Genomic DNA, 72,089 nt, shown 5'->3' with positions numbered 1-72,089 from the left:
TTAACTCCATCCTTTCTGAAAAATACTGTCCTTCTTGGAGGTTAAGACAATGTAGAAAAAAGTATAATAATAGCGGTACTGGAACTTGGATTAAGAAATTGACAGTACAGGTGACACTGACTGTAGCTGTCTGAACTATGAATGACTCTGCCAAAGGCAAGACCTGACTATTCTGGAACAGTCTTAAAGGGGTACTCCGGTGCTCAGCATTTGGAACAAACTGTTCTGAATGCTGGAGCCTGCGCCGCGAGCTTGTGAGGTCATAGCTGTCATGCCCCCTCAAATAGACTTGCAATGAGGGGGCTGGGCTATGATATCATTAGCTCCCGGCGCCTGCTCCAGCGATCGGAACAGTTTGTTCCAAACACTGAGCAGTGGAGTACCCCTTTAAGTTCACCTCTTTTCCCAGGAGAGGAGTGTTGGACTTGTTGGCTAAATGACAACAAGGTACTGAATCATTATTCAGCTGTACAATGAAATGTAAGGCATGTGAGCAAGATTAACCCTCTGCACACGGGTTACCTCAGTGTATGCGTAAATTGAAAGAGAAATACAAAAAAATACATTTGCATTGCAGATAATGATGATTTTATTCAACATACTAAAGAGCATTTGATTTAAACCTTGTGCACCTCCAGCAAACTATTATTTACTCAGCCTCCCGACAATTCTTATAGGTAGCAGCTGGAACTGCTGAGCTGGGACACCACATTGTTACCCAATCCTCATCATATTGTTGTGTGTTTCCTAGCACACCGATTACAGGTTTAGGCTTGGATTGTGTCCTAGATGAACATCTAAGCAGGAGCTCCTTGCCCCGGGCTGTACACTCCGCTAACGTCCTCTCACAAGGAGAAGCTGCACCAAACTCTTCTCATAAGAGAGGCTACACTCCATCCTAACTCTCTCCTACTCTCAGTAGAGAGGCTGGAATAAAGTAGACTTTCCTTCCCTTCTGGAAGGTTCCTAGCTGTGTGACTGTGGTGCATGTTATTTGTTGCACGTCACAGTTTCAGTGCTATACCAGTATAAGACATTATGAAAACTATGTATATTACAAAAGTCAGGTATGACACATGGCATGTAACATACAACTCCCAACCCTAAGCCCCACAGGGATCCCACTGGCCCCCTGCATATGTTTGATCTGCTGTTTTGAAGCAGAGTCTGTAACTGACCTTTTCCACCTTAATCATGAAAGTAATATTATAAAACATTGAACTATTTCATAATGTGTCATATATGACAGAAGTACAACAAAGGTCATACGTTTCCATCCACCTAAGCCTAAAAGTCAAAAAAATTATTTTTCATAATTTCTGACATGTACAGATGTATCCAGCACCAACTTCATAGTTTATATATCTTTCCCAGAACGTGTTACAATATTAGCATAATGTGCATTGCAAGGAGCTGGGACATCCATTGAGTAATCTCTATGGTGCACTAAGCTACAAACATATGAAGCCAAGGAAAGTAGTACAGGGTTAGTAATGCTTTATGTATCCCTAGTTTACTGCTCATATCTCTGTGCTGGTTGCACTGTATCTGACCCAGGAAATCTATGTCTCTGGACACACAGCTGGTCGGCGGCATCATACCCCAATGTAGTTGGTTAGATCATTCAGCTGGGAGCAATGAACACCAACCGCACTGATATGTGAGCTGTGGTCACTGCTGATAGAGCATTGGCCTCCAGTACACCCATGATCGTTTTCTATCTGGCCCTTGGCTGTGATAGTGCCTCCTCCCAGTCCGGTGGTGTTATATATGACAGAGCGCTGGAAGGAAATGACCATGATATTCTATCGCTTCCCCCTAGTGCTCAGCAACATGTTACAGCCGCACAGGAGGGACTGAAAGTCGGAGAGAGAAAAGCTTAAAAGACACAGACCGCTGAGGCTTTGAGCCCACGTGAGAGCTGAAATGGCACGAGGAGTAAAGAAATTGCCCCCAAGAGGGTGATGAAATGGGACGGGGGGGGGGGGGGGTGAAAGGGCACAAGGCAGGGGGGGGAGAAATGGCACAAAGGGGGGGAGAAATGGCACAAGGGGGTGACGAAATGGGACAAGGGGGGATAAAATGGGAGAAGGAGGGTGGTGACGTGACATAGGAGGTAATAAATGTCACAAGAAGAAATGCTGAAAAGGGCATATTTGACATGTGTGTGGTGCTCTACTTTATCTTGACATGAACAGGTTTATATTATAGTCTGTTTCATGGAATCCATGTTTTTAATGTTATTTTGAATGTTTGCCATAACCCTTACATTTTCGTAAATTCTTTGCTATCTTTAAATGCTGTGTTAGAATGTTTACGTAAGTGGGCAGCAATGGACAGACAAATTTCGGGAGCGGTGAGGGTTGAAAATTTAATGGAAGCGGGTTTAATATAACAGTACCATGCAGGACTCTAGCACATAGTACACGTCTGGTATGTGGATTCTTATTTGATTTAGATGCACTAATACAAGTGTGACTCTGCTATGAACATAGGGATTATTGGCTGCTCCTCACTGATGAGGTTATTCCTCAGGTCCAGAGAACAAGAGGGAAAACAGATAATCCACAAAAGGGAAACAGACCAGATGTTGTTGGCGCTGCCAGACATAAATCCACAAGGTTCTTAAATAACATTACCCAAAGGTCTGATCTTTATTCTATGTGTGCATGACCTATATAGAATATTGTAGATGATTTACCAGACAACCCACTTATGAATTGTTTCCTGTACGGCTTTTTCAATGTCTTTATTCCTCAGGCTGTATATAATGGGATTGACCAAAGGAGTAAACACAGTATATAAAAGGGAGAGCATCTTACTCATGGTCAGTGTTTGGCCTTTCATTGGGACAATATAAACACCGAACAACGTCCCATAGAATATGGAGACCACAATGAGGTGGGAGCTACAGGTGGAGAAGGCTTTCTGTCTACCAGTATTGGTTGGGATCCTTAGGATTGTTAGAGCAATATAAGTATAAGATAATACAATGATGGTGGTTGGGATGAGGATATCAGGAATACTTAATACATAAATCTCCAAAAGGACTATAATGGGATCAGAGCAGAAACGTTCTAGTAGGGGAACAAAGTCACAGAATAAATGGTCAATGACATTGGGACCACAGAAGTTTAGCTTTGCTGTTGTAATGACGCCAATCAAAGAACCAGAAAATTCAACGAACCAACAGATGACGGTCAGTATAACACAATGTCCACTTGTCATGATAGAGGAGTAACGGAGAGGATTACAGATGGCCACATATCTGTCATAAGACATCACAGCGAGGAGAAGACATTCAAATCCTTCTGAAGTGCTGAAGAAATAAAACTGAGTCATACAACCAATAAAAGTCATGGTCCCCCCATTATTCAGTAGGATGTGGAGCATGTTGGGGACAATATCTGTGGATAACAAGATGTCACTGATGGACAGATGTGATATGAAGAAGTACATTGGGGTGTGGAGGTTCTTGCTGGTGGACACCAGGGTGATGATCAGGAGATTCCCACATATTGTCAGACAATAAAGCACAAGGAACAGACAGAACAGGAAAAGTCTTAAACCTCGACTGACCTGAAATCCTAAGAGAAGGAACTCTGTGATCTCCGTCCTGTTGTTCTCCTGTATGTAGATCTAGGCAGTAGGTATAATGTGTGTTATAAATCCAAAAGAAATGACTCTTATCATAAGACACAAGACTTATAGTGACCTCAATATATGACCCATGGAGAAATGTTATAACATATATTGTCTACTATACTGTAACTTTATCTTACAGTGAAATTACTGCCCATACAGTGTAGTGGAAAACATTGGTACCATATAAGTAATGGGAGATTCTGTAAATAAAGATGAGAGAATTTCCCAAAATGTGTTGTGGGTCCAAATTGTTAGAATCCACTGTTGAATTTATACTGGATTCACTTAGCAGAGACTCCTATAATTGTCTGGAGTCCCTGTTCCTTTAGGTACTTTTGTACAGTACATTACATTGATTTTATAGCCTTTAAAGCAAGAATGAGAAATTAACCTTAACCAAATCACCAAAAAATTGGATTATTAGAAATCTGAATTTTTTGGGGAAATTTAGATTAGATTTGATAAGTTTACAATTAGTTCATTCATCTCTTTAAATAGATTTTAGGTATAAATTGCTCAACTAAAAAATGTAATCTCCAAAACAAAAAATAGAATATATGCTAAATACACTGTGGGGCACACCGAGCAGGTCAGGGGGCCAGGGACCTCATGATCGAGTTTCACCTAACGCCTCACAAAGTCTAGAGCCGCCTCTGTTCTTGTTTTCAGTGATAAAGTATGGAGTAAACATGAAGCCGCCCTATAATACACATGATAGAAATCTATCTACATTGTCACCAGTGATTATTGTAATAAGGAGCCGGATGACAAGGTGGTATCTTTAAATAACAAATAATGAATAAAAATGGTTAAATAACTTTAGAATGTTACATCAACCAAACCTGCCAGAGGAGAAAGAAATGTGCATCAATTTTCAGTGGTTATTATCTTCTGGAAAACAATCTCTTATTTCTTCTATACTGTAGAGCAATATACCATAGCACTAAGCACTGAGAATGGGAAGGGTAGTGATGAGCAGCAGGGGCCCTATTCAAATTTCAAATTTGCAATATTTTGCGAATATATTAATGATTATTTGTCCTATGTTCGCGAAATTCGCATATTCGCTATGTTCATTCACTTTTTTTCGCATGGGAAAATTTGCAATAAAATCCGCATGTGAAAAAAAAACAAAAGAAAAAAACCCTGAATATTCGTCATTATGAATATATAGCACTATATTCTAAATATTCGCAAAATCGCAAAGTACCCATATTTGCAATAAAAATTTGCATTACAAATATTCGTGCTCATCACTAGTGAAGGGGTAAACAAGGATTACCTGGTGACAATGGCGCCCCTTAGGGGTCGAATACATTAGGAACAGGTGACGAGTCCGTTTTTAAAGCTGATGTTGGTAGCAGAAAAAATGGGCAAATGGAAGGATCTGAGCGACTGTAACAAGGTGAAAATTGTGATGGTTAGACAACTGGGTCAGAACATTGAAAAATTGTCTGGTCTTGTGTAGTCTACTGACTAGAACAAAGAGAACCAAACCTATGAAACTCTAGTTCAGTCAGAACTTTAGTCAAATTTTGGTTTGACTTGAACTTGAACTTCGGGTAGTTCGGTTCAGCAGAACCTGCTAAAATAACATAATCCGCATGGCAGAAAGGAAAAGGAGGAAGGATCGCATTGTTAAGGATGCGTTAATGCATGGCCTTAATCTGTGAGTGACTACCGCTATACTAATTTCCGAGCGTCGACGTAAGAAAATTCACACCAGGCCAGGTTGGTATGAGTTCCCTCCTCGGTATCCCAAGGAATTCTGCTTTATTACAGGAAGTAAATTTGGTTTTTACAAACTGACAAAAAGGGGAGGGTGAAAGATAAAACTATGCATCGTTCTATATGCTGATTGGTCATTTGAGAGTGGCAAAGCATAAGTCATTTATGTTGCAAGTCTTCTAGCTTGAGATTGCTCCATCTTTCCACAAAGCCCAACGTTTAGACGTCTTGTATTCATAGTCTCCATCTCAAAATTCTAATCTTAGATACAGGTAAAGAGCAAGCTGAAATGTTTTGAATTAAGGAAAGCAAAGTTCTTCTGCGATATTTAGCAATAGCATTCTGATGTATATGGGTCAAAGGGTAGGGGAGCAGATATATTTTTCCAGCAGCAATGGCATTTTACTATTAGTATATTGATCAGTCATTAGAAACATAAGGGTCATCCCTATCAGCATCACCTTGAGGAATCCCATAATGCCTTTTCTACAGTTCTCCCAGCCAATCAGGAGGCAGTTTAGGGGTGATGTCAGAGCCACTATAAAAGCCTATGCACATCAATTCAGCAGCCCATATAGAGATTGCAGGTATTGGGTGAAGACCTCTGTGAGGGAGAGTGAGCAGTGACAAGACAGATCAGAGTAGGAGCCACATATACAGTGTATAATCATTGTTGTAAAGCAGCAGATAAAGTTCTGCATCTTTTCTGTTACCACCAGGCATCATCTGTTTACCCATAGCCATATATAGAACCGAAAAGGAAAATAAACCACTTAAAGACGGACCATTTGTAAAACTGAATACATTTTATTTATGGAAAGTTCCAATGATACATAAAACAAACACAGCATGGACAAACATAAGTGGGAACCAGGGAGCAGGGGGAGACCATAAATAAAGAAATAGTCCGGGTGCACTAGCCTATGGCATATAAAGACAGGTAAGTCACAAGGTAAGTATATAAGTATGTAAACATGAGATATGTACAAGGGCAAAAGGCGCCTCAATCAAAGGTAAACGTTTAGACAGGTCTCATATAAAGAGTACCAACATGTACAAAATGGACTATAATGCCGTAAAAAGTTATTAACATGCTAACCGGACTAAAGAAAAAGGAACCACATGCAATGATGGCACACAACAGTAAGCTCCCCCCGCTCCCCAGCTACCCACCAGACCTCCGACGCGTTTCACCCAACGGGGCTTTGTCCAGGAGTCCCGTTGGGTGAAACGCGTCGGAGGTCTGGTGGGTAGCTGGGGAGTGGGGGGAGCTTACTGTTGTGTGCCATCATTGCATGTGGTTCCTTTTTCTTTAGTCCGGTTAGCATGTTAATAACTTCCTACGGCATTATAGTCCATTTTGTACATGTTGGTACTCTTTATATGAGACCTGTATAAACGTTTACCCTTTTATTGAGGCGCCTTTTGCCCTTGTACATATCTCATGTTTACATGCTTATATACTTACCTTGTGAGTTACCTGTCTTTATATGCCATAGGCTAGTGCACCCGGACTATTTCTTTATTTATGGTCTCCCCCTGCTCCCTGGTTCCCACTTATGTTTGTCCACGCTGTGTTTGTTTTATGTATCATTGGAACTTTCCATAAATAAAATGTATTCAGTTTTACAAATGGTCCGTCTTTAAGTGGGTTATTTTCCTTTTCGGTTCTATAGTTAGTGTGTATACCACAGGACCTTCATTACCTAGCATAGGTATTTGAGCACATCCATTTCTTTTGTGTGGATCCAAAGCCATATATGTTGCTGTAACTTAAACTTAACTTAACATATTTTATTAACTTAACTTTGCTTTAAAAACAGCTCAAACATCAATAAATATCTTCCTAGGTGACCTAACAGTGTCATACAGGGCTTTTAGGGCTCTTAGACAATGTTATACACATGTTCTTGGGCTATTAGTTAAGTACATGCTTCCTTAGAATCAGAACTTTTTGCAAACCGTTTGGCAAAATCAAACTTTTGAAATGTTGATTTATCTTTTCTGCTGACATCTTGGTGCAGATACCACAGGGCACCTTTAGTAGTCTTGTTGAGTTTGATCCCTTAAAGAGGTACTTCAGTGGAAAACAAATGTTTTCAAATCAACTGGTGCCAGAAAGTTAAGTAGGTTTGTAAATGACTTCTGTTAAAAAATCTTAATCCTTCCAGTACTTGTCAGCTGCTGTATACAACAGAGGAAGCTGTATAGTTCCTTACAGTCTGACCACAGTGCTCTCTGCTGACACCTCTATCCATGTCAGGAACTGTCCAGAGTAAAAGCAAATCCCCATAGCAAATCTCTCCTGCTCTGGACAGTTCCTGACATGGACAGTGGTGTCAGCAGAGAGCACTGTGGTCAGACTGGAAAGAATTATGCAACTTCCTCAGGAGCATACAGCAGCTGATAACTACTAGAAGGATAAAGATTTTTATATAGTAAGTAATTTACATATCTGTATAACTTTTTTGCACCAGTTCATCTGAAAACATTTCTTTACCACCAGAGTACCCCTTTAATGGGTCAGAGCTGGGTCAGTGGTGTGAGGGGCTACACAATGTGTGGAAGGCAATTTTGTAGTTATGTCTGATCTGTGTAGAATGATTAATATTTTAGACATTTCAGTCATCTATAAAAAGTCTTTGTTATGTATCACACATCTGCCATATTTTTTATTTGGAAAACTGTCACATCAGTTTTTGATCAAAAGCCAGAAGTGTATTCTAAAGCAATATAAAGAAGGACTTATACTTCTCCTTCCTCATGGATCCACTTCGGACTTTGGCTCAAAAACTGCCAAGTGGAAACCCAACCTAACAGTGTTTTGTTGATCCGGCATCTGTAGGAAGCATCAAGTCAGTACTTTTCTATTCCAAGTTCCACAATAAAAGCATAGAGAAGTTGGTCCAGCGCCAAACCACCCACAAGTACATTATCCTTTCCTTCTCTACTACCCCCCCAAACAACACAACATTTATCCTCTGTGTTACACAGATCTCTTGCATATATTTAAGATCAATAAACAGTGATATAAATCCTAGTGAGGGGAAGGTAAGAAAGAACAAACAAAAACAAAACAACTATATTGTTTAACTCATTCCCGATATGTTACTGATCCGTCACGCAGTAAAATGAGCAGAGATCACAGAGGGATCCCACCTCTACTGCCGAGTGTGAGATTACGCCGGTCTCGGCAGTGTTAACGCCACAGATGCTATTGCCAGTTCTCACCATGGCATCTATACGATTGATAGGGGGAAGGAGCTTCCCCTGTCCCCCATCGGCAAACCTGTGATGAGATCACAGGGTCCTGATGGTTGTCATGGCAGCAGGACAGCCTCCTGTCTGCCGAGTATGGAAGCCTGTGAGGTCCAACCATAGGTGGGATCTCACAAGCGATATGTCAGTTTAATACTGACAGTTATACTATGTACTGCAGTATAGTATAACAAGTAAAAGGAATAAAAATAAAATAGTTTTCAATAAATAAATAAAGTGTAAATTTTTTTTATAAAATAAAAGGAATACCCTTTTCCCAATAGAAAAAATATATAAAAAGAAATTAAAAAAAAAGATAAATATTACCACATGTGTAACAACTTGTACTATAAAATTATAATATTAATTATCCCACATGGCGAACTTACAAAACATTAACAAAAAAAAGTATGGCAATCGTTAATTTTGGTCCATAAAGTTTTAATAAAAATGATCAAAAGCTACAGCTGAGGTCAGTCGAATAAAAAAAAGGTATGGCTGTCAGAACATGGCAACACATAAAAAGGAAAGATAAAAGGATTGTGGTGTGAGAAGGAAATAAGAACATAAATAGCGATATAATTTGGATATCGCCATAACCCACAGAATGAAGATAACATTATTTTTACTGCACAGTGCATGCCATAAAAAAATGTTTAAAAAAATGCTGTGTCACAAAAAAAAATTTAAATATAAAATTTGTGTGAGTACATTACATGAGAAAGAAGAAAATGACAACTAAACCAAAATAGCACAAAAAAGATGTAAAAACAGCCTCTGTCCGGAATGACAAAATATGCTCTAAAAGTCCAGTCCTGGAGAGATTAAAGATTATCTGTCTTTTCCTTCCCTTCCCTCTTCTATATCACATTTTTTCAATATTTTCTCTATTTTCAGTTATACTTGACAATAAAAGATTTGATCCCAGGAGGACAATGGTGACACACATAAAAAAAACTAAATGAAGCAAAAAAAATTTAACTGGAGATTTCACTTCTTTATTTCCTTCTACCTGACTTCCTAAGGTAAATTAACCTTTTAGGTTCCATCACTTGTCCCCTAGATTCTATTAGAAAGATATTGTGTCTCCTGCATTACTCTTTGCACGGATCCGTTCAGGACAAGCTCCCTCTTATATAAGGCCACCACTCCCAATCATCGCACCCCACCACCCATTTATCATAAATAACATTGTGTGATCCTTTCTCAGGTCAGTGTCCATATCATCCCAGATTCTTCAATGTCCTTCTCCTTTAATCATTCTAACATTCATCTAAAAAGAAAAGGGCAGAAGATAATATAATGTTATATAAATGTCACTTACATCAGATATTTCTTTATTCTTCATGTTCAGATGAATATCTCTTCTTGTTGCTCTGAGTTCTCTTGGGGGGGGATGGAGGAAAATGTTACACAGGAGCAGCGTCAGCTTCTATGACCCCCAGACCCCCGAATGTGAAGCATTACCTGCCGATATTTATCTACAAGATGAAGACAAGGGACCAGTTAGAAGAACCCCCTGGAGATATCTCTGCTATCGTCTGATGAGTCTACAGGGTTCTGGTCCATAGAGAAATATAGAAATAAATCTGTAATTCATTACCAAATCCTGAGAATACAACACATTAGAGTATACATGGATCCTTATAGAGATGAAACAGTTTCTTTTTTCTGCATTACTGAGGAGTAGAGTCGAGCAAACTTTTAAAAAGTTCAACTTGTCGGTTTCACCGAACTTTTTCAAAAATGTTGGTTCGATTCGGCTCAGTTCAACCCAACCCTGCGATGAAATAAGCTTTTAAACATGTGCATAAAACTGCCTAACAGCTCTAAAGCCCGTATAACACTGCTAGGAATGTATTCAAGTAGTTTTAAAGTGTAAAAACACTTTAGACTCAGTTATGGCAACATGTGGTAACCCATGGTAAATAATAGCTTCTTCAATGCGCTGACAAATTTTTGAGGCTTGTTCATACACACAAAAAAAGCGACATTAAATAACCTTGATTGTTGGCAGATTCATGCTAGTGTTAAAATGCACACAGAGGTATCAGAAGCCACAGTGGCATGCCAAAAATGATCCCTTTTTGGGAGTTGCAACAGGATTGCTGCATAAAAATAGTGAAGAAGAAATAGTCATATAGTCCCTCTTTTGGAGGATCATGGGTTGTGTATGTGTTGGCGTGACTGGTAGTAGCATCAGCAAGGGTGATAGCGTCCTGGTAGAATTTGAAGTAGCCAGTGTACAGCAGGAGGTGGAGGTCTGCTAGTATCCAGCACATAGCATGAGACGACTTGTGGAAGGTGTAGTAGCAAGCCTACAGCTGGAGATGACGGACTGGTGGGAGTTTTAGTAGCCAGCATACAGTGCTGTCTAATCTGTGGCATCTGGCACGTGAAATTTAAAATCCTCACTGATCTATGCCTGATTCATTGTAACAACAAGAGTTTTCCCAAGTTGCTGGCAAACAATCTTGTTCGCTTAGGGGTGATGACACTGCCTGCTGCACTGAACACTTTCTCTGATGTTATACTGGAGGGTACACACAATATCCCTGGTGGGAGGCAGATGCCTGTCATAGTTAAAATGCACACAAAGGTATCAGAAGGTGCAATATTTTTTTTTCAAATTGTTCCAAAAATTATCCCTTTTTGTGAGTTGCAACATGATTGGTGACTGTGTCTCAAAATAGTGAAGAACCTGATGAAAGTGAAAAGATCACTTTTGTGAAGTAAGAACATTTAAAAAAATTATACAAAATTCTCCTTTTTGGGAGTGGCAACAGGACATTGAAGATTAAGTACCTGTTTTTTTTTTATTTTTATTTTTTCAAATAGAAGTTTTCTTTGTTACATTTTTAATTTGTGAAAAAAATATAAAAAATGCTCCCTTAATGAAAGTTTCAATAGCACCATGACGTAATTGTTAAAAAGACATTTAAGAAGTCACTTTTTTACATTTTGAAAATTTGAAATAAATAAATAAAATCCTCCTTTTTTTGGGAGTTGCTATTTTCTTAAGCCTCCATATGCACCAGTGTCACCATCACCTGCTCTTGAGCTGATCAGACCAACAGGCCTGCTGACATCCTCATCATCAAACTCCTCTTCATCATCCCCACCACTCCTCTCAGTATGAACTACTGATGTGTGATCATGGCCTCCTTGTTCCCTCTTAGTACATCCACTATGATATCTTACAGTATCCCCAACACGTCTACCAGTGCTATCCTTGGCCACTGCTTCTATCTTGACCACCTCAACTACATATTCCAAAGGCTGACTGTGACACAACTGCTCCTTGTGGCTAGAGCTATTCTTCTGCTTAGCACTAGAGGAGGGAAAACCAAGACAGAAATCATGGAACAAAGCATCTAGGATGGACATTTTTACAGTGTCATGTAACTGTAGATGATGTAACTGGCTCACCATCATCACCATCATACTGTATCTTTAGACTCTTCAATCTCCTCCTAAGAAGACCTTGAACCAGTCAACCGGTCCACAAGGTTGTACTATCCTCTTAAACCATACAACTCCTGACAAGACAGTGAGAACTTTTGCTTGTTGATGTGGCTGCTGCTACTACCACCAGGCACATGGCTTCTGCTGCTACCTGTATTGGTGCTGGTTCGGCTATATCTATCGTGATGGGACCAACTTGAAGCATGGGCAGAGCTTAGTGATGTAACCATTGATGCTTCTCTGTTGGGGCATGGGTGGAGCTTATTGACGTTTTTGCAAGCAGCGAGACCCAAGTTGGCCCCGGAACAGAAGATACAGCGGAAGATTGAGGGAGAACCAGAGCATGGAACAGTACCAGATAAATTTTGTTGTCATCAGTGTCACCTGCACTACCTGTCTGTTCCAACAGGTTAGTGTAGGTGACACTGATGGCAGATTTCCTTTAAATGTCATCTTACACCCAGGTAGGAATACTGTGTGTGCAATTGAACCCAGAAAATACATGTACATCAGCTTTAGATGGCTATGCTGCGTTATTGGCGCTTTTAATACATATTGCTAAAATACAGGACAGCCAACAGCTTTGCTCAGTATTATAAATATTTGTATGGGATACTTATTATGGGCTGGAACACTGCTGACTGGGATTTGTAGTGAACGAACAGACTTCTGCAGGTAGAGACAGGACAAGAGGTCCCCGAGATGGGCCCACAGATTAATGCTGTACTCAGCTTGCTCTTGAATGGTATTTATAAGAGTTTGTGCTCAGCTTGTTTTGGAATTGTGAAATTGTATAGGTTAGAATATGAGAAGGCTTTCTGGCTTCTGTAGTGCTTGTTATCTCTCTCAGCTAGGACGCGAATGCGTGCTCCCTCGCGTCCGATCGGCGCTTGATTGCTCCAAGCCTGAGCCACAGGCTTGAGCAATCAACCCCCTATTTCGCTGATCCATGCAAAACTATGGCTTTGCAGGGATCAGGATAAAAGATCCGTGTGTGCAGTGTTATAGGCCCTTTGGGAGCTATAACACTGCAAAAAAAAGGGGGAAAAAAATTAATAAAGGTCATTTAATCCCTTCCCTAATAAAAGTTTGAATCACCCCCCCTTTTACTATAAAAAAACACAGTGTAAATAAAAAGAAAAATAAACATATGTGGTATCGTCGCGTGCATAAATGTCCGAACTATAAAAATATATCGTTAATTAATGTTATACGAGCAAAAAAATTCCAAAGTCCAAAATAGCGTATTTTTGGTCACTTTTTATATAATAAAAAGATGAATAAAAGCGATCAAAAAGTCCGATCAATGCATATATGGTACCGATAAAAACTTCAGAGCACAGCGCAAAAGAATGTGCCCTCATACCGGCCCGTACGCGGAAAAATAAAAAAGTTATATGGGTCAGAAGATGACAATTTTAAACGTATACATTTTCCTGCATTAGGTTATGATTTTTTCCCGAAGTACGACAAAATCAAGCCTATGTATGTAGGGTATAATTTTAACCGCATGGACCTACCTATTTTTACCGAAAAATGTACTGCGTAGAAACCGAAGCTCCCAAAAGTTACAAAATGACATTTTTTTCTTCAATTTTTTTTACATTTCGCCTTGGATTTTTTGGTAAATGGTCACTGCAAAGTAGAATTGGTGGCTCAAAGAATAAGCCATCATATGGAATCTTTATGTAAAATTGAAAGCATTATGATTTTTAGAAGGTGATGAGGAAAAAACTGAAAATGCAAAAATGGAAAAACGCTGAGTCCTTAAGGGGTTAAAGAATTTATTTGCAAATTAATCTCATCTCAATACTTTGTTATACACCCTTTGTTGGCAATGACAGAGGTCAAACATTTTCTTTAAGTCTTCACAAAGTTTTCAAACGCTGTTGCTGGTATTTTGGCCCATTTCCTCCTGGCAGATTTCCTCTAGAGCAGTGATGTATTGGAGCTGCCGTTGGACAACACGGACTTTCAACTCCCTCCAAAGGTTTTCTATGAGGTTGAGATCTGGAGACTGGCTAGGCCACTCCAGAATCTTGCAATACTTTTTATGAAGCCACTTCTTTGTTGCCCGGGCGGTGTGTTTGGGATCATTGTCATGCTGAAAGACCGAGCCACGTTTCATCTTCAATGTCCTTGCTGATGGAAGGAGGTTTTCACTCAAAATCTCACAATACATGGCCCCATTCATTCTTTCCTTCACAGTGATCATTCGTCTTGGTCCCTTAGCAGAAAAACAGCCCCAAAGCCCGATGTTTCAACCCCCATGCTTCACAGTAGGCATGGTATTCTTTGGATGCAACTCGGCATTCTTTTTCCTCCAACGAGTTGAGTTTTTACCAAAAAGTTCTACTTTGGTTTCATCTGACCATATGACATTCTTCCTGTTACAACTAGTGCTCTGGCCAGACACGCTGGCCGCGAGTGCTCTCCTGCCCTGTCCTCCTCTGCCGGAAGTGCCGCAGTTCGCATCGCTGGACGTGAGAGCATGCAAACACCGGGCTGTTACTCACCTCCTGCTTCCTCCGCCGTCCCAGGTCACCGGTGTGTGTGTACCTGCCCTATAGGGCGGTTGCGTGTGCTGGCTCTCTGCGATTTAAAGGGCCAGTACGCCCTTAATTGGTTGCTGCTACTTGTTGGTTGTGTGACTCAGTTTTATTTCTTAAGCACTTCAGAATCATGTGAATGTCTTCTCCAAGCTGTGATGTCTTATGACAGGTATGACTTCTGTGGTCCCGTTGAACTTTCCTGTTCTGATCCCATCAATGTTCACTTGGAGCTTGATGTAATAAGTATTCCAAATCTCCTCATTCCAACCATCATAACTGTATTGTTTTATACTTATATTAATATATGAGCAAATTTTTTGAAAACTTCGATTCGGTTGATTTGCTGAATCATCCCAAAAAATGTATTTCAGTCTGAAATTATTTGCGGTGAATCACTATTAAAAACAGTTATTTCTGTCCTACAGAGAGCCTCAATAGGAGAGTAGAACACTTTGTCTTGCTGTAACACTCATTGGGTTCAATTTAACATGCAGATCAGAGGCGTCGCTATTAGAATCACTGTCACAGAGTGGCACAATGACAGAGCCTGGAGGTTGCATCAGTATGAGGAGACCATATAGTGGCTGAATGACACAGCGTGGATGTGGCGGCAGCATGAGGACACCATATAGTGCCTGAATAACACAGCGTGGAGGTGGCGGCAGCTTTAGGAGAACATATAGTTCTTAAATGACACAGCCAGGGGGTGGCGAAAGCATGAGGAGACAATATAGTGGCTGAATGACACAGCGTGGAGGTGGCGGCAGCATGAAGAGAACATATTGTGGCTGAATGACACAGCGTTAAGGTGGCGGAAGTATGAGGAGACCATATAGTGGCTGAATGACACATCCGGGAGGTGGCGGAAGCATGAGGAGACCATATGGTGGCTGAAGGACACAGCCTGGAGTTGGCGGCAACATGAGGAGAATATAAAGTGGCTGAATGACACAGCAGGAAGGTGGCGGAAGCATGAGGAGACCATATAGTGGCTGAATGACACAGCGTGGAGGTGTTGGCAGCATTAGGACACCATATAGTGCCTGAATGACACAGCGTGGAGGTGGCGGAAGCATGAAGAGACCATATAGTGGCTGTATTACACAGCGTGGAGGTGGTGGCAGCATGAAGAGAATATATAGTGACTGAATGACACAGCCTGGAGTTTGCAGCAGAATGAGGAGAACATGTATTGGCTGAATGAAACAGCCTGGAGGTAGCAGAAGCATGAGGAGAACATATGGTGGCAGAATGAGACAGGATGGAGGTGGCAGCATCAGCATCTGGAGTTCTGAAAGTGACCAGGTGACAGAGTGGTGCTGTGGGTGGCAATACCAGTACCTGGTGACAAATGTGGGTGAAAAAAAGGGAACTTGGCCTCAGATGTGTGGCAACAGGCGAATGGCAGGATCAGAATAGTAGCTGAGGAAGTATTAATGTGTTGCAAAGACCTCTAAAAAGGTGGAAGAAAACAACGTATGGTTTGTTGTAACTGGTAGGGGTAAAAACATCTCCTGTTAGGCCCTACTCACACATTATTAATTCCCTTCTTGGCAAGTGTTACTTGCCCTAAAAAGAGCAGCCCCACACAGGAAACTCTCTCTATTTCCTCCTAAAAACCCTGGGAAATGGCAGAGTTTGTAGGGGGAAATAGGGAGAGATTTCTGTGTGGGTCTGCAATTATTTAGGGCGAGTAACACTTGCCAAGAAGGGAATTAATAATGCGAGAGTAGGGCCTTCCAGGGGAAGTTTTTACCCCCACTGGTTACAATGTTGTACCCTTCCACCTTTTAGAGGTTTTTGCATTACATCAATACTTGGTGGTGTAAGTGGCACATGGTGTTTTTTGCACACATTTCCTTGTGTTTGATTAAACATTTTTTATTGGGTATATATATTTTATCCTAAGAAAAGTTACGTTTTAGCTAATGCACATTCTCAGTAATGACCTGTCATCTGTTGCCGAGGAATGTCTGTAACTTGGGAGTAGCACCTTAAACATGTTTGGCAATATCCATAATTGTGAAGTGTTGGTGTGGCACCGTGGTCAAACTACTCTGATGCATCAGGCATTGGTGGGTGGAAATCCTGGCTGATCCATGTCCTGACTCATCTTAACAAAGGTCAGTCTTTCCACATTTTTCGTGGATAGATGAGTTCTCCTTGGGGTTACCATGGCCCCCGCTGGACTAAACATCCGCTCTGATGGCACACTACTGGCCGGGCAGGACAGCTTTTCCAGGGCAAACTCTGCTAGTTGCGGCCACAAATCAAGTTTGGCTGCCCAGAAGTCCAGCGGATCTTCAAGGTGTGATGGCATGGTCATGTCAAGGTATGCCACCACCTGCTGGTTCAGGTCCTGCTCCAGGTGTAACTGCTGATGATGAGTTGCTTCACTATGCGAGTGAAGAAAGCCACTCATCAGCGACTGTAGACTCAGGCTGCTGCTGATGGAGCTTGTACTTCTCCTGCCACCCCACCCCTCCCCTCCCCAGCAGACATGGCAGTGGAAGGTGAGCGCAGAGGCCCCCCGAGTCAGACCTGCGAGTGGATGGATGATGGCGCCGATGCTGCTCAAGGAGGGTGTGCTTTGCCTCTTTATGGTGACACTGAATATGTTGACGCAGGGCCGTGGTGCCAACATTGGGACCCTGGCCATGCTTAATCTTCTGCCAACACATCATTCATGTGGCCATGTTAACCTCCTCCAGATGCTTGATGAAAAACTGCCACAACGCCAAGTAGCTGATTTTCCCACCAAAAGTCCTCACTGATTGACTGCTACTGCCGCCGACTCCAGGAACCCCTGTTTCACTACCTCCCGGGAAGGTAGGCTGCCACAAAGCAGGTGGTCTACCCCGGGCACATTTGGCTCCAGACTTTCCACTTCTGCCACCATGCTGACTCAGCTGCTGCCTCATGGGCAACCTGCAACCCTCTTCTCCTAAAAATGATGAAGCCCCTTCTGCACCCGGCTCCCATGTGTGATCTGCTTCATCATCATTGAGTTGTGTCTGCATGTCACTGATGTCCTCCTCAGGTTCCTCAACAGTGCTGCTTCAGAAGCCTGAACTACTTGCCCGCCTAGCGGAGATAGTGGTGGATGTCTCCTTCACTTCTTGGCTGGGCAGTAGCTGCCGACTGTCCTCTAGCTTGTCCTCACTAAATAGTGGAGCTGAACCCACTGCATAAGTTACTTCTGAGGGGGAGGGAATAGCACAGGACAGAGGCAATGGGAGGACATTGACTGCTCTTGGGCTATGCCAACTGAGGGTTGTGTCTGAGGAACCCACAGACTGTTGACTGGGGTGTCAGATGTAATTTGTGATGAAGTGGATGACCGAGTTCACCAATCAATGACTGCAGATGGGTTTCTGGTCAAAGCACAACCACTAGCTGATACCGGTAGCTCAGGCCACTCGCCCCTAGGTTTCTGCGACCTCTGCCTGTGCCTAATGAATTTAGGCCTCTTCCACTCCTCTGTGCACATCCTGGCCCTTCTCTGCCTGACATACTTATACACCAGCTGAGTGCATATATGTTACACTTATGAGAAGAGGACAATACAGTCCACTACACTTAAAACTGTATTAGGCTTCAAAAACAAGAGAGTGTAGCTATGGCTGGCCTTTCAGAGAAATTAGGCCCTTTTGACTTTAACAGGAACAAAATCGTACACCACGTAGGTGTAAGTACAGTTTACACTTATGAGAGGAGGACAATACGCTCCACTACACTTAAAACTGTATTTGGCTAGAAAAGCAGGTGTGTAGTTTTGGCTGGCCTTTCAGAGAAACTGGGCCCTAATGACTTTAACAGGAACAAAATCATACACCACGTAGGTGTACGTTCAGTTTACACGTATGAGAAGAGGACAATACGCTCCACTACGCTTAAAGCTGTATTATACTACAAAAACAAGTGTGTAGCTTTTGCTGGCCTTTCAGAGCAACTAGGCCCTTATGACTTTATCAGGAACATAATTTTACACCACATATGTGTACGTACAGTTTACACTTATGAGAGGAGATTAATACGCTCCACTACGCTTAAAACTGTATTAGGCTACAAAAATGGCTTTTAGGGCTCACCCTAACTGTCCCCTATTAGCTTTAGAGTTGTAAAACACACCCTAACTGGCCCCTGTTATACCCCTGTGCAGCAGTACAGAGTCGCTGTGTAGTACACCCAAAAGTCTTTCTCTCTCTATTTCTCATCAGTGCTTTTCTGAAGTGATATGGGCTTGTGGTGAATAGCTGCTGTAAAGCTGTTTTTCTGTGCAACACACACACTGTTCTCTCTATCTGCAATAAAACGCTCTCTCTGCAATGAAATGGCTAGCTGCAGCGATGGCTACCGATTATATAGGGCTGGGACATCACAGGGCTGGCTGGCTGCTGATAGGCTGCAGGCTGCATATGATTCATGTTGATCCTGCCTTTCCAGAGTTCCTTGCCCCATGTCCTCACACGTGGATCCACCATTTTAGACATCCTGGAGCCTGGACCGCACTAAATGGAGTTTAATGAAGCAATTTGTTTTATCGCTGCGATATTCGGATAGAATTTTTCAGGAAATTCGTAAGTAATTTGCATTAGTCAGATTTGATTTGCTCATCTCTAGTTGTAATTTACATACTTGGTCCACACTCAGGGTGGCAGGCTTTCATTGGCCTAAAGATCACCATGCAAATCACAGGGCATTTTGTCACTTGGTGACCTGGATCGATCTGCCTATCAGGAGGTGACAGCACTGTGCAAATCAGCTACAGCCCCAGCACTTACACATACTTAAGCTGGAAACTAGAGATGAGCGAATCGAAGTTGACGAACCCGAATTCGTTACAAATTTCATGAAAAAATCGATTTGCAACGAATACGAATATCGCCGCGATTCTATCGCGAGAATCGCTTCCTTAAACTCCATTTTAAAGCGTTCCAGGCTATTGGAAACCTAAGATGGCGGATCCACATGTGATTACATGGGGCAGAGGATTATGGGAGGGCGGGAAACAGTGGCGGGAATGAAGGTAGGCGGGCTGACCCAGAACCACATGTGAGATGCAGCCTATCAGTGATCATTGACCCCTGTGATGTAACAGCCCTATATAATCGGCGGCCATCTTCCCTCTGGTCATTTCTCCTATGCAAGAGATAGGGAAAGGAAGTGACTGCACGTCTGTGTGCTGATCGCATACAACGGCGTTATACAGCATATATGCAGCGGTGACATCAACATTAGGGAAAGACACAGGGCAGAGGGCACAGTGTTGCTGCAGTTCTGACCGAGAACGATTCTAGCAAAACCTCGTATTCTCCTTACTCCATCATAGAGGTGCTGCATAGCAGTCACCTGCGTCATAGATCTCACAGCTGATTTACCTGTATGGAGCATCTAATCTCCTCTTTTTTCAGCCCAATTGAGTTTTTTCTGTATGATATAATTGTGAGAAATATGATTCTCACAATTGTGTGACAGAGTGCAATTAAGGTTTAATCCCTGTAAAAAAAAAAAAAAAATCTGTGGTGCTGCCCAGTTGGGTCCTGCTGCTGTTCAGAAATAAGTCATATTAGTGTGGACTTTAGTGCCATTTTACCATTTTTCACCTGTTACTCTGTCTCTGAGCTAAATTCAGTGTTATACCACACGTTATATACCTGCCGGTGTATGAAAGAAACAAAAAGTTTTTCCTGCATACAAATACGCTTTTTCAGTGGCCTTATCATTGCAAAGGGCCTAAATACAAGCAAATAGCGTACCATATACCACCTTTTTTTCTGTCTCTGTGCTAAATTAAGTGTTATACCACACGTTATACACCTGCCGGTGTATTAAAGAAAAAAAAGTTTTTCCTGCGTACAAATACGCTTAACAGTGGCCTTATCATTGCAAAGGGCATACATACAACCAAGTAGTGTACTATTTACTACCTGTTATTCTGTCTCTGTGCTAAATTCAGTGCTATTCCACACATTAGTATACACATGCTGGTGTATTTAAAAAAATAAAAGTGTTTTTTCTGCGTAGAAATATGCATACCAGTGCGCTCATAGTTACATAGTTAGTATGGTTGAAAAAAGACATACGTCCATCAAGTCCAACCAGGGGATTGAAGGGAAGGATGTAAGGGGATAAGGGAAAGGGATGTAGTTTTATAATTCTGCATAAGCTTTAATGTTATTTTGTTCCAGGAATGTATCTAACCCTGTTTTAAAGCTGTTAATTGTTCCTGCTGTGACCAGTTCCTGAGGTAGACCGTTCCATAAATTCACAGTCCTCACGGTAAAGAAGGCGTGCCGCCCCTTTAGACTAAACCTTTTCTTCTCCAGACGGAGGGAGTGCCCCCTCGTCCTTTGGGGGGGTTTAACCTGGAACAGTTTTTCTCCATATTTTTTGTATGGGCCATTAATATACTTATATACGTTTATCATATCCCCCCTTAAACGTCTCTTCTCAAGACTAAACAATTGTAACTCCTTTAATCGCTCCTCATAGCTAAGATGTTCCATGCCCCATATTAGTTTAGTCGCGCGTCTCTGCACTCTTTCCAACTCTGCAGTGTCCCTTTTATGAACAGGCGACCAAAACTGAACAGCATATTCCAGGTGAGGCCGTACCAATGCTTTATAAAGGGGGAGTATTATGTCCCTGTCCCTTGAGTCCATGCCTCTTTTTATACATGACAATATCCTGCCGGCTTTGGAAGCAGCAGCCTGACATTGCATGCTATTCTGTAGTCTGTGATCTACAAGTACACCCAGATCCTTCTCTACCAGTGACTCTGCCAGTTTAATCCCCCCTAAGACATACGACGCATGCAGGTTATTAGTACCCAGATGCATAACTTTACATTTATCCACATTGAACCTCATTTGCCAAGTGGATGCCCAGACACTTAGTCATCTTGTAACTTATGCACATCCTCTATAGACTGTACCGTGCTACAAAGCTTGGTGTCATCTGCAAAGATAGAAACAGAGCTGTTAATACCATCCTCTATATCATTGATAAATAAATTAAACAGCAGCGGGCCCAGTACTGAACCTTGGGGTACACCACTAATAACCGGGGACCAATCAGAGTACGAATCATTTACCACCACTCTCTGGGTACGATCCATGAGCCAGTGTTCAATCCAGTTACAAACTAAAGTTTCCAAGCCCAAGGACCTTAACTTACCTGTCAGACGTCTGTGAGGGACAGTATCAAACGCTTTGGCAAAATCCAGAAACACTATATCCACAGCCATTCCTCTGTCAAGGCTTCTACTCACCTCTTCATAAAAGCAAATTAGATTGGTTTGACAACTTCTATCCTTAGTAAACCCATGCTGGCTATCACTTATAATACTATTATCCCCTATGTATTCCTGTATGTAATCCCTTATAAGTCCTTCAAACAATTTACCCACAATGCACGTTAGACTTACCGGTCTATAATTGCCTGGCGAAGACCTAGAGCCCTTCTTGAAGATTGGTACCACATTAGCCTTGCGCCAGTCCCTTGGCACAATACCAGACACCAGAGAATCTCTAAATATCATGAACAAGGGTACAGATATTACTGAACTTACCTCTCTAAGAACTCTTGGGTGTAGTCCATCCGGCCCTGGAGATTTGCTTACATTTACTTTACTTAACTTACCTTGTACCATCTCTACATTAAGCCAGTTCAGTACATTATATGATGTGTTACCAGCACTGACCTGGCCAATGTCAGCTCCTTCTTCCATAGTATATACAGAACTAAAGAACCCATTCAGTAGCTCCGCCTTCTCTTGATCGCCCGTGACAACCTCCCTGTCACGATGCCGGCTGGCAGGAGGTGGATCCTCTGTGCCAGAGAGGGATTGGCGTGGACCGTGCTAGTGGACCGGTTCTAAGTCACTACTGGTTTTCACCAGAGCCCGCCGCAAAGCGGGATGGTCTTGCTGCGGCGGTAGTGACCAGGTAGTATCCACTAGCAACGGCTCAACCTCTCTGACTGCTGAAGATAGGCGCGGTACAAGGGAGTAGACAGAAGCAAGGTCGGACGTAGCAGAAGGTCGGGGCAGGCAGCAAGGATCGTAGTCAGGGGCAACGGCAGGAGGTCTGGAACACAGGCTAGGAACACACAAGGAAACGCTTTCACTGGCACAATGGCAACAAGATCCGGCGAGGGAGTGCAGGGGAAGTGAGGTATAAATAGGGAGTGCACAGGTGAACACACTAATTAGAACCACTGCGCCAATCAGCGGCGCAGTGGCCCTTTAAATCGCAGAGACCCGGCGCGCGCGCCCTAGGGAGCGGGGCCGCGCGCGCCGGGACAGGACCGACGGAGAGCGAGTCAGGTACGGGAGCCGGGGTGCGCATCGCGAGCGGGCGCCACCCGCATCGCGAATCGCATCACGGCTGGAGGCGGTATCGCAGCGCACCGGGTCAGTGGATCTGACCGGAGCGCTGCAGTAGCGAGAGTGTAGCGAGCGCTCCGGGGAGGAGCGGGGACCCGGAGCGCTCGGCGTAACAGTACCCCCCCCTTGGGTCTCCCCCTCTTCTTAGAGCCTGAGAACCTGAGGAGCAGACTTTTGTCTAGGATATTGTCCTCAGGTTCCCAGGATCTCTCTTCAGGACCACAACCCTCCCAATCGACTAAAAAAAAAGTTTTCCCTCTGACCTTCTTGGAGGCCAGTATCTCCTTTACGGAGAAGATGTCCGAGGAGCCGGAAACAGGAGTGGGAGAAACAAGTTTGGGAGAGAAACGGTTGATGATGAGTGGTTTAAGAAGAGAAACGTGAAAGGCATTAGGAATACGAAGAGAAGGAGGAAGAAGAAGTTTGTAAGAGACAGGATTAATCTGGCACAAAATTTTGAAAGGACCAAGATAGCGTGGTCCCAATTTGTAGCTAGGGACACGAAAGCGGACATATTTAGCGGAGAGCCATACCTTGTCTCCAGGAGAAAAAATGGGGGGAGCTCTTCTTTTCTTATCAGCAAACTTCTTCATGCGTGATGAAGCCTGTAAGAGAGAATTTTGGGTCTCTTTCCATATGGTGGAAAGATCACGAGATATTTCATCCACAGCGGGCAAACCAGAGGGCAAGGGAGTAGGGAGGGGGGGGAAGAGGGTGACGGCCGTACACCACGAAAAATGGGGATTTGGAGGAAGATTCAGAGACTCTGAAGTTATACGAGAATTCGGCCCATGGTAGAAGATCTGCCCAGTCATCCTGGCGGGAGGAAACAAAATGCCGTAAATAATCACCCAGGACCTGGTTAATTCTTTCTACTTGCCCATTGGATTGAGGATGATATGCAGAAGAAAAGTTTAATTTAATCTTGAGTTGTTTACAGAGAGCCCTCCAGAATTTTGACACGAATTGGACGCCTCTATCCGAGACGATCTGCGTGGGCAACCCGTGAAGACGAAAAATGTGTACAAAAAATTGTTTTGCCAACTGAGGCGCTGAAGGAAGACCAGGAAGAGGGATGAAATGTGCCATCTTGGAGAATCGATCAACGACCACCCAAACAACAGTGTTGCCACGGGATGGGGGTAAGTCTGTAATAAAGTCCATACCAATCAGAGACCAAGGCTGTTCGGGGACAGGCAGAGGATGAAGAAGACCAGCGGGCTTCTGGCGAGGAGTCTTATCCCGGGCACAGACAGTGCAGGCTCGCACAAAATCCACAACATCCGTCTCCAGGGTCGGCCACCAATAGAAACGAGAGATGAGTTGCACGGATTTCTTGATGCCCGCATGACCTGCGAGATGGGAGGAGTGACCCCATTTGAGGATTCCGAGGCATTGGCGTGGAGAGACGAAGGTCTTCCCTGGAGGAGTTTGCCTGATGGAGGCTGGAGAAGTGGAGATCAGGCAGTCAGGAGGAATAATGTGTTGCGGAGAGAGCTCTACTTCCGAGGCATCCGAGGAACGAGAGAGAACATCGGCCCTAATGTTCTTATCGGCAGGCCGAAAGTGAATTTCAAAATTAAATCGGGCAAAGAACAGAGACCACCTGGCCTGGCGAGGATTCAGCCGTTGGGCAGACTGGAGATAGGAGAGGTTCTTGTGATCGGTGTAAATAATAACTGGAAATCTTGATCCCTCCAGCAGATGCCTCCATTCCTCAAGTGCTAATTTAATGGCTAGAAGCTCTCGATCCCCGATGGAGTAGTTCCTCTCCGCCGGAGAGAAGGTCCTAGAAAAAAACCCACAAGTAACAGCATGCCCGGAAATTTTTTTTTGTAGAAGGACCGCTCCAGCTCCTACTGAGGAGGCATCAACCTCCAATAGGAAGGGTTTAGATGGGTCAGGTCTGGAGAGCACGGGAGCCGAAGAAAAGGCAGACTTGAGCTGTTTAAAGGCGTCTTCCGCTTGAGGAGGCCATGACTTAGGATTGGCATTCTTTTTGGTTAAAGCCACGATAGGAGCCACAATGGTGGAAAAATGTGGAATAAATTGTCTGTAATAATTGGCGAACCCCAAAAAACGTTGGATAGCACGGAGTCCGGAGGGGCGTGGCCAATCTAAGACGGCAGAGAGTTTGTCTGGATCCATTTGTAGTCCCTGGCCAGAGACCAAGTATCCTAGGAAAGGAAGAGATTGACATTCAAACAGACATTTCTCCATTTTGGCATAAAGTTGATTGTCACGAAGTCTCTGAAGAACCATGCGGACATGCTGGCGGTGTTCTTCTAGATTGGCAGAAAAAATCAGGATATCGTCCAGATATACAACAACACAGGAATATAAGAGATCACGAAAAATTTCATTAACAAAGTCTTGGAAGACGGCAGGGGCGTTGCACAGGCCAAAGGGCATGACCAGATACTCAAAGTGTCCATCTCTAGTGTTAAATGCCGTTTTCCATTCATCCCCCTCTCTGATGCGGATGAGATTATAAGCACCTCTTAAGTCCAGTTTGGTAAAGATGTGGGCACCTTGGAGGCGATCAAAGAGTTCAGAGATGAGAGGTAGGGGGTAGCGGTTCTTTACCGTGATTTTATTAAGACCGCGGTAGTCAATGCAAGGACGTAGGGAGCCATCTTTTTTGGACACAAAGAAAAATCCGGCTCCGGCAGGAGAGGAGGATTTGCGGATAAAGCCCTTTTTTAAATTTTCCTGGATGTACTCAGACATAGCAAGAGTCTCTGGGGCAGAGAGAGGATAAATTCTGCCCCGGGGTGGAGTAGTGCCCGGGAGGAGGTCAATAGGACAGTCATAAGGCCTGTGAGGAGGTAGAGTCTCAGCTTGTTTTTTGCAAAAAACATCCGCAAAGTCCATATAGGGCTTAGGGAGACCGGTTACAGGGGGAACCACAGAGTCACGGCAAGGAGTACTGGGAACCGGTTTAAGGCAGTCCTTGAAACAAGAGGGGCCCCAACTCTTGATCTCCCCAGTGGACCAATCCAGGGTTGGGGAATGGTGTTGAAGCCAGGGTAGTCCAAGGAGAATTTCGGAAGTGCAATTGGGGAGGACCAAAAACTAAATTTTCTCGTGATGAGGTCCGATGCACATTAGGAGGGGCTCCGTGCGGAAACGTATGGTACAGTCCAATCTTTCATTGTTAACACAATTGATGTAGAGGGGTCTGGCGAGACTGGTCACTGGGATGTTGAACCTGTTGACGAGAGAGGCCAAAATAAAATTTCCTGCAGATCCAGAATCCAAGAAGGCCATAGTAGAGAAGGAGAAGGTAGAGGCAGATATCCGCACAGGCACAGTAAGACGTGGAGAAGCAGAGTTGACATCAAGGACTGTCTCACCTTTGTGCGGAGTCAGCGTACGTCTTTCCAGGCGGGGAGGACGGATAGGACAATCCTTCAGGAAGTGTTCGGTACCGGCACAGTACAGGCAGAGATTCTCCATGCGGCGTCGTGTCCTCTCTTGAGGTGTCAGGCGAGACCGGTCAACCTGCATAGCCTCCACGGCGGGAGGCACAGGAACGGATTGCAGGGGACCAGAGGAGAGAGGAGCCGGGGAGAAAAAACGCCTCGTGCGAACAAAGTCCATATCCTGGCGGAGCTCCTGACGCCTTTCGGAAAAACGCATGTCAATGCGAGTGGCTAGATGAATTTCATGTAGGTTCATGTAGGTTAGCAGGGATTTCTCGTGCGGCCAGAACATCTTTAATGTTGCTGGATAGGCCTTTTTTAAAGGTCGCGCAGAGGGCCTCATTATTCCAGGATAGTTCTGAAGCAAGAGTACGGAATTGTACGGCGTACTCGCCAACGGAAGAATTACCCTGGACCAGGTTCAACAGGGCAGTCTCAGCAGAAGAGGCTCGGGCAGGTTCCTCAAAGACACTTCGAATTTCCGAGAAGAAGGAGTGTACAGAGGCAGTGACGGGGTCATTGCGGTCCCAGAGCGGTGTGGCCCATGACAGAGCTTTTCCAGACAGAAGGCTGACTACGAAAGCCACCTTAGACCTTTCAGTAGGAAACTGGTCCGACATCATCTCCAAGTGCAGGGAACATTGAGAAAGAAAGCCACGGCAAAATTTAGAGTCCCCATCAAATTTATCCGGCAAGAATAGTCGTAGGCCTGAAGCGGCCACTCGCTGCGGAGGAGGTGCAGGAGCTGGCGGAGGAGATGATTGCTGAAGCTGTGGTAGTAGCTGCTGTAGCATCACGGTCAGTTGAGACAGCTGGTGGCCTTGTTGCGCTATCTGTTGTGACTGCTGGGCGACCACCGTGGTGAGGTCGGCGACAACTGGCAGAGGAACTTCAGCGGGATCCATGGCCGGATCTACTGTCACGATGCCGGCTGGCAGGAGGTGGATCCTCTGTGCCAGAGAGGGATTGGCGTGGACCGTGCTAGTGGACCGGTTCTAAGTCACTACTGGTTTTCACCAGAGCCCGCCGCAAAGCGGGATGGTCTTGCTGCGGCGGTAGTGACCAGGTCGTATCCACTAGCAACGGCTCAACCTCTCTGACTGCTGAAGATAGGCGCGGTACAAGGGAGTAGACAGAAGCAAGCTCGGACGTAGAAGAAGGTCGGGGCAGGCAGCAAGGATCGTAGTCAGGGGCAACGGCAGGAGGTCTGGAACACAGGCTAGGAACACACAAGGAAACGCTTTCACTGGCACAATGGCAACAAGATCCGGCGAGGGAGTGCAGGGGAAGTGAGGTATAAATAGGGAGTGCACAGGTGAACACACTAATTAGAACCACTGCGCCAATCAGCGGCGCAGTGGCCCTTTAAATCGCAGAGACCCGGCGCGCGCGCGCCCTAGGGAGCGGGGCCGCGCGCGCCGGGACAGGACCGACGGAGAGCGAGTCAGGTACGGGAGCCGGGGTGCGCATCGCGAGCGGGCGCCACCCGCATCGCGAATCGCATCCCGGCTGGAGGCGGTATCGCAGCGCACCGGGTCAGTGGATCTGACCGGAGCACTGCAGTAGCGAGAGTGTAGCGAGCGCTCCGGGGAGGAGCGGGGACCCGGAGCGCTCGGCGTAACACTCCCCATTATCATTATTAAGGGGTCCTACATGCTCTGTCCTTGGTTTTTTTGTATTTATATATCTAAAAAAATATTTAGGATTAGTTTTGCTTTCTTCGGCCACCTGTCTCTCATTTTGAATTTTTGCTGTTTTTATTACATTTTTACAGATTTTATTAAGCTCCTTGTACTGTTTAAATGTTATAGCTGACCCATCAGATTTGTATTTTTTGAAGGCTATTTTTTTGTTGTTTATTGCTCTTTTAACCTCATTTGTCAGCCATGTAGGATTTAGTTTTAATCGTTTATATTTGTTCCCCTTTGGTATATATTTAGCTGTATAGTTATTTAGAGTTGATTTAAAGATGTCCCATTTACCTTCATCATTGCAATATACTTTGAAAGGACAGCCGTAAGTAATCGCCTGCTGCTGTTCTATACCCTCATCAACGCACTAAGTATGTCAGGCAGGAAAGTGCCAGGACGTGCACAGAGAAGGGGCAGAGGCCTACATACGTCAGGCAGAGTTGGCAGCAGATTTGGGGCGAGTGGCAGCAGGAGTCGCAGCAATAGGCCTGAGCTCCCGTTAACACCCAGCGGTCGTGTCGTCGACCCATCTCTCCTCGTCAATTGGTTTGCACATTCATCCCCATCATCACAAGCGACATCTGACAAGCCCAGTCAAGAGTCAGTGGGTTCCTCAGACACAACCCTCAGTTGGCATGGCCCGGGAGCAGTCCCCGTAATCACATTAACTTTGACCTATGCTGTTCCCTCTCCCAAAAAAGTATCTCATGCTTTGGGTTCAGCTCCACTATTTAGTGAGGACGATGTAATAGAGGACAGTCAGCAGCTAATGGGCAGCCAAGAATGTGAGGAGACATGCGTCCCTTGCTCCGCAAGGCGGCCAAGTAGTGATGAGGAGAGTGATGTGGGAGGCGGTGTTTCAATTGTTCAGGGTCCTGAGGCAGACACTGTTGTGGAACACGAGGAGGACATCAGTGACGTGCACACATCTTTTGATGATGATGAAGCCGATCGCAATTGGGAGCCGGGTGCAGAAGTCGGGGCTTCATCATTATCAGGAGAAGAGATTTGGTCTTTGTCTATGAGGCAGCAAGGCGGTAGCACGGTTGGCAATCAGCGTGGTGGTGGCAGTAATGGAAATTAAGGAGCCAAACGTGCCAGGGGGAGACCACCTGCTTCGCTGCAAGCTACCATTCAGGGAGGTAGTGGAACAGGGGTTCCTGGGGACGGCGCCAATAGCAGTGAAATAGTGCGGACTGCGGGTGGGAAAATCAGCTAATCTGCGGTGTAGTTGTTCTTCATAAAGAATCCGGAGGACCTTAGCGTAGTCACATGCAAAATCTGTCGGCAGAAAGTGAAGCGTGGCCAGGGTCCCAATCTCGGCACCACGGCCCTGCGTCAACTCATGATTCGCCACCATAAAGCGGCCTGGGATAACCGTGGCTCCGATGTAGTGGTCCAGCCTGCCGCATCACCCAGTGGCCATCCGCTCCCTCCGTCATCCAGCCAAGGCTCCACCACCTCAGCCGAAGGGAGCATTGTGTCAAACCCTCCTTCTTGCGCTCCTGCTTCTCCTGCTTTTAGTCAGCCATTCCGCCAACAATCCATCGGCAAAGCCATGTCCAAGAGACAACAGTATTCGCCCACTCATCCAACGGCGCAGAAGTTGAATGTGCTCCTGTCCAAGTTGCTGGTGTTGCAGTCCCTCCCTTTCCAACTGGTGGACTCTGCAGCTTTCAGGGAATTGATGGCTTGTGCCAAGCCGAGGTGGAGAGTCCCAAGCCGTCATTTCTTTGCGAAGAAGGCAGTACCAGCCCTGCATAAATTTGTACAAGAGAAGGTGGGCCTAATCTGGGGTACAAGTATGCTCCTAATCTGGGGGACATCTATGCTGCCTAATCTGGGTGACATCTATGCTGCCTAATCTGGGGGACAACGATGCTCCTAATCTGGGGGACATCTATGCTGCCTAATCTGGGGGACAACTATGCTCCTAATCTGGGGTACATCTATGCTGCCTAATCTGGGTGACAATTATGCTCCTAATCTAGGGGACATCTATGCTGCCTACTCTGTGGGACAAGTATACTCCTAATCTGGGGGACATCTATGCTGCCTAATCTGGGTGACATCTATGCTGCCTAATCTGAGGGACAACTATTCTCCTAATCTGGGTGACAACTAAGCTCCCAATCTGGTGGACATGAATGCTGCCTAATCTGGGTGACATCTATGCTGCCTACTCTGGGGGACAAGTATGCTCCTAATCTGGGGGACATCTATGCTGCCTAATCTGGGGGGCATCTATGATGCCTAATCTGGGTGACATCTATGCTGCCTAATCTGGGGGACATCTATGTTGCCTAGTCCGGGGGACTAGTATGCTCCTAATCTAGGGGACATCTATGCTGCCTACTCTGGGGGACAAGTATGCTCCTTATCTGGGGGACATCTATGCTGCCTAATCTGGGTGACATCTATGCTGCCTAATCTGGGTGACATCTATGCTGCCTAATCTGGGTGACATCTATGATGCCTAATCTGGGGGACATCTATGCTGCCTAATCTGGGGGACTTCTATGCTACCTTATCTGGGGGACAACTATGCTCCTAATCTGGGGGACAACTATGCTCCTAATCAGGGGGACATGTATGCTGCCTAATCAGGGTGACATCTATGCTGCCTAATCTGGGGGACACCTATGCTCCTAATCTGGGGGACACCTATGCTGCCTAATCTGGGGGACATCTATGCTGCCTAATCTGGGGGACATCTATACTGCCTAATCTGGGGGACATTTATGCTGCCTAATCTGGGAAACATCTATGCTGCCTAATCTGGGGGACAACTAAGCTCCTAATCTGGGGGACATCTATGCTGCCTACTCTGGGGGACAAGTATGCTCCTAATCTGGGGGACATCTATGCTGCCTAATCTTAGGGACATCTATGCTGCCTAATCTGGGGGACAACTATGCTCCTAATCAGGGGAACATGTATGCTGCCTAATCAGGGTGACATCTATGCTGCCTAATCAGGGGGACAACTATGCTCCTAATCTGGGGGACATCTATGCTGCCTAATCTGGGTGACATCTATGCTGCCTAATCTGGGTGACATCTATGCTGCCTAATCTGGGTGACATCTATGATGCCTAATCTGGGGGACATCTATGATGCCTAATCTGGGGGACATCTATGCTGCCTACTCTGGGGGACAAGTATGCTCCTAATCTGGGGTACACCTATGCTGCCTAATCTGGGGGACATCTATGCTGCCTAATCTGGGTGACATCTATGCTGCCTAATCTGGGTGACATCTTTGCTGCCTAATCTGGGTGACATCTATGATGCCTAATCTGGGGGACATCTATGCTGCCTACTCTGGGGGACAAGTATGCTCCTAATCTGGGGTACATCTATGCTGCCTAATCTGGGGGACATCTATGCTGCCTAATCTGGGGGACAACTATGCTCCTAATCTGGGGGACAACTATGCTCCTAATCAGGGGGACATGTATGCTGCCTAATCAGGGTGACATCTATGCTGCCTAATCTGGGGGACACCTATGCTGCCTAATCTGGGGGACATCTATGCTGCCTAATCTGGGGGACAACTATGCTCCTAATCTGGGGGACATCTATGCTGCCTACTCTGGGGGACAAGTATGCTCCTAATCTGGGGGACATCTATGCTGCCTAATCTGGGGGATATCTATGCTGCCTAATCTGGGGGACAACTATGCTCCTAATCAGGGGAACATGTATGCTGCCTAATCAGGGTGACATCTATGCTGCCTAATCAGGGGGACAAATATGCTCCTAATCTGGGGGACATCTATGCTGCCTTATCTGGGGGACATCTATGCTGCCTAATCTGGGGGACATCTATGCTGCCTAATCTGGGGGACATCTATGCTGCCTAATCTGGGGGACATCTATGCTGCCTAATCTGGGGGACAACTATGCTCCTAATCTGGGGGACATCTATGATGCCTACTCTGGGGATAAGTATGCTCCTAATCTGGGGGACATCTATGCTGCCTAATCTGGGTGACATCTATGCTGCCTAATCTGGGGGACATCTATGCTGCCTAATCTGGGGGACATCTATGCTGCCTAATCTGGGGGACATCTATGCTGCCTAATCTTGGGGACAAGTATGCTCCTAATCCAGGGGACATCTATGCTGCTTACTCTGGGGGACAAGCATGCTGTCTAATCTGGGGGACATCTATGCTGCCTAATCTGGGGGACATCTATGCTGCCTAATCTGGGGGACATCTATGCTGCCTAATCTGGGGGACATCTATGCTGCCTAATCTGGGGGACATCTATGCTGCCTAATCTGGGGGACATCTATGCTGCCTAATCTGGGGGACATCTATGCTGCCTAATCTGGGGGACATCTATGCTGCCTAATCTGGGGGACAAGTATGCTCCTCATCCGGGGGACATCTATGCTGCCTACTCTGGGGGACTAGTATGCTCCTAATCTGGGGGACATCTATGCTGCCTAATCTGGGGGACAATTATGCTCCTTATCTGGGGGACAACTATGCTCCTAATCAGGGGGACATGTATGCTGCCTAATCTGGGTTACATCTATGCTGCCTAATCTGGGGGACAACTATGCTCTTTTTAAACAACAACAATAAACGTGGTCTCAAATGGCTGGAGGTGCTCAACCCCAAATGCAGTTGTGCATATATACTGGGGGAGCAGATCCTGCCCTTGTAGTCCGTTGCTAGGGGCGATCCCCAGCATAAAAATGCATACAATGGAGGATGCCTGCAGCGGACTACAAGTGCCACAATAGAATCCTACACCAGATAAACGGTGTGGATGTGTAACAATTAGAATAATACAATACAGGAATATGGGTGCACTACTGTGGTAGATGTATACAATGACATTGGCTAATCCCTCAACACTGATGTTAAAATTGAGACATTCGCCAATGTATCCTTAAATAAAGGACACACCAGAGCCCGCACACCAACGCCAAGGTTTCTCAGATGGCACGGGACCTAACGCTAACCTACCTGTGCGTAATAAGCAAAAACCAGGGGCCAGTGGGCAATTACAGCAGCACTAGGTCGACATGCAGCCTACTCCCAGTTCCCTCCAGCGTGACTGGGCACACATACAATGGGAGGAGGGAGACAGGCTACAAGCCCCACCCAAGTTGGCTGATATAGGTGCATGGCCTCACAGGTGCAACCCTAATGCTGCCTGGAAAATGTTCAAGGCGCATTAAATATGGAGTTTACACACCTCCAAGTATAAATTTTTAAACAACAACAAAAAACGTGGTCTCAAATGGCTGGAGGTGCTCAACCCCAAATGCAGTTGTGTATTTATACTGGGGGAGCAGATCCTGCCCTTGTAGTCCGTTGCTAGGGGGGATCCCCAGCATAAAAATGCATACAATGGAGGATGCCTGCAGTGGACTACAAGTGCCATAATAGAATCCTACACCAGATAAACGGTGTGTCCTTTATATAAGGATACACTGGCGAATGTCTCAATTTTAACATCAGTGTTGAGGGATAGCCAATGTCATTGTATACATCTACCATAGTAGTGACCTAAATTTCTGTATTGTATTATTCTAATTGTTACACATCCACACCGTTTATCTGGTGTAGGATTCTATTGTGGCACTTGTAGTCTGCTGCAGGCATCCTCCATTGTATTCATTTTTATGCTGGGGATTGCCCCTAGCAACCGACTACACGGGCAGGATCTGCTCCCCCAGTATAAATGCACAACCGCATTTGGGGTTGAGCACCTCCAGCCATTTGAGACCACGTTTTTTGTTGTTGTTTAAAAATTTATACTTGGAGGTGTGTAAACTCCATATTTAAAGCGCCTTGAACATTTTCCAGGCAGCATTAGGGTTGCACCTGTGAGGCCATGCACCTATATCAGCCAACTTGGGTGGGGCTTGTAGCCTGTCTCCCTCCTCCCATTGTATGTGTGCCCAGTCACGCTGGAGGGAACTGGGAGTAGGCTGCATGTCGACCTAGTGCTGCTGTAATTGCCCACTGGCCCCTGGTTTTTGCTTATTACGCACAGGTGGGCTAGCGTTAGGTCCTGTGCCATCTGAGAAACCTTGGCGTTGGTGTGCGGGCTCTGGTGTGTCCTTTATATAAGGATACACTGGCGAATGTCTCAATTTTAACATCAGTGTTGAGGGATTAGCCAATGTCATTGTATACATCTACCACAGTAGTGCACCTAAATTTCTGTATTGGACAACTATGCTCCTAATCTGGGGGACATCTATGCTGCCTAATCTGGGGGACATCTATGCTGCCTAATCTGGGTGACATCTATGCTGCCTAATCTGGGGGACAAGTATGCTCCTAATCCGGGGGACATCTATGCTGCCTACTCTGGGGGACAAGTATGCTCCTAATCTGGGGGACATCTATGATGCCTAATCTGGGGGACATCTATGCTGCCTAATCTGGGGGACATCTATGCTGCCTAATCTGGGGGACATCTATGCTGCCTAATCTGGGGGACAACTATGCTCCTAATCTTGGGGACATCTATGCTGCCTAATCTGGGGGACATCTATGCTGCCTAATCTGGGGGACATCTATGCTGCCTAATCTGGGGGACATCTATGCTGCCTAATTTGGGGGACATCTATGCTGCCTAATCTGGGGGACATCTATGCTGCCTAATCTGGGGGACAAGTATGCTCCTCATCCGGGGGACATCTATGCTGCCTACTCTGGGGGACTAGTATGCTCCTAATCTGGGGGACATCTATGCTGCCTAATCTGGGGGACAACTATGCTCCTAATCTGGGGGACATCTATGCTCCTAATCTGGGGGACATCTATGCTGCCTAATCAGGGGGACATCTATGCTGCCTAATCTGGGGGACAAGTATGCTCCTAATCCAGGGGACATCTATGCTGCCTACTCTGGGGGACAAGTATGATCCTAATCTGGGGGACATCTATGCTGCCTAATCTGGGGGACATCTATGCTGCCTAATCAGGGGGACATCTATGCTGCCTAATCTGGAGGACAAGTATGCTCCTAATCCAGGGGACATCTATGCTGCCTACTCTGGGGGACAAGTATGCTCCTAATCTGGGGGACATCTATGCTGCCTAATCTGGGTGACATCTATGCTGCCTAATCTGGGCAACATCTATGCTGTCATAATTTGGGTGACATCTATGCTGCCTAATCTGGGTGACATCTATGCTGCCTAATCTGGGGGACATCTATGCTGCCTAATCTGGGGGACAAGTATGCTCCTAATCTGGGGGACATCTATGCTGCCTAATCTGGGGGACATCTATGCTGCCTAATCTGGGGGACATCTATGCTGCCTAATCTGGGGGACATCTATGACGCCTAATCTGGAGGACAAGTATGCTCCTAATCCGGGGGACATCTATGCTGCCCACTCTTGGGGACAAGTATGCTCCTAATCGGGGGGACATCTATGCTGCCTAATCTGGGGGACAACTATGCTCCTTATCTGGGGGACAACTATGCTCCTAATTAGGGGGACATGTATGCTGCCTAATCTGGGTTACATCTATGCTGCCTAATCTGCGGGACAACTATGCTCCTAATCTGGGGGACATCTATGCTGCCTAATCTGGGGGACATCTATGCTGCCTAATCTGGGTGACATCTATGCTGCCTAATCTGGGGGACAAGTATGCTCCTAATCCGGGGGACATCTATGCTGCCTACTCTGGGGGACAAGTATGCTCCTAATCTGCGGGACATCTATGCTGCCTAATCTGGGGGACATCTATGCTGCCTAATCTGGGGGACATCTATGCTGCCTAATCTGGGTGACATCTATGCTGCCTAATCTGGGGGACAAGTATGCTCCTAATCCGGGGGACATGTATGCTCCTAATCTGCGGGACATCTATGCTGCCTAATCTGGGGGACATCTATGCTGCCTAATCTGGGGGACAACTATGCTCCTAATCAGGGAGACATGTATGCTGCCTAATCAGGGTGACATCTATGCTGCCTAATCTGGGGGACAACTATGCTCATAATCTGGGGGACATCTATGCTGCCTAATCTGGGGGACATCTATGCTGCCTAATCTTGGGGAAATCTATGCTGCCTAATCTGGGTGACATCTATGCTGCCTAATCTGGGGGACAACTATGCTCCTAATCTGGGGGACATCTATGCTGCCTAATCTGAGGGACAAGTATGCTCCTAATCTGGGGGACATCTATGCTTGCTAATCTGGGGGACATCTATGCTGCCTAATCTGGGGGACATCTATGCTGCCTAATCTGGGGGACATCTATGCTGCCTAATCTGGGGGACCTCTATGCTGCCTAATCTGGGGGACAAGTATGCTCCTAATCCGGGGGACATCTATGCTGCCTCCTCTGGGGGACAAGTATGCTCCTAATCTGGGGACATCTATGCTTCCTAATCTGGGGGACAACTATGCTCCTTATCTGGGGGACAACTATGCTGCCTAATTTGGGGGACATCTATGCTGCCTAATCTGGGTGACATCTATGCTGCCTAATCTGGGGGACAACTATGCTCCTAATCTGGGGGACATATATGCTGCCTAATCTGGGGGACATATATGCTGCGTAATCTGGGGAACATCTATGCTGCCTAATCTGGGGACAAGTATGCTCCTAATCTGGGGGACATCTATGCTGCCTACTCTGAGGGACAACTATGCTGCCTAATCTGGGGGACAACTATGCCCCTAATCTTGGGGACATCTATGCTGCCTAATCTGGGGAACATCTATGCTGCCTAATCTGGGCAACATCTATGCTGCCTAATCTGGGTGACATCTATGCTGCCTAATCTGGGGGACATCTATGCTGCCTAATCTGGGGGACAAGTATGCTCCTAATTTGGGTGACATCTATGCTGCCTAATATGGGGGACATCTATGCTGCCTAATCTGGGGGGGGGGGGGATTGTGAAGCCCTGGTGTGTAGTGTTCTAGTGCATCAGCCAACTCCACGCTGTGCCATTCAGCCACTAAATGGTCTCCTCTTGCTGCCAACATGCCCACGCTGTGTCATTCAGCCACTATATGGTGTCCTCATGCTGCCAACATGTCCACACTATGTCATTCAGTCACTATATGGTCTCCTGATGGGCTCTGTCATTGTGCTGCTGTGCGGCAGTGACTCTAAGAGCGATGCCGGTAATCTGTATGCTATTCTGAATAACAGTATTATTTCACTACCCCAGCACACTCCATATGCGTTTTAGGACACAACAAAGTGTTCTATACCCCTATAGAGGCTGTATGTAGGCTAGAAATAGAGTTTTTTTTATCGGCCGAATCAAATTTTTGAAAAGTTCGCTCATCTCTACTGGAAACATACTCAGTTTTCCCCCTTCACCACCATTCTGGTATCCTGGTATATTCTCCTGTGGCCTGACCTTACCTGTTGATTTTGTGCTGCGTAGCCCTCTAAGTTTTACAGTTGCCTATCCTGACTTATTCTTGCTTGTCCATGTTTACCCTTTTTTTGCTGTTTCAGTGTTGTTTCTGCCCTTGTGTCCATGCTCTGGCTTGTCTGAGTGTTAAGTCTAATTGGCTTTATTTGTGGGAGTGGCGTGGGGTATATAATCGCTTGCCTCCTCGCACTCCCCTAGGTTTTTTGGTACCCTGTTTTTCTTGCCTGTTGTTTCCCCTTCCTGTGTTCCCCCGCCGCTCACCTGGCCCGCCCGGTTCCCGGTCCCGAGGGAGTGGAGTTGCGCCTGCTGCCGGGCTCGGGGATCCCGTCCCACGCTCCAGATCGCGGCGCGGGGCTGCGGGGGGCGGGGTCTCCATTCGCCCCGGCGGTCGGCGTCGCTCCACGGTTACTCCTCCTCTCAATCCAGAGGGCGAGAGGATGCGTGCTCGCCGGGCTCGGGGGCCCGCTCCCCACTCCAGCCGGCGCCGCGAGGCGGCTGGGGGGGCGGGGCTTCGTGGCCCGGCGGCCCGCGTCATCACGGGGCTGCGGGGACGGGGCCCCGCCGTTGCGGGGGGCGGCGCCAGTCCCCGGAGTCACACCATCCCTGTCATGGGGGCCGGCCGGGACGTTCGCAGGGTGCCATCCCACAGCCGGGTCCGGGCGCTCTCCCCCCTTTTTTTTCTGGCTCCCGGCGTGCTTATGCATGGTCGGGTGCTGCGGGGGGGGAGCGTCCGGGGTCTGGGCTGTCGGGACGTGAGCATCACCCCCCCCCCCTCTCCCTTCTCAAAAAAAAAAAAAAAGGAGGGGGCACCAAGAAGAAGAAGGGGGGAACCAGGGGGAGGGCCTTCAAACTTCTCCCCATCAAGCAAGACCTGTGGCAGTGGCATGGGGTAAAATGGGCAGGCAAGTATTACTTTGCCACTAAACTCACCTTTGGAGCCAAAAGTAGACCCTGGCTTTTTGATCAACTAGCCACGGCCTTACACTGGGCCTTACAACATGTCTCCAACTGTCACTACACTATTCACTATCTGGACGACTTCCTGTTGCTGGAACACCCTGGTCACAGTCCCTCCAATCTCAGGTCACTGTTGAGGCTGTTCAAGGAAGTTGGGGTCCCAATCGCACCCCATAAGACCGAAGGCCCGTCCACTCAGCTCACCTTTCTAGGCATCATCTTAGACACAGAGGAAATGCAAGCCAGGCTTCCCCAGGAGAAACTGGCTAGGATCCGTGAGGTTATCCAGAAAATTACAAAGTGCCACACAGTATCCAGGGTGGAGCTCCAAAGCCTCCTAGGCATGATGGCCTTTGCAATGAGGATCATTCCGCAAGGTAGGTCATTCATATCCAGATTCCTGGACTTACTTCTTTCAGTTTCCGGGCAGAGGCATGTCATTCGAATTGACAGCGAGGCAATGTCAGACCTGGCCATGTGGGGTCACTTCCTGAGTAACTGGAATGGAATCTCGTTCTTTGTCCCCTCAGCCACGGAAAGATCCCCCTCCGTGGTTTCTGACGCCTCAGCCGTCGGTTTCGCCGCTCTCCATGGCGCACATTGGTTGGCCAGTCCTTGGCCACAGGACATACTGCTTATCCCGAATTTTCACGAAACTTCGGCCTTATTCGAGATCTATCCAATAGTAGCAGCCGCTGCCGTATGGGGTGGTTCGTGGGTCAACTCCACTGTCCGCTTCAGATGCGATAACATGGCCACAGTAGACATCTTAAGGAAAGGGCGTTCTAAGTCCCTGCATATCATGCGTTTTGTCAGGAAGTTTGTCTTGATCGCTCTTCAGCATAATTTTCACTTTTATGTTGAGCACATTGAGGGTACCAAAAACACAGCAGCTGACGCTCTGTCACGAGTTAACATGAAGCTGTTTTTTCAGGTACACCCAGAAGCAGACATCGTCGGGGTCCCAGTTCCCTCAACACAGTATCTCCAGATGGACTAACAGACTTCATCACGGTGGCAAATTCTTTAATCAGACAGTCCCTTGCACCCAGCACCACACGGGCGTATGACGCAGCTCTAGCCTCTTTTTCCGCGTTCATGCACAAACAAGGTCTCCCTGCCACAATTTCGGTGCGTTCCTCTCTTGCTTATGTTGGTTTCTGCCATTCTTCTCTTCACCTCTCCTACAACACCATCAAGCTTCACTTAGCAGGGTTACAACACCATAGATCCCTCTCACATCCCGACTCTACTGTCCACTAACCCCATTAAGGCGGCACTTAAAGGCATCCTTGTCCTGTCACGTCCCAAACCACCCTCCCGTGCACCAGTCACTGGCGACCTTTTCCGATCCATGTCCTCACTCCTGGACACTCACCCGTTTGGTCCCAGACTCAGCACTGTCATCAAAGCAGCGATCTACTTGGCCTTCTACGGATTCTTGAGGCCGGGGGAGTTCACACGCTGCGGTCGAAGGTCACGGGGTCCTCTCCTGAGCCAACTATCACCGCACGGGGCAGGGTTTGCACTCACTCTGTCTTCCACCAAAACCTGTAGATGGGGAGCCACCATACGCTATTTTCCTACTTTTCACCAATGGTGTCCGGTCCTGGCCCTCACACAACTCCTTTCCACGTTCCCTGGACGGCCAGCGGACAGCCCTCTTCTGCCGGTCAATGGGTCAGCACTCTCCTCTTCACAGTTCACCAAACACGTGCGGTCCCTTGTCAGAATCCTGGGACACGAGCCTAGTTGTATTTCAGGTCACTCGTTTAGGATCGGAGCAGCCTCTGCAGCGTTTAAACACAATGCCCCTGCACACGTCATCAAGAAGTTGGGGCGCTGGAATTCTGGCTGCTTCGAGCGCTACGTCCCTGACCCGTCCACCAAGATGGCGGGGGTGTTTAAAGTGTTGGCTCTGTAAATTCAAATAAAACTCAGTTGTACCCTACCTCCGACTCTTTGCCCTCTATCAGGCATACCCACGGTCGCGGTAATTGGGCACACCTCATCCGCTAGTTTTCCCTCTTAGGTCCTCTAGATGGTCTCCTGTTTCCAGGTCGGTAAGTACGGTCAGTATTATACAGTTTGTACAGGTCCCACTCTAGGCTCTTTGAGCCATGACCACAAGTGTTAAGCCTAATTGGCTTTATTTGTGGGAGTGGCGTGGGGTATATAATCACCCCTCTCCCACATCTGGGGGCATGTGTTACGTTGGCGTCACCCACCCAGCCCTCCCTCATTCTCATAATTCTCACTAGGGTATGCCCTCTATCAGGCATACCCACGGTCGCGCTAATTGGGCACACCTCATCCGCTAGTTTTCCCTCTTAGGTCCTCTAGATGGTCTCCTGTTTCCAGGTCGGTAGGTACGGTCAGTATTATACAGTTTGTACAGGTCCCACTCAGGGCTCTTCGAGCCATGACCACAATTTATCTTAAGCCCCTTTGCTCCAGCACTAGTTTGCACTTTTTCCTACTATGGACGTGAAATACGTATCCAAGAATGCCCAGTATGTAAAGAAACATGTCCCCAAACTAATTTGTGATTTCTTTTGGCCATTGAGAAATAAGTATATTCAGTAGTTATATTATTTATTAAAACTGGAGCCACAGAAACTAAATGTGAGGGGTTTATGATATACTGGGGTTCTTGATCCAAGGAATCGAATAAATGAAAAAGTACATCTGGCTTTACACAAGTTAAAAATACAATTGAATACAGGCCGCCTTCCAGAAGATTCCTCCATTCCTCCAAGGTGAGCTTAAGGGTACGTTCACACGAGCGGATCCCCAGCACGTATTACACTGTGGATCCCCTGCTGAAGGTCTGCTGTATGCTGCCTGTACAGGTGCCTGCGTCGCTACAAGCAGACACACTGAAGTGATGTACGAGTCGCTGCACATGCGCGGTATATTCGCACACATCACGGCCACTCCCCCTGCTCTATGAGCTATGCCGATAGCTGCCGCGATGTGCGAGTATACTGCGCATGCGCAGGCACCTGTAAAGGCAGCATTCAGCAGGGATCCACTAGTGTGAACGTACCCTACGTACCCTACGTACCCTAATAGTGATCAGAATTTATTTCTGCAGAATAGAAGAGCTTGGAGAAATATCCTCAGGTGACCGTCTTCTCTTTGGGGGTTTTCAATGACAGGACAGCACTGGCATCAATGAGGGAGGTATCCACCTACAGGAAAAACTGCTTGGAGAATTCTGGATGGTGCAAAATAAGGGCAGGACATATGCAGCTGAAAAAAAATTATTTTCATCCTATAGATTTCAGGCTTCTTTAGTCAGTGCAGAAATAAGAAAAGTTAGAGAATGTAAATTAGGAATAAACTGTGGGCAGAAATCTCTGTATGGCATGGAGGGTTTAGGCTTTTTTTTTTAAATCAATTCTTTATTTATGAATTTTCAAGACACAACAGTTGAGTCAAACAAGGAATTCAACAGTAACCATATAAGTTCACAAGTACATAACGTCTGAGACATTCGACATACTGACAAATTGTAGGTCTTTGCATAATGAGACCTGTGTATGTACAAGTCCCCTTATAAACCCATGAGGGAGACATTGTGAGCCGGGGACATGACATATATGTAAGGGTGAGTGAAAGGGCCCAATGTCCACGAGTGAGGCCAGCTGCGCCTGTAAACCAGGGATGATCTGTCTCAAGCAAGAAGATTCAACTTACATGGTAGCATTGGGAGAAGATGAGATGGAAAGAGGGATTAGGGAGCAAAGAACAAAAAGCAAGTGGTCAGGGATTAGAAAGTGATGAAAGAGAGAGAAAGGTGGAGGAGGTCAGCGTAAGGTATATGGGGCCAGAGTGTGGGGTTCAGCGAGGAGGGAATGGGAAATTGGAGAAAGGAGGGTGACGGAGGGTTTAGGCTTGTGGCAAATACATGACGGCAAACAGTTTCTCTGGATCACTTTGCAACCTTATTTTAGACAAAATGTAACCCGAGAATGTCCGGGGTCACTTCTTAAAGACACACCACAAGATTATTATAAAGTCTATTCTTCCTTAACCACTGTAAGACCCAACGTGATGGGGAGCAAATCAGAACTTGTGGGGGCCCGTTTCTACCCAGCACACTTTTCTGTAAAAATGACACCTTAAATGATACCCAACTTATATAGGTTTGAATTTGTTTTACTTCTGTTAAAGTACCTGCAAACCAGCCCTACTCTCTGTATCCCTGACCTAGCCTTGGGACAATTAGGAGGTTCCGGTGTAGGCCCAGGTCACATGGACAGGGGACCTACTTTTCTTGGCAGGAAATTCATACTAGGGCAACAACAGGTCTGGCTATCTACCCATCACCTTATTGGGGCTGCTTTAATATACCAATGTTTATTATCCATATCTTAAAGGACATCTGCAGCGTAATTAACACTTATCCCCTATCCACAGGATAGGGGATAAGTGTTTGATCACTGGGGGTCCGACCTCTGGGACCCCCTGTGATCTCCTGTATGGGGCCGCGGCTCTCCCGTTCAGGGGGCGTGTCGGCCGCAGCATGACGTTGCAGCCGGCACGCCTCCTCCATACATCTCTATGGGAGAGGCAGGGAGGCAGCGTTCGTGCCTCCCTGTCTCCCCCATAGAATTGTATGGGGACGGGGAGGAGACGGGGCGTCACCGTCAACCTCTAGGTCGACGCTACGTCACCATGAGCGCTAATGGCGTCTCCCCATTAGGGAGATCGTGGGGGGTCCCAGCGGTCGGACCCCCCGCGATCAAACACTTATCCCCTATCTTGTAGATAGGGGATAAGTATATATTGCGCTGCAGTTGTCATTTAATGTTTTGATATGTTTAACTATTTGCTCTGTGTGATTAATAAATATCTGAATGGAAATGTTTTTTGTGATTTTTTTACTTCTGTCAAAAAATTACAACTTTATGCATGAAAATTAGTAGGTTTAACATGTCCTATTCTGACCCCTGTAACTTTTTATTTTTCTATATACAGGGCTGTATGAGGACTCATTCTGTGCGCCATGATCTGAAGATTTCAGCAGTATAATTTTTGTTTTGATGGGACTTTTTGATTGGTTTTTATACAAGTTTTTTAAAGTATACAGAGTGACCAAAAATATGCAATTTTGGATTTTGGTATTTTTTTTACGTATACGCCATTGACCATGCGCTTTAATTAATGTTATATTTTTATAGTTCAGGCATTTACACATGTGGCGATACCACATAGATTTATTTTTATGTTTTTCAATTTTTTTTATGTGGAATTTGGGAAAAGGGGGTGTTTTAAACTTTTTATAAGGAATGGGTTAACGTGTTTTTTTTAAAAGTATTATTAAACTTTTTATTTTTACAGTTTATTAGTCCCCTTAGTGGACTTTTATGAGGAATCATTAGATTCCTCATACAGATCAATATAGTACCATATAACTACATTGATCTGTGTGCTCTGCGCTCGACTGATAAAGCCTGGTCCTACCAGCTTTATCATTCTCAGAGCTGCAGCAGCCACAGAAGGAGAGGTAAGCCCTCTGGCTACCTCAGCAGTGGATCTCCCCCCCCACCCCCCCGCGATCATGCGGGGGGGGGGGGGGGGGCTGGCGATAAACCCCACTGGACCACCAGGGATGGTTTAAATGTCCCTTTAGACGCCACTGTCAGCTTTGACAGCTGCAATCTAAAGGGTTAGTAGCCGGCCACAGCAATCGCCACGTGTCAGCTATTAGCGCTGGCCCTCAGCTACAATAATCAGCTGAGGGCCAGCCGAGCCCGCGCCATACCCCGTTAACGGCACAAGGACGTGTATACATGTCCTATGCCGTTGACCAGTTAAAGGGGTTATATTAACTTTTCACTATTGTGCCCTGATGTCAAGTGGTTTACTTGCCCTACATGTGTGGGGTGGATCGACCCCTTTTTTTGTAATTCCATGATCCTCCCAGGTTTACCATTTCTCCAAGTCTCTGGTTGTCTGTTGTCTCGAGCCTTTTCCAGACTCCTGTTCGGCTTGAGACAACAGCTAATGACGTGTCCGGCCCATCTGGAAGTGCCGCCACATGTGTGCGGCCCAGTGGCCCGTGACCTCAGCAGTCTGCAGACAGTGGGGGACAAATTGAATGCTGGTACAGCAGCATGTACAGTTGGACCCTACACGTCATGAGAGAGCTTCTTGTCTCTCTCTCTTTTTTTTTTTAAATGTCCCTAATAATGTTCCACTTCTTCTTTTCCTCCCTGAGAACACACTGACTGACTGACACTAAACTTATCTAACCATGATCTATCCATCATAATTCTTATTTTTTCGTCAATGTATGCAAACTGCAGCCGCCATGTTGAGAGTTTTCAACAAGGCCAAACTCAAAATGTACAAGATTCATAGAAATACCAACATTTTGAGATTTTCAGGTCGACTCTATTTTGTAATAAAAAGATTTGCATGAACATTCTTGTAGAATATTCTATCATTTTAAAAAAGAACTAAGAAAGGACAGGATTGGAGAGTAAAGTGACAGGGAGCCCAACCACAATGTGTGATAAACATTCCTATTACTGGATATCATGTACACAGCTCTGTAATCCTGTTACTGGGGAACATAGAGTTATAGCGGCCACCAACATTATTGGCTGCACACTACGCTCTTCCAGTGAAGCTAAAATAAAATGTAAAGTCAGTAATCCAGAACCCAAACCAGTAACCAAGAATAAACACATACTCAAACAACACCAAAGGGTTTGTGAAACATCTGTGCTACCAATCAGTTTAGCTTTGGGTCAATCCCAGGAATCTAGAGGTTTATACCCTTTATCCCACTCCAGGCTGTGGAAGATGAACTTCTGCTGCTAGAGGGAATGAGGTTGTTTTCCTGGAGTGGTCCCAGTGTGAGAGGCATGGCAAGTCTGCTCCAGGCACAATTATTGTTGCCCATATTTAGTGTCAAGTACAAGTAGAAAAGTCAAGGCAGCCAGCACAAGTTCAGAGTTAGTCATCTGTGTCAAGCACAGGAGGGTCAGCGCAGTACACAAGCATCAGGCAGAGGCAACATCAAGTACAGGATAGCAAATGGATGAGAGAAGGAGGGAGGCCAACCAGATTGTAGGGAGGGGAGTAGTAATTAAAGGGGTATTCCTGGATTTTTTTTTATTTGACTATGCTACAGGGGCTGTAAAGTTAGTGTAGTTCATAATATAGTGTCTGTGCCTGTGTGTGAAGGTTTTCTCACAATTCTTCTGTGATTTTCCCCCAATATTTATTTTTAACAGCATACAAAATGACCATTGTCTCAGATTTTTCCCAGCTTGCAATGCTGCCGAGACCTGACCTCACTAGTCAGCTGATGACAGGGAACCTGTCTGCTTCAATGGGTGGAGCGATCACTTGGTGGGAGAAAGATCAATCTGCAACTAATGCAACTGTAGGAACCCTGATTGAAAACCCCAGGTCTTTTGAATGGATGCAGCTCATTTATGTTTCAATGGGTGGGGTGGCTGATGTGTCGGAGGGAGGGAAATGGAATTATGGGATTTGTAGGCAAATAAGAAAAACTCAAAAAAGGAAATACCAGTTCACAAAAAGCTAGCCAAAGTGTAATGCTAATCTCACAACATAGCCATTGAGCCCCAAGACAAGTGCAGATCCTTCCTAAGCATGTCCATTACTGCCTGCCAGGTACGTACTAAAATCACCTTATGGTGGAGAACCCCTTTGAGACCTGGCCATGGTGAGTGCCAACTGCTGAAGTTTCTATACAGTATATAATAGAAGACGTTCTTTGGCACAGGACCTCCTCAGTTATGCAGAATAAAAAATAAACTTTTTTTTATCTCTATAAGGAAGTTATATGCAGTATATTGTAATGTTTTGTATATTTTTATAAATAAATAATTCCGATTGTTAGAATCTGCTAATGATTTATTTTTATATTTCTTCATTGATCAGAACCCTCTAGACTCATCAGACGATAGAAGAGATATCTCCAGGGGGTTCTTCTACCTGGTCCCTTGTCTTCATCTTGTAGATAAATATCAGCAGGTAATGCTTCACATTCAGGGGTCTGGTGGTCATAGAAGCTGACGCTGCTCCTGTGTAACATTGTCCTCCATCCCCCCCCAGAGACCTGAGAGCAAAGAGAAGAGATATTCATCTGAAAATGAAGAATAAAGAAATATCTGATGTAAGTGACATTTATATAACATTACATGAGAAGACTTCTTATAGGTGACTGGAAATGTCTGAAATATTATAATCCATCTGCACAGATCAGACATAACTATAAAACCACAATCCACACATTTTGTAGCCCCTCACACCACTGACACAGCTCTGACCCATTGAGGACCAGACCCAACAAGTCTACAGAAGGAATCCTGTGTGTCTGCACCAAGACTTCAGCAGCGGTGAGGAACACCCCACAAGACCGGACGTTTTTTTGGAGCTCTGACCCAGCCGTCTATCTATTACAATATCTCCCCTTGTCACAATCGCTCAGATTCTTTACATTTCCCCATTTTTCCAACATCAACTTAAAGAACTTCACTTGCTCCTAATATCTCCCGCCCCAGAGGGGCGCCATTGTCACCAGATAATCCATGTTATCCCCTTCACCTTTCTTGCTTAGTGATATGACTTATCGCTGAACAGTATACATACATTAATATGTTCACTATTCTGGCAAGATTGTGATGCTTCAGCCTATCTAAGTAATTCCTAGTCTCTTTTTTTGATAATTAGTAATAATGTTAGTGATAAATGTTGGTCGATTCCCACAGCAATTATTTGTGGAAAACTCAAAAATGTTGCAAGATAATTTGAAAAAGCTGGCAATTTTTTTACATTTGAAATTCTCTGCTAGTAATAAATATAACAGGTAGAAAAAATATTAAAAATCAAGAGCGATTCCGGACAAAATAAAAATCACCCAACTAGCCCACCACCTCAGTATAGACAGGGACTTCGTACTCTCATGACACTCACAAGACTCCAAACACCAGAGTGTAAAAAAAAAAAAAAAAGGATTAATTCCAGCTAATCTCTTAGCTAACATCTGGCCACCATGTTTATTCATAAAAACCACAATGCATCTTCCATGTTTTTTTCCCCATGAAAATTCCAAGCATTAAACCACCCATAAATTAACACAGGTAATCAATATATTTTCATCGCTCAACCTGCTGTAAGAAAACTGTATTACAAGTGCTGATACTAATGTATCTGTGCCCTGACAGGCAATACCCTATTCATTTAAATGGCCCGAGCAATGGCCCAATTGGTATACATATGGAAAATGACCCAAATGTAGTCACTAGCTGACTATGCTCGGGCAATTTCAATGAGTTGAGCCCGTGCCTTTCCAGGCATGGATATATTGGCATGTCATTTTGACAGTTTCTGGATGTATCTGTGCCTCGGAGGTATAAATTGAGAAATGCATCTAAACTTAGTCATATGTCTTATGATCAGAGTTATCTCTTCTGGATTTATAACACACATTATACCTACTGTCTAGATCTACATACAGGAGAACAACAGGACGGAGGTCACAGAGTTCCTTCTCTTAGGATTTCAGGTCAGTCGAGGTTTAAGACTTTTCCTGTTCTGTCTGTTCCTTGTGGTTTATTGTCTGATAATATGTGGGAATCTCCTGATCATCACCCTGGTGTCCACCAGCAAGAACCTCCACACCCCAATGTACTTCTTCATCTCACATCTGTCCATCAGTGACATCTTGGTGAGCTCAGATATTGTCCCCAACCTTCTCCACATCCTACTGAATAATGGGGCGACCATGACTTTTATTGGTTGTATGACTCAGTTTTATCTCTTAAGCACCTCAGAAGCATCTGAATGTCTTCTCCTCGCTGTGATGTCTTATGACAGATATGTGGCCATCTGTAATCCTCTCCGTTACTCCTCTATCATGACAAGTGGACATTGTGTTATACTGACCATCATCTCTTGGTTCATTGGATTTTCTGTTACTTCTATTTACACCATAACAATAGCAAAGCTAAACTTCTGTGGTCCCAATGTCATTGACCATATATTCTGTGACCTTGTTCCCTTACTAGAACTTTCCTGTTCTGAAACATTTATAATTCACTTGGAGCTTTATTTTACAGGCATTCCACTTGTCTTCATCCCAACCACCATCATTGTACTGTCTTATGCTTATATAGTTTTAGTAATCCTAAGAATCCCATCCAATACTGGTAGACAGAAAGCCTTCTCCACCTGTAGCTCCCACCTCATTGTGGTCTCCATATTCTATGGGACTATATTCAGTGTTTATATTGTCCCAACAAAAGGCCGAACACTGACCATGAGTAAAATCCTCTCCCTGCTATATACTGTGTTTACTCCTTTGCTCAATCCCATTATATACAGTCTGAGGAATGAAGATATTAAAAAAGCCGTACAGGAAACGAGTTATGTGGTAAATCGTCTCCGATAAACTACACAGATACACATCAGATTGTAGACCACAACTTGTGGGGACTGTTGTTCCAGAACCTTGTACAGTGATGCATCAAGTTACAACTCAGGTTACAATATTTTCACCATATGAAATTATGCTTGCTTTATCCATATTAGTTTTCTTTAATCCTAATGTTTTCCTTATCTTTGAATGACATTTACTGGCTTTTCATAGAGTTATTGTGTTGAGATACAAAATACAACATACAATTGTCATCCCAGAACCAATTGTAACTTGTGGGACCACTGTACATTGGTGAACATCAACACCTTCAAGATTTTTGTGAATTATCTGTATGCCCTGGTGTTCTCTAGACCTGCTTACTGACCTTACCAGTAAGGGATGGAAACCAATATGCTTCATGTTCACAGTAGAGTCATATATAAAATCAACACGACTGCATCGAGTGAGATGTGTTGATGGGCACACTCTTCTATTAGGGTTATCCAATTTATCCCTATTTACTCATTTAGGTTGTATCTCTCAGAACCCATAGGGTTAAACGGTCCTGACAATTTCTTTTGTTTACTTTTTGTTGCTGGGTTACGCCCGACTGTCTGGACTGGTCAGCTGACCTTGATTGGAGCACCTGTTTTGGCTCCTATATAAGCTGGCAGTCTGTTCCCACACCCTGCCTGCGAAAGAGCTTCAACTCCTAGCTAGTGTGTTTATTATCCTGTATTTTTGTAACTATCCTATTGGCTCCGTACTCTGACCCTTCTCCTGTTTCTGCGACTTGGCACTTCTGTGATCCCTTGGTACTGACTCGGCTTGTGGACTGTGACTTATTGTGTGTGTGTATGTTTAGATATAATTTCTGTTAGTCTGTGTGCTCCTTACAATATCCTGACTTATACAATATCCTGAAATAATTGCCCCAAAGGCCTGGGAGGAGAGGCAAATGAAGATAGATGGCCATTTAGGGTGTCAACTCATTTTACGGATTAGTAACAAAAAATAAATAAGTAAATAAATAAACATATGTGATTGTGTTGCTGTTGTGGGTTTGCTCCGCTTGTGCCACCACTTACCTCCCTACCAGTTCTCACAGGCACGCACTTGAGAAAAGGTCCAGTTCTGACCCAAAATGCTTTGGATGTGCAATCTTACTTATTTTATGCTATTTATCTTGGAATAAATCTTTTAACTCTGGAGAAGCGCCATCACTGGGATCATTTGCCTATCACCATCCTCCTTATGCACAGGCAAGATAAAACATTAATTCTTTCCATACTAAGGTTTAGCCAAGGTCTTCGTGGTGCCCAGTCTCAGAAGTGTACTGATATGACCATAAATATGTTGGGGGCCACAGCACAAGGTGCAGGCTTCAGAAAGGGGGTGGGATTGCCGTGCAGGAGAGTAATATTGACCAATAAGCAATTTTCTTACCTCTCTGTGGTCACTGTCACTGACTCCAATGGACACTTTCATCAGTTCTAAGAAGGAAAGTGATAATTAGTGTCAATGTCGATGTCCTATCAGTGATGACCAAAGCTAACATGTCCATCAGGTGCCCACTGCTAAGATGTCTGACCAACAGCAGATATCACTCTTCTAACCAGTCAGATAACCCAAGGGACTGTGTAGCCTGTGCCAGTCTACTGTCAAATTGTCAGGTGTTTTGAGGGCCAAATTTACTGTGGAGGGATGAGGTGGGTATGGTCAGTGACATTGTCGAAGGCACAGTATGCGGTTATCTTATGTTTAACAAAAATATCCAGGTTCATTTTATTATCATTTATCAAACCAACTTGCTTGAGCTGTTCTCAACTACATTTAGAGATACGTTTACAGCAAGCTCTATGAATAGAAGCATTTTACAGCCAGGAGCGGTCCCATTGATATGAATGGGAAATGTACTGATCTGTGATTGTCTACCCGTTATGCCTGCCATGTCTGCATGGCGGAGGCACCACACAGGTTATTGTTACTGACACGTCTTCAGAGCATTAACATTACGACACATAGGTGGTTGTTTACCCATCATGACTGCCATGTCTGCAGGGGGGGGCACCACACAGGTTTTTGTTGCTGACATGTCTTCAGAGCAATAACATTACGACACATAGGTGGTTGTTTACTCGTTATGCCTGCTACATTTGCAGGAGGATGCACCGCACATTTTATTCTTACTGACATGTTGCTTCATAGCTTAACGTCTCGATACCAGGTACACATATATTCGTAGTACCGGCCAAGTCTGCAGGGGGATTCACTACCTAGGTATTATTGACACTTCTTCAGGTCTCACAGCTAAGGGTATGACTGACTGTGTTTCTTAAGGTCTCAGCCTCAGGTAAGCTGTTACATGGAGTCTCGATTAATCTACAGGTGAACTTACGTCATAAGGTTGTCATCTTCAAAGGTCTGTCATGTTGTCAGGTTATATCATTGGTTTAATAAGATATTTTTGCCTCTTCATGGCAGGAAATAGCAGGAATAGCACTATGCTCATGCCGGGCAAGCATTTTACAGTTCCCCCCTTGCCATGTTAACAAAGGTAAGTTGGTTCATATGTACAGAAGTGGGTTTGGTTCAGTGACGGTTCGTTTTATTTCAGCGTGGTCGTGATTAGCACAGCTGCTCGGTACTACGTATCCACTTACGTGGTGACTAATTAATAACTGCAATTCTGTTTCACGAGTTATAGCCCAGCATAGGGAATGTCAGGCGGCTAGTGTGTGAGGTATTAATTTATGATAATCATTATCCTTGTCATTCATCCTACCAGGTTGATTTTTGCTCACTAAAGGCGTGCCCTCAGGAAGCCATTAATGGCACACCTCTGACCGCTTTGCTAAGGTTATTGTAGTTCTCACAGGTAGTTATGAAAAGGTGGCAGCCACAAGCACGAGTATGAAGCCCTGAATACAAATATACATACTGTAATATAAATACATGGAAACTAATAACTGTAGTTTAATTATACCTACTAACTACTATAATAAATCCAGTTTCTTAAAAGGGTAATCCACCCCTAGGCATATTATTCCCCATCCAAAGGATAGGACATAAGATGTCTGATCGCAGGGGTCCGGCCGCTGGGACCCCCGTGATCTCTGAGTCTGCATTCCAGCATTCTGAACATTTAAGTTCCAGAGAGGGGTTAATAAAAAGAAACAATGTTATCTTGCTTTCCTGACTCATGCGCTGCTGTCAGTATTGTGGAGCTCCGGTCCCTGCTGTGCAGCGATTCTGAAATTAGTGACATTACGTCACAAGGCTTGGACAATTAGCGCAGTATCGCATTATATATGGTTTAATTGTCTTCCTTACCATGCCTGGGAGACATTCCTGCCGACAGCGATGGTAAAGATAATAACTTTAGAAGGTGTTCCCCGCCAGCCCACAAGTAGTCCATCCTCTGTCTGTCCCCTCTGCTCCAGCTGCAAGCATGCCCCCTCAGCGTGATTTACAACCAGGGTATGGCCCGAGTCATTGCTGTTGTTACGCCGAGCGCTCTGGGTCCCTGCTCCTCCCCAGAGTGCTCGCGGCGTTCTCCTCTCTGCAGCGCCCCGGTCAGACCCGCTGACCGAGAGCGCTGCACTGACATTCGTGATGGGGATGCGATTCGCATTGCGGGACGCGCCCGCTTGCGAATCGCATCCCAAGCCACTTACCAGTCCCGGTCCCCGGCTGTCATGTTCTGGCGCGCGCGACTCCGCTCTCTAGGGCGCGCGCGCCAGCTCTCTAAGATTTAAAGGGCCAGTGCACCAGTGATTGGTGCCTGGCCCAATCAGTCTAATTAGCTTCCACCTGCTCCCTGTGTATATTACCTCACTTCCCCTGCACTTCCTTGCCGGATCTTGTTGCTTTGTGCCAGAGAAAGCGTTTAGTGTTGTCCAAAGCCTATGTTCCAGATCTCCTGCTATCCTCATTGACTACGAACCTTGCCGCCTGCCCCGACCTTCTGCTACATCTGACCTTGCCTCTGCCTAGTCCTTCTGTCCCACGCCTTCTCAGCAGTCAGCGAGGTTGAGCCGTTGCCGGTGGATACGACCTGGTTGCTACCGCTGCAGCAAGACCATCCCGCTTTGCGGCGGGCTCTGGTGAAAACCAGTAGCAACCCTAGAACCGGTCCACCGACACGGTCCATGCCAATCCCTCGCTGACACAGAGGATCCACATCCAGCTAGCCGAATCGTAACAGCTGTGCTCCATCTACTCAGAGAGAAAAGCAGTGACATGGGCTGTCAATCACACTGAGGGGCTAAATTACAGCTGGAGCAGATGGAAAAACAGAGGAGGGACTACTTGCAGGCTGGTGGTTTATATTTAAAGTTTATATTTTAGGGGAGGGGTATGGTTGGATGAAGAGAAGGGGTATGGGTGGATGAAGGAGAGGGGTATGGATGGATGAATGGGAGCGGTATAGGTGGATGAATGGGAGGGGTATGGGTGGATGAAGAGAAGAGGTATGGGTGGATGAAGGGAAGGAGTATGGGTGGATGTAGGGAAGTGGTATGGGTGGATGAATGGGAGGGGTATGGGTGGATGAAGGGGAGGAGAATGGATGAATGAGGGAAGGGTTATTAGTGGATGGAGGGGAGGGGTATGGGTGGATGGAGGGGAGGTGTGGATGGAGGGGTGGATATGGGTGGATAGAGGGGAGGGGTATCAGTGGATGAAGGGGAGGGGTATCAGTGGATGAAGGGGAGGGGAAAGGTTGGATGAAGGGGAACAGGTATGGGTGGATGAAGGGAAGGAGTATTAGTGGGAAGGGGAGAAATATGGGTTTATTCAGAGGAGGGGTATGGGTGGATGGAGGGGAGGAGTATATATGGATGGAGAGGAGGGGCATTGGTGGATGAAGGGGAGGGATATGGGTGAATAAAGGGTTATGAGTGGATGAAAGGGAGGGGTATGGGTGGATGTAGGGGAAGGGTATTGGTGAATGAAGGAAGAGTTTTTAGTGGATGAAGGGGAGGGATATGGGAGGGGAGGGGTAAGGGTGGATGAAGGGGTATGGATGGATGAAGGGGAGGGGTATGGGTGGATGAAGGGGAGGAGAAAGGATGGATGAAGGGAAGGGGTATGGATGAATAAGGGAAGGGTTATTGGTGGATGAAGAAGAGAAGTATGGGTAGATGGAGGGGAGGGGTATCGGCGGATGGAGAGGAGGGGCATGGGTGGATGGAGGGGTATTGGTGGATGAAGAGGAGGGGTATGGTTAAATGAGGGAAGCATTATTAGTGAATGAAGGGGAGGGGTATGGGTAGATGGAGGAGAGGGGTATGGGTGAATGGAGGGGAGGGGTATGAGTGGATGTAGGGGAAGGATATGGGTGGATGGAGAGGAGGGGTATGGGTGGATGGAGGGGAGGGGTATGGGTGGATGGAGGGGGGTATGGGTGGATGAAGGGGAGGGGTAAGGTTGGATGAAGGGGAACAGGTATGGGTGGACAAAGGGGAGAAATATGGGTGGATGCAGAGGAAGGGTATGGGTGGATGGAGGGGTATGTGTAGATGAAGGGGTATGGGTGAATGAGGAAAAAGTTATTAGTGGATAAAGGGAAGGGTGGATGGATGGATGCAGGGGTGTATGGGTGAATAAAGGGGTACGAGTGGATGAAAGGGAGGGGTATGGGTGGATGAAGGGGGGGTATGGGGGGATGAAGGGGAGGGGTATTGGTGAATGAGGGAAGGGTTTTAAGTGGATGAAGGGGAGGGGTATGGGAGGGGAGGGGTAAGGGTGGATGAAGGGGTATGGATGGATGAAGGGGAGAGGTATGGGTGGATGAAGGGGAGGAGTATGGATGGATGAAGGGGAGGGGTATGGGTGGATGGAGAGGAGGGGTATGGGTGGATGGAGGGGTATGGGTGGATGAATGGGTATAGGTGGATGGAGGGGAAGGGTATGGGTAGATGGAGGGGAGAGGTATGGGTGGATGGAGGGGGGTATGGGTGAATGAGGGAAGGGTTATTAGTGGATGAAGGGGAGGGGTATGGGTGGATGGAGGGGGGTGTGGGTGGACAGAGGGGAGGGGTATCAGTGGATGAAGGGGAGGGGTAAGGTTGGATGAAGGGGAACAGGTATGGATGGACGAAGGGAAGGAGTATTAGTGTGAAGGGGAGAAATATGGGTGGATGCAGAGGAGGGGTATGGGTGGATGGAGGGGAGGAGTATGGATGGATGGAGTGGAGGGGTATGGGTGGATGGAGGGGTATGGGTAGATGAAGGGGTATGGGTGAATGATGAAAAAGTTATTAGTGGATAAAGGGAAGAAGTATAGGTGGATGCAGGGGAGGGGCAGGGCCGTTTGAAGGAATTTGGGGGCCCCAAGCAAAATGGACATGGAGGCCCTCCCCCCCCCTTTGATGTTCACGCACGTCACGCTCTAGGGCCGGCGTCAGGACATAGTAACGCCAGCCCTTGAATTCTGGGAGCGCAACGTGAGCGAACGTCGATAAAACGCACATTAGGTGCAGCAGTGTTCCCCCCACATTAGGTGCAGCAGAGTTCCCCCACATTAGGTGCAGCAGTGTTTCCTACCCATAAGCCCTGTCCAGACCCCCCCCCCCAGGGCCATATTTATTGGTGGGGGTTTGACTGCTGAGACCCCCACCGATCACCTAGGTTGAAGTGGTTCTCCAGCTGTTGGAAAGCTAAAACTTCCATCATGTCTGAAGAGCCTATGGCAATGGGAGTTGTAGTTTTGTAACAGCTGGAGAGACACAGATTGGACACAGTTTTACCCATCATCACTGCAGAACTTACAAGTGACTACAGCTCTGATGGGACAGTCACAATGATATCAGTGACCTGAGTGACTTCTTCTGACTTGAGTGATATCTTCTCTGTTATCTTCTTCATTGGGTCCAGAGACCAGGTCTTCCTCCAGCTCCATCTTCTCTGCAAAGTCTGATATCCAGACATCATTGGCTCCTCACTGTCAGCAGATCCTCTGCATGAAGACAGTAATTATTATAACCTTGCCAGAAAGTGTACCCTAAATATAATACTGCCCCACACTGTACCCTGAATATAATACTGCCATACACTGTACCCTGAATATAATCCTGCCACACACTGTACCCTGAATATAATACTGCTCCACACTGCACCCTGAATATAATACTGCTATACACTGTACCCACTAAATATAATCCTGCCACACACTGCACCCTGAATATAATACTGCTATACACTGTACCCTAAATATAATCCTGCTATACACTGTACCCTGAATATAATCCTGCCACACACTGTACCCTGAATATAATACTGCTATACACTGTACCCTGGACATAATCCTGCTATACACTGTACCCTGAATATAATCCTGCCACACACTATACCCTGGACATAATCCTGCTATAAAAAGAAATATAATAAGAGAGAATTATATAACCAGTCCTCAAGAAGTAGTGAAAATAAGTAGTGAAAAAAGGGGAAAGAATAAAAAAGGGGAAAATTAGTGGTTACGAATAAAAAATGTACAATGATATGTGAAATAAAAATAAAAATAAAGACAACAGTAAAAAATAAAAAAAATAAAAAAATAAAAAATAAAAAAAATGAAAAAGAGAAAGGGGAGAAGAAAATGATAAATAAATGAGGAAAAATAAAAAATAAATAAAAGTGCACAGTATCGAAGAAAAAAGAATGAAATCAAAGTGATAAATAGAAAAAAATGTGAATATTAATAATTTGTTAAAAAACAAAAAAATAATGATTAAGCCTGCAGAAAATGATAATACTTAAACAATCATATGCATTTATTAAAAATAAAACTGATTGATGCCTGGGCAGGGCCCTTGCTCAGGCATGCGATAAAAATATACCAATAAAATAATAAAAAAATGCCAACTATCTCAAATTACAAAAATAGTCCTTTGTAGCCGAAAAAATGATGTGAATAGCAACAATATTAAATGAAAAATCCGGTGATCGGAGAGACTGTGTGCTCCAATGATACTCCTATATAAAATACAGTCACCTTGAGCTGTGATAAATGTTTCAATGTTTCATTGTAATTGCTCGCTGTTATCTACTTGTGTCCCACAACAAATGTTTGTAGAAATAACAATATTGATAGCAAGATACAGTTGCTTATGTGAGATCAGGCACAGTACCTTATGCTTATGTTCACCGTGATGATCGGCGGCTGTATATCTCCAAAGTTGCAGTCTCCGGGGACTGTGGGAGCCCAGTGCCTGCACGGACCGGATCGATCACTGCCCTGGTATGGGTAAAGAGGTACTTATCGTGCCGTGGTTGGGACGATGTGATGATCCCGATTACGATAATGTAAGCCGCTGGGTAATAGATCGTAGCCAGGTGGGAGTATCGTGCTTCGCACAGCTTAGTGGCCGGTCTATGGAGAAAACGGCAGCCGCTGCCCGGCGTCCTCGTGGCGTGTGAATGGCGCGTTAATTCACAGTGGTCCACTAGTCCGGGTCCTACAGCGCTGTCCAGGTAGTATCGGCTGATACAGGTGTCAAGCCAAATTTGAGATAGGGATGGCAAATGGATGTAAGACAAGGCTAAACGCGTTTCACGACTTAATGTCGCATTCCTCAGTAGCCTGATTAGGTTATGCTTAACCTAATCAGGCTACTGAGGAATGCGACATTAAGTCGTGAAACGCGTTTAGCCTTGTCTTACATCCATTTGCCATCCCTATCTCAAATTTGGCTTGACACCTGTATCAGCCGATACTACCTGGACAGCGCTGTAGGACCCGGACTAGTGGACCACTGTGAATTAATGCGCCATTCACACGCCACGAGGACGCCGGGCAGCGGCTGCCGTTTTCTCCATAGACCGGCCACTAAGCTGTGCGAAGCACAATACTCCCACCTGGCTACGATCTATTACCCAGCGGCTTACATTATCGTAATCGGGATCATCACATCGTCCCAACCACGGCACGATAAGTACCTCTTTACCCATACCAGGGCAGTGATCGATCCGGTCCGTGCAGGCACTGGGCTCCCACAGTCCCCGGAGACTGCAACTTTGGAGATATACAGCCGCCGATCATCACGGTGAACATAAGCATAAGGTACTGTGCCTGATCTCACATAAGCAACTGTATCTTGCTATCAATATTGTTATTTCTACAAACATTTGTTGTGGGACACAAGTAGATAACAGCGAGCAATTACAATGAAACATTGAAACATTTATCACAGCTCAAGGTGACTGTATTTTATATAGGAGTATCATTGGAGCACACAGTCTCTCCGATCACTGGATTTTTCATTTAATATTGTTGCTATTCACATCATTTTTTCGGCTACAAAGGACTATTTTTATAATTTGAGATAGTTGGCATTTTTTTATTATTTTATTGGTATATTTTTATCGCATGCCTGAGCAAGGGCCCTGCCCAGGCATCAATCAGTTTTATTTTTAATAAATGCATATAATTGTTTAAGTATTATCATTTTCTGCAGGCTTATTCATTATTTTTTTGTTTTTTAACAAATTATTAATATTCACATTTTTTTCTATTTATCACTTTGATTTCATTCTTTTTTCTTCGATACTGTGCACTTTTATTTATTTTTTATTTTTCCTCATTTATTTATCATTTTCTTCTCCCCTTTCTCTTTTTCATTTTTTTTATTTTTTATTTTTTTATTTTTTTTATTTTTTACTGTTGTCTTTATTTTTATTTTTATTTCACATATCATTGTACATTTTTTATTCGTAACCACTAATTTTCCCCTTTTTTATTCTTTCCCCTTTTTTCACTACTTATTTTCACTACTTCTTGAGGACTGGTTATATAATTCTCTCTTATTATATTTCTTTTTGTTGATTACTGGGTCTTTTGGGGTTTTTTAGACCTACCAGTTAACCTCGGAGTAGATGGTAGATTGAGCTGCACTGCCTCTTTGTCTTCTATAATCCTGCTATACACTGTACCCTGAATATAATACTGCCCCACACTGTACCCTAAATAAAATACTGCCCCACATTGTACCCTAAATAAAATACTGCCCACACTGTACCCTGAATATAACACTGCCATACACTGTACCCTGAACAAAATACTGCTATACACTGTACCCACTAAATATAATACTGCCCCACACTGTACCCTGAATATAATACTGCCACGCACTGTACCCTGAATATAATACTGCCACACACTGTATCCACTGAATACAATACTGCCACACATGCATACACATCATATATACATATACACCCCCTCTTATCCTCTGTGTCCTCATCACCCCCATAACCCCCCGCCAAACCTCTCCTCATCATTACTATAACTCCCCCCCACCTCTCCTCATCACTATTATAACCAGGGGGGGTTATGGGGGGTGATGAGGAGAGGTGCAGGAGGGGGGCACCTCTCATCACCCCCATAACACCCCCCCTGCATATCTCATCACCCCCATAACACCCCCCTGCACCTCTCATCTCCCCCATAACACCCCCCTGCACCTCTCATCACCCCCATAACACCCCCCCCTGTATCTCTCATGACCCCATAACACCCCATGCATCTTTCATGACCCCATAACACCCCTACCTGCATCTCTCATGAACCCCATAACACCCCCCTGCATCTCTCATGACCCCCATAACACCCCCCTGCATCTCTCATGACCCCCATACCCCCCTGCATCTCTCATGACCCCCATACCCCCCTGCATCTCTCATGACCCCCATACCCCCCCCTGCATCTCTCATGACCCCCATAGCCCCCCCGGCATCTCTCATGACCCCCATACCCCCCCTGCATCTCTCATGACCCCCATACCCCCCTGCATCTCTCATGACCCCCCATACCCCCCTGAATCTCTCATGACCCCCATACCCCCCCTGCATCTCTCATTACCCCCCATACCCCCCCCTGCATCTCTCATGGCCCCCCATACCACCCCCACACACACCTCTCATCACCATTGCAGTCCCCTAACCACCATGCAATCCTCCCCCCCCCCCCGCCCCCCGCGCCAGTTTTCTTACCCTGCCGGGGATCATTGCAGCGGCGTGAGTCCGCTGCTGCTCCTGTCACTGCACGGAGGATGCTGGAGGTTCGCGTGGGGACGTAATCAGGGACAGGTCAGGTGATTGGCGTAGACGTGCGTGCCTGTGCGGGGCATGTGACGTCTCTACTCCAATCAGTCCCTGACCTGTCCGGTGCCGGTTTGAATTTTTCACCTCACGCTTTATACAAAAAGGTAATTTCATTGAAATGTGTGGGCCCCCCGAAGTGCCCCGTCGCTACAGGACGGGCAAGCACCGGCTCTGCTCAGGGCCCCGCAGCCAGCTCGGGGCCCCAAGCAATTGCTTGGTTTGCCGGGCCGGTAGCGACGGGCCTGGGGAGGGGTATGGATGAATAAAGGGGTATGAGTGGATGAAAGGGAGGGGTATCGGTGGATGAAGGGGAGGGGTATGGGTGGATGAAGGGGAGGAGTATGGATGGATGAAGGGGAGGGGTATGGGTGAATGAGGGAAGGGTTATTAGTGGATGAAGAAGAGAAGTATGGGTAGATGGAGGGGAGGGGTATGGGCAGATGGAGAGGAGGGGTATGGGTGGATGGAGGGGTATGGGTGGATGAAGGGGTATAGGTGGATGGAGGGGAAGGGTATGTGTGGATGAAGGGGAGGGGTATGGTTGAATGAGGGAAGCATTATTAGTGGATGAAGGGGAGAAGTATGGGTGGAAGGAGGAGTGGGGTATGGGTGGATGGAGGGAAGGGATATGAATGGATGGAGAGGAGGGGTATTGGTGGATGGAGAGGAGGTGAATGGGTAGATGGAGGGGATGGGTAAGGGTGGATGGAGAGGAGGGGTATTGGTAGATAGAGGGGAGGGGCATTGGTGGATGGAGGGGAGGGGTATGGGTGGATGGAGGGGGGTATTGGTGAATGAGGAAAAAGTTATTAGTGGATGAAGGGGAGGGGTATGGGTGGATGGAGAGGAAGGGTATGGGTGGATGGAGGGGACGGGTATGGGTGGATGAGGGAAGGGTTATTAATAAATAAAGGGGAGAGGTATGGGTAAATGGACGGGAGGGGTATTGGTGGATGGAGGGGAGGGGTATTGGTGGAGAGAGTGGAGGGGAATGGGTGGATGGAGAGGAGGGGTATGGGTGGATGGAGGAGAGGGGTATGGGTGGATGGAGGAGAGGGGTATGGGTGAATGGAGGGAAGGAGTATGGGTGGATGGAGAGGAGGGGTATGGGTGGATGGAGAGGAGGGGTATGGGTGGATGGAGGGGAGGGGTATGGGTGGATGGAGGGAAGGAGTATGGGTGGATGGAGGAGAGGGGTATGGGTGGATGGAGGGGAGGGATATGAGTGGATGGAGAGGAGGGGTATTGGTGGATGGAGAGGAGGGAAATGGGTAGATGGAAGGGACGGGTAAGGGTGGATGGAGAGGCGGGGTATTGGTAGATAGAGGGGAGTGGTATTGGTGGATGGAGGGGCGGGGTATGGGTGGATGGAGGGGGGTATTGGTGAATGAGGAAAAAGTTATTAGTGGATAAAGGGAAGGGTTATGGGTGGATGGAGAGGAAGGGTATGGGTGGATGAGGGGAAGGGGTATGGGTGAATGAGGGAAGGGTTATTAATAAATGAAGGGGAGAAGTATGGGTAAATGGAGGGGAGGGGTATTGGTGGATGGAGGGGAGGGGTATTGGTGGACAGAGGGGAGGGGAATGGCTGGATGAAGAGGAGGGGTATGATTGGATGGAGGAGAGGGGTATGGGTGGATGGAGGGAATGAGTATGGGTGGATGGAGAGGAGGGGTATGGGTGGATGGAGAGGAAGGGTATGGGTGGATGGAGGGAAGGGGTATGAGTGGATGGAGGGGTATGGGTGGATGGAGGGGAGGGGTATGGGTGGATGGAGGGGAGGGGTATGGGTGGATGGAGGGGAGGGGTATGGGTGGATGGAGAGGAGGGGTATGGGTGGATGGAGAGGAAGGGTATGGGTGGATGGAGGGAAGGAGTATGAGTGGATGGAGGGGAGGGGTATGGGTGGATGGAGGTAAGGAGCATGGGTGGATGGAGGCGAGGGGTATGGGTGGATGGAGAGGAGGGGTATGGGTGGATGGAGAGGAGATGTATGGGTGGATGGAGGGAAGGAGTATGGGTGGATGTAGGGGAGGGGTATGGGTGGATGGAGGGAAGGAGTATGGGTGGATGGAGAGGAGGGGTATGGGTGGATGGAGAGGAGGGGTATGGGTGGATGGAGAGGAAGGGTATGGGTGGATGGAGGGAAGGAGTATGAGTGGATGGAGGGGTATGGGTGGATGGAGGGGAGGGGTATGGGTGGATGGAGGGGAGGGGTATGGGTGGATGGAGGGAAGGAGTATGGGTGGATGGAGAGGAGGGGTATGTGTGGATGGAGAAGAGGGGTATGGGTGGATGGAGGGAAGGAGTATGGGTGGATGGAGGGGAGGGGTATGGGTGGATGGAGGGAAGGAGTATGGGTGGATGGAGGGGAGGGGTATGGGTGAATGGAGGGAATGGGTACTGTGTGGATGGAGAGGAGGGGTATGGGTGAATGAGGGAAAGGTTATAAGTGGATGAAGGGGAGAAGTATGGGTGGATGGAGAAGAGGGGTACGTATCGAAGGGAGGGGTAGGGGTGGATGGAGGGGAGGGGTATGGGTGGATGGAAGGGAGGGGTATTGGTGGATGGAGGGGATGGGTATGGATGGATGGAGGAGAGGGATATGGGTGGATGGAGGGGATGGGTATGGATGAATGGAGGAGAGGGGTATTGGTGGGTGGAAGGGAAGGGTATGGGTGGATGGAGGGGAGGGGTATGGATGGATAGAGGGCAGGGGTTTGGGTGAATGGAGGGGAGGGGTATGGATGGATGGAGAGGAGGGGTATGGGTGGATGGAGGAGAGGGGTAGAGGTAGATGTAGGGGAGGGGTATGGATGGATGGAAGGGAGGGTTATTGGTGGATGGAAGGGAGAGGTATTGGTGGATGGAGGGGATGGGTATGGATGGATGGAGGGGAGGGGTATGGGTGGATGGAGGGAAGGGGTATAAGTGGATGACAGAAAGAGAAAGAGTTTGAGAAAAAAAATAAAAACTACTTGTCTCTGCTGATGTTTTGTCTTCTTCACACTGGAAATGTTCATGTTTCTAAATTGGTATTTTGTATTGTTTATCTCCATATGTGCTTGATGCATTTGTGTATTTGTAGTTACGATGCCTTTTGCTTTTACAAAAAACGATTTTGAAAACAAAATAAATCCCAACACATAATCAAACATATAGGGGCGTCTACTAGGCAGTGAATTTCCGGCTGACTATGTCTATGAAGAAGTAATGATAGAAGTCGTTATGACCATGACCAGCTGTCCACAGATTATATAATATTAGGCAGGGTCGGACTGGGACCAAAATAAGACCCGGGCATATTAGACTAGGCAGTCCTTTTTTTCGGTGGGGTAGTCGGACGCCCACTAAAATAAAATGGGCTGCATAGTCTAAAATCCCCACAGTTGAAGCGCCACTCCATTTGTTGCAAAGCTACAACTTCCATCATGTCTGCAGAGCTTCAGGCATTATGGGAGTTGTAGCTTCATAACAGCTGGAGAGTCACAGATTGGGGGACAGTTTCATCACTGCAGAAATTACAAGGGACTACAGCTCTGATAGGACAGTCAGGCAGAATACTCATTGATATAGTAACTCACAGGAGACGTCTTCTCTGTTGTTCCTTTTCTTCTTAATCTGGTCCAGACGCCAGGACTTCTTCCAGCTAACATCTGTAGAGTTTAACGCCCGGACATCCCTGGTTCCTCATCCTCTGTATAAAGACAATAATCATTATAACCATGTCAGATACTGTTTCCACTGAATATAACCCTGCCCCACACTGTTTCTTCTGTTTGGCAGAATCTCACCCCTGTACTGTCCTCCTTCAGACCCCTAAGGGCTCGTCCACACTGCAGGCATTCAGACAGCTGAATGTCCACTTACAGCAGTCATCGGCGGTAAAACCATGCGGACGTGCGCCATCTCATACATGGGATTGCAGTTTGGTGGAAATAAGCCCAAAAACTAAACAATGTTTATTCTTTGGGCAGACGTCCATTCTGCTGCGGCGATTCCGTACTGTGCACAGAGCACCAGAATTCTATTGAAAACAATGAGATTTTGCTGCAAGTGGATTTCTGCTGACAGAATGTCCCCAGTGTGATCAAGACCTACAGTAAGTGCTCCTAGACCCTTTAGTACTCTTTCAGCACACATGGGGCCGGGGGACCGCCCAGAGCGAAGCGACCTGCAGGGTAGGAAGGGGGAGTGTTAGTGAGTGGCCAGAGCCACGGCTCCATTGCTATCTACTACACTACTACTATTAAATTGTCAGCCACGGCTCCACCTTATAGAGGGCAGGTGGACAACCTGGCCGACCCGTGTGCCCAATGGCCAGTCAGGCCCTGACATTAGGCAAGGGCAATACAATAAAAGAATGTTTGCTCAAAGTATAGGTGTTAAGATGATTGACCACGGGGGTCCCGCCGCTGGTGACCCCCGCGATATCCCTGCTGTATGCAGCGTACGTTTAGAGCATCTGGTGCAGTGCTGGAGGCTCGTGATGTCACTGTCTCGCTTGGGACATCACAGCCACGCCCCCTCAATGCTAGTCTATGATAGGGGGCGTGATGGCCATTGCGCTTCCTCCCATAGACTTGCATTGTGGGGGCGTGACTGGGACTTCCCGAGCCTTAGCCCTGCATCGCCAATCATCCGACATGGACCGAAGTTCGCTCCGTCCACCGGATGTCTGGGGTGCCGCAGCCTTTGGATAGGGGATAAGATGTCTAGAGTACCCCTATAAGCTATTTCATTATTATTTTTTTGGAGCATGGACCTCTTTGATTCTATGTATATTATGTTATTTCCTTACGTATATTTTTTCAATACAGAATAAAAATGAAAAAAAAAATTACATAGGAAACACTTTTTATAGATGACTGAAAAAGTCTAAAATATTAATCATTCTAATCACACCACTGACACAGTTCTGACTCATTAAAGGGGTACTCCGCCCCTGGCATCTTATCCCCTATCCAAAGGATAGGGGATAAGATGTTAGATCGCCGCAGTCCCGCTGCTAGGGACCCTGGGGATCGCCGCTGCGGCACCCCGCCATCATTACTGCGCAGAGCGAGTTCGCTCTGTGCATAATGATGGGCGATTCAGGGGCCGGAGCAGCGTGATGTTATGGCTCCGCCCCTCATGACATCACGGCTCATCTTCTTAATGCAAGTCTATGGCATGGGGCGTGACGACCGCCACGCCCCCTTCCCATAGACTTGTATTGATGGGGGCGGGTCGTGACATCACGAGGGGCGGAGCCGTGACGTAACGATGCTCCCGTAACGATGCTCCGGCCCCTGTATTGCCCGTCATTACTTGCAGAGCGATCTCACTCTGCGCAGTTATGATAGCGGGGTGCTGCAGCGGTGATCCCCGGGGTCCCCAGCGGCGGGACCCCGGCGATATGACATCTTATCCCCTATCCTTTGAATAGGGGATAAGATGTCTAGGGGCGGAGTACCCCTTTAAGGGCCCGAAATCAACTCCTGTGGTATCTGCACCAAGACATCAGCAGAAGAAATTAGTTCGGTTCTTCCGAATTGCTGAACTCTTACAAAAAGTTTTGTTTTTGACCAAACCTGTACTTAACCAATATCCCAAGAACATGTGTATAAAAATGTCTAAGAGCTATAAAAGCCATGTATGACACTGTTAGGTCACCTAGGAATATATCTATGGACTTCTGAGCTGTATTTAAACCAAAGTTTATTTAATAAAATATGTTAAGTTTTACTTAGACCTACATGTATGGGGCTATGGGTCTGGCAGATTGTTGCCTGGTGGTAACTAACTGGTTGAAAAAAACATACTGCACTAGAGGATTTTTTTTATGCTTTTTGAATTTGAAGTCCTAAAATCCTGCCTTTTTGGGGGAAGCAACAGCATTGTAAAGAATCAATGGGTTTTTACAAGCTGGGATACTGATTCCCATTTAGGGTCATAAAAACAGAACTTGCATCCCAGAAAGGGCCCAAAAGTGACACCAAATTCTTTATGTTACTTTTTCACATTTAATGTAAAACAAAAAAAAACTGTCACACTTAAAAGGGTACTCCGGTGGAATTTTCTTTTTCAAATCAACTGGCTCCAGAAAGTTAAACAGATTTGTAAATTACTTCAATATACAGATCTTAATCATTCCAGTACTTATCAGCTGCTGTATGCTCCAGAGGAGGTTGAGAAGTTCTTTCCAGTCTGACCACAGTGCTCCCTGCTGACACTCTTTTTTTATTATAAAAGTACAAAACTTATACAAAAACACAAAACAAGCTTAACCAGCTATAACATAAATAAGAAATACACTGGTACCAAAGAACAAAAACAAAACCCTGCCTAACCGGCCAGCCCAGCTTTACAAAAACCTAAAATATGCCAACCCACCTAACCGAACCAAACAACACACTCACACGCATACCAAAAATGAACATAAAAATAGCACTTGGCTCATCAAAATATGAAAATAAAATTTAGCACTACCTGGCTACAACTCAAAACATCCATATTCGGGAAACACAACAAGAAAAAAAAAAAAAAAAAAAGCACAACTTGGCTTAGCAAAATATAAACATAAACATAAAATTTAGCACTACCTTGCTACAAAAAAATAAAATAAAAAAAAAACTAGAGCAAATAAACTCAAATAAACAACGTAACAACATAATAAACTCAAATAAACCACGTAACATAATAACTGGTCCGACTGCCATAACTACTGTAATGCCGTAATATAAAAAAAAAACAATATATAAACAATATACATACGAAATCACATGAACATAATAATATAGTATTTAACTAAAAATAAATATATATACACTATAGAAAACCTACAAAAACAATAGAAAACCCTACCAAAATCCCTACACTAAAACTGTACCCTCTCCCACACCACCCCTCCTGCACATGGGTCAGAGTTCATACCGTTTGTACACAAAGTCCTGTCCCTAACTGACCCATGTCAGGTCCACAAAAGAAAAGCAAAACACCACCACCCACAAATAAACCCTCCCCACCTAGCACTCCTCCCAACCAGCTTACACACAAACTTATACATACTAACATATACACACTGAACAAAAAGCCACCTTAGGCCCGAGTTTGGTCACCTGTAAGCCCTTCATACCATATCAGCATTAGCCCACCATCAGGAAGAAGGATGGCAGACTTGATACATCAAAATAATTTTAAACTCTTTCCCTAACTCCCCCCTACAATTTTCCCTAATTCTATTCCTCCATTAAAACTGACCCTGCTCTCACCCTATCACTATCCCTATAACACTGCCCCTAACCAAAATAAAGGTACTCTACCTAAAAAGGTCTAGTACCTAGGGCACATCAAAAGAAAAACCTCTCCACAGGAGAGAAGCCCTACTGGTACCAAGACTGCCATACTCCAAAGACCTGATCTTCCCGAGGTCACCAGTGATGTTCCTACAGACCTCCACCTCAGTGAGGATTTTCTGTTGGTTCGACACTAAACACCATGCATTCCACGTGTAGTACCTAACCACTGAACTAACTGAGAATAAAGTGCCCCGATCTCGGCCACCCAGGTTCCTGAATGCCCCATAAGCCCACTCCGGATAGGTTAGGCCGGCAAGTTCACTCCAGCCAATGGAAGCACCCACCCTGTTGTAAACCCCTATATTAAAGGAATAATGAAGCAGGAAGTGGTCCATGCTTTCCAGCGTGTCCCCGCACTCTTCTCGGGGACATCCCCGGTCATCAGAGTTCCTGCACTTCAGGTTGTCCCTTACATTTAGCTTCCCCTGAAAGCAGCGCCAGGCCAAGTCCCAAAACTTCTGGGGGATCCTTTTCATGTTTAAAAGGTACAACCCCACCCTCAGATCCCAACCTGGGCAGTCCCTGAGCGCCAGAGGCTTCTGGAAATGGGTCAACAGAACCCATTTGTCAAGGAACTGCCTTGACTGGGTCCTGATCTCCCACAATCCCAGACCCCACCGACGTATCGCCTTCAGAGTCGGGGTAGTGTAAGCTGGAAGATATCCATGGGGCGTGCGGAGGTCCTTCACTCGCCCTGTTCTCTCCCATTCCTGGAAGAAAGGCCGAAACCATTCACTGCAGGAGATTACCCACGGAGGAGCCCTCTCTTTCCAGAGGTTTGCGATGTTAGCTTTCAAGAAGGTGTTTGTACAGAACACCACAGGGTTTACCATAGATAAACCCCCTAGTCTCCTCGTGTGGTACGTAACCTCCCTCTTGACTAGGTTCATCCTGTTCCCCCATAACAGTTGGAAAAACAGGCTGTAGATCCTAGTGTAGTAAGCCTCTGGCAAGATACATACGCTGGCCAGATAGATAAACAAGGGGAGCAGGTACGATTTGATCAGGTGTACCCTTTCCCTGAGGGTCTTAGACCAACCCTTCCACTGGTCCACCTTCTGAGCAGCATCCTGGAGCTTACCATCCCAGTTTTTGGTGGGATAATCATCCTGGCCGAATGTGATGCCTAAGACTTTTGCTGATTCTTGGGGCCCTGGAAGGGTGTCCGGGAGATCAAACGTGGGATCCCCCCTCCCAGCCAGAGACTCTCTCACTTATCTCGGTTGATCTTAGATCCGGATGCCTCTGAGTAGCGGTCCACCTCCGACATCACCACATCGACCTTCTCTCTCGAGGAGACGAAAATAGTGACATCGTCAGCGTACGCCACTACTCTCTGGGCAACATCCAGCTCCGCCAGACTCATCCCGACTCCCGCCAACAGCCCACAATCTACCCTCCGGACAAAGGGATCGATTGCGAACACGTATAAAAGCGGGCTCAAAGGACAACCCTGACGGACTCCGGACCCCACCTCAAAAGAGTGGCCAGACCAACCGTTCACCAGCGGGAAACTCTCTGCCCCTGCATACAAGATCTTAAGCCAATTAACAAAAGTACTCGGTAAGCCATATCTCAGGAGGACGGACCAGAGGTACTCGTGGTTCACCGGATCAAACGCCTTGGCCTGATCCAAGGACAGCAAGTACCCCTTCCAGAAACCCGCACTACTCTGCTCCACTGCCTCCCTGACACTAAGGACAGCACTTAAGGTGCTTCGGCCTGGAACAGAGCAGTGCTGAGCCACCGAAAGGAGCCGAGGTGCAAACTTCACCAACCGATTAAACAGTATCTTGGCCAGAAGCTTCCTGTCCGTATTGAGAAGAGCTATGGGCCTTCAATTCTCAATTCGGCTGGGATCTTTACCCTTTGAAAGAAGAATCAGGGCTGACCTCCTCATTGACTTTGGTAGAGTGCCCGAGGGGAGACACTCATTGAATACCTCAGTCAAGAGGGGAGCTAAAGACTCCTTAAAGGTCCTGTACCACTCGGATGTTAAGCCATCCAGACCTGGCAACTTCTTAGGGGCGAGCCCCTTGATCGCCAGTCTCACTTCCTCTTCCCTGATTTCTTCTGCCAAAACATTTTGAGAGGTGTCTACCCCTGGCTCAGGAATGGTTTCAGCCAGGAAAGCCGACATCCTGTCTCGATCTAGATCCTTCCTTCCCATGAGGTGCGAGTAGAAGGATCTGACGACCTCCAAGATCCCTGATCTGGACCGATTAAGAGATCCCGTACTATCAATCAGTCCTGAAAAGACTTTACTACTCACTGACATCTTACAGTTTCTGCGGTACTTCCCGAAATCCCTCTCAAAAACCAAAGATGCGTGCCTATCGTACTGACACCCCATCAGCAAGGATTTCACTCTGGAGATATCCTCTCGGCTACCTCCAGTCGAGACGAGAAGCTCGAGTTTCCTCCTCAGACCCTGATACAAGTGGTACCTGTTCAGGGACCTGAGGCTCGAGAGCTGGCGGAAGAACCCCGCAAGCCGCTTCTTGAATATCTCCCACCACTCCAGCTTATTACTACAAAGATCCAGTAAAGGTACCTGACTCTGTAAAAAATCCTCAAAGGACTGTCTTAGCACCGCTTCCTCCAGGAGGGACGAATTCAGCTTCCAATAACCTTTTCCCATCCGGGGGGTCCCTGAAACATTCAGGGAAAACAAAATCATACAGTGATCGGAGAACTTCACCTCAACCACGGACACTGCGGAAGAGACGGCTTCCTCCTTCAAATAAAACCTATCTATTCTAGACCTGCAACTACCTTGATGATAGGTGAAACTCGGGTGGCCCGAGGGGCTCCGGATGTGGGCATCCTCTAAGCGAGCTTCTCTAGCTATGCTAATCAGTGCCACGCTATCGCAAGTCAGCGGACAATTGGAGCCTCTCCTGTCTTGGGACCTCGTGATATTATTGAAGTCCCCTCCAAAGATCACCTGCCAACTCGTAAAAAGAAAGGGCTTAATCCTCATAAAGAGATCTTTACGGCCCTGCTTAGTTTGCGGGGCGTAGATGTTAATGAGTCGGAGCTCCTGTCCCTTCATGAAGACATCTAAGATCAGGCACCTCCCCATTTCTAATTCAATAACCCGTCGGCATTCAACAGGAGCGGTAAAAAGGACCGCCACCCCACTATACGGCTAAGCCGCAAGAGACCAGTGGGAGGGCCCACGCCTCCACTCTCTTCTGGCTTTTACCAGAGAGGCAAGATCTGACAACCTGGTCTCCTGTAAAAAGAAAATGTCGGCTTCAACACGGCCGAGAAAATCAAAGGCTGCAAATCTAGCCGTATCTGACTTTATACTGGCACAATTAGTAGATGCCAGCGTCAATGGGGTGAGTGCCGCCATACAGAGTGATTGAATTAGATGGCCTCACCCTTTATTTATTTTTCCCCTTCTTTTTAGCCCCTCATCCCCCGAAGATGACGAGAGGGCAGGACCACTTTTACATCTTTTTTTCGACTCCGATTGGTCCATAAGGTCCCTGTGTCCATCCGGCCCCGGTCTAGCCCTGCCCTCTGAGGAAGGTGCCTCGACAGGACAGGGCCCAGTTGCCCCCAGAGGCTCTTTCTCCTGAGGCACCCCGCCCTCACTTTCCCCCTCCAAGGATGGGGAGGAGATGGTATTGAGGACGAGGTACCGATTTGACAGGTCAATCAGAGGGGGGCAGCCAGGCTTCTGCTTTGGACCTGGCCCGTAGTACCAGGAGCTTCAGAGGGCTCTGACCTCTTCTTTCTCCCTTTCCTTTTGCCCTTTTCTTTCTTTTTGGGCCTCACCCCACTCTCCTCATCCACACTTTCATAGTGGGAGGAATCGGAAGGGTCGGCCATATTGCTTTCCTGTCTGAGAAGTCTCCTGATCTCCTCATCCAGCACATTCTCCACCAGGGCTTCAGCAGTTACAGGGCCAGCTTCAGGAGCAGGGACTGAAGCTACCCCCGCCACCTGGGCACTCTCCAGCTCCCTACTCCTTCTACGATTTTCCTCCCGCCTTAGTTTGGCAGTGCCCTTTTTCCTCCTCACTAGCCCTGTTGCGCCCCCATCCCTGCCTGTACCCTCCCCAGCCGAGGCAACTACACAGCTCTCCTCAGCTGGAGCGGCCGCTGCATGGGCGAAGGCGCTAGGACAATGGCTGAAAGGGTGTCCGAGGACACCACACAGGTGGCAACGGATCTGCCGACAGGATGCGGCCAGATGACCCACCCCACCACACAAAGCGCAGACCTGCACAGTACAAGCTGCGCTAAAGTGGGTGGGGCTTCCACACCTGTGACAGACCTTAGGCTACCCCTAGTAGAAGACCTGGATCCTATCACGTCCAAGGAAGGCGGTTGACGAAATGTGGGCAACCGTACTCCCTGAACGCTTGAGTTTGACGAAAAACGTCCAGGCCCCGGACCAGATCCCGTGCTCATCCAAGTTTTTCTTGGGCATGTCCGTCACATCCCCATACCGTCCGAGCCAGGTCATGATATCATAACAAGAAAGTGACTCGTTACTGGTCAAAACGGTCACCTTCTTGACAGCATTCTGACGGGAAATTGCCTTTACGGCAAACTCCCGCCAGCCGGGCTCGTTTTATGCCACTACGTAGTTTGACCAGAAGAGTTCGAGACTAGTGTTGAGCGGCATAAGCCATATTGGAATTCGCGAATATTCGCGAATATATGGGCGAATATTCGTCATATATTCGCTAAATTCGCATATTCGTAATATTCTCGTTT

The 72,089-nt window shown here is 46.3% G+C and overlaps 1 protein-coding gene across 1 annotated transcript; it reads left to right on the top strand.

The window, feature by feature from the left end:
- The first annotated feature begins 45,021 nt into the window (after window positions 1-45,021).
- Window positions 45,022-48,943, top strand: LOC130367241 (olfactory receptor 476-like). The gene is made up of 4 exons (XM_056569646.1): window positions 45,022-45,225; window positions 45,312-45,374; window positions 46,432-46,524; window positions 47,999-48,943. The coding sequence occupies exons 1-4, from the start codon at window positions 45,022-45,024 to the stop codon at window positions 48,941-48,943; spliced, it is 1,305 nt and encodes a 434-aa protein (XP_056425621.1).
- Window positions 48,944-72,089: the final 23,146 nt, after the last annotated feature.

This window comes from Hyla sarda, chromosome 4, assembly GCF_029499605.1.
Source record: "Hyla sarda isolate aHylSar1 chromosome 4, aHylSar1.hap1, whole genome shotgun sequence".
NCBI classification, from domain to species: Eukaryota; Metazoa; Chordata; class Amphibia; order Anura; family Hylidae; genus Hyla; species Hyla sarda.
This window is presented reverse-complemented; position numbering and strand designations above follow the sequence as displayed.

Coding starts and splice junctions, on each gene's coding strand:
- LOC130367241 (XM_056569646.1), top strand. CDS start 45,022: ATGTGTGATAAACATTCCTATTACTGGATATCATGTACACAGCTCTGT. Junction 45,226..45,311: donor TACTCAAACAACACCAAAGG/GTTTGTGAAACA, acceptor ATCCCACTCCAG/GCTGTGGAAGATGAACTTCT. Junction 46,525..47,998: donor TTGTAGATAAATATCAGCAG/GTAATGCTTCAC, acceptor CCTACTGTCTAG/ATCTACATACAGGAGAACAA.